The sequence below is a fragment of the Cornus florida genome, unplaced genomic scaffold, assembly GCF_030987335.1.
Source record: "Cornus florida cultivar Cherokee Brave unplaced genomic scaffold, ASM3098733v1 CherokeeBrave_3.0.0_Hap2_Chr06, whole genome shotgun sequence".
Lineage (NCBI taxonomy): Eukaryota > Viridiplantae > Streptophyta > Magnoliopsida > Cornales > Cornaceae > Cornus > Cornus florida.
The window spans coordinates 38070093-38142181 of NW_026775576.1; the positions used below are offsets into that span (position 1 = coordinate 38070093).

Below are 72089 nucleotides of genomic sequence, written 5' to 3' on the forward strand. Positions count from 1 at the left end.
CAGTGATGGAGAGTGCGAAGATCCAATAACTAGTCCACGAGCTTAGGAAGGTCCGCCAACAAGTTCTCCACGGCATTGTGCTTGCTTCTACCGCTCTCGCACACGTGAATCCGCTTCCCCAGCGAACAACGACTCTGACATATCTTCTTCGGTTTCTCACCAAATATTTATCTTGACAATGCGTGACTGAAACGGAGGTCAAAAAAATGGGTTTATTCGCTGGAGATAGAGTCAAATACTTTATACCCATACTGAAAGGAACCACATAAATCCACTGCCACCATCCCCACAAACCCACTGCCACTACCACACCACCACACCCAAACCAATACAAACTTAAATAATTAAGGGTAAATCACACGCTATCAAACCCAATTGAATCACAAAACCAAATCCCGCTACCACCATCACTGTTACCTCACCAACTATGTAATAAGCCTGTCATTTTTCTTCCTTTCATTTTCCCTGTTTTTACAAATAAATTTTTTTCGTTGATGTTTTCCTTTCTGAGTCTGGGTTTTGACCCTTTGGATCATCGTGAGTGCTCGGGAATAGTTCCCGACACTTATTCTTTTGGGAGATTGGTATCGTCCTAGTAAAGACTAGGTCGTTTCCTCTTTTCTTTTTCAGACATTTTCCTTTTTTGTCTTTTCTCCGTTTGTTACTTCTTTCGCGTAACGTCACTTGTTGTGCTTGGAGTTGATTTTCAACTTCATTTACCTTCATTCCAATTGGTTTTCACAAACTACGTATCTTTATATTTGTAGAAAAGTACTCTGGTTGCTTACTGAGTCTATAAGGGCATGGATGCAAAATTTCTTTGGAAATATTTTTCTTTCATGGGGTGTTTTTCATAAATAACTTTTGAAGATATTTTATTTTAGGAGTTTTTAAGAAAATATTTTTGGAAGATATTTTCATTCTGGTCATTCGTGTAATTATCCCTATTTGTAGAGGCCATTGTACAATTAACCAAAGTTATTACAAAATCCCTCGTTTTGGGCTTGGATCCTCGTACGGGATTCATTTTCACTTTTTGTTGAGTCTCGTACTCTTAGAATTGCCTTCCGGTCATTTTTCCCAATTTTAGGATTTCTGACCCCAGTTGCCGCCGAACTTATTCGGGGCATATCTTTCTGCTCGGAACTCGGTTTTCGATGCTATTTCTTTCGTTATTTATTTTTTTTCATTTTAGTTCTTTTTCATTCATAGTGTTTTACTGTTTCAGCGCGTCTGCGCAAATTTCACTTTTCGAGGCTGGGCGGGACCCGTTCGGGGCACTTTTAGGGTTTTTATATAAATAGGGAGTAAGAGATAGAAAAGTCAAACTTTCTCTTCTCTCCCTTCCTTGGCCAGCCATTCATGGTAGCCCCTTGGGCTACTACCTTCTTCCTCCATTTTTAGCTTCTATCCCTTTGATTCCTCCGCCTCCGATGAAGGCTTTATCGTACACCTTGGCGAGGCCGTCCTTTCCCCTCTTTTAAAATCCGGTTTCGACTATTTTTGAGTTTGGGTTTGGATTTTGGTGTTGCCGCAAGGTGGATAGTTGTTTCCCTCGTTGTCCCTGTCGTAACTCTGAATTATTGTCGGATTTGGAGCGGTTTCGTTTTGGTGGTTTCTGAGATTTCATCTCAAATTGAGGTAGGGGATGTTATAGGATCGTATTCTTGGTATTTTAATTTTTTTAAGGTTTATATAACATGTATGCATGCCTAGGAATATAATTTAGAATTTTATTTAATTGTTTTCTTTGAATGAAATTTAATTAACATAGTTGTATCTAGTATGGAATTAAATTGTGACATGATAGTAAATTAGGCATTGATATGTTTATTAACATATATTAAATTGAGAATATTTGAATGAATTTTGAAAACTTTGTGTAATTATTTACGTTGGATGAAATTTAATTCACAGAGTTATATCTAGTGTAGAATTAACTTGTGATATGATATTAAATTAGGCCTTGACATGTTCTTTGACATATAGTAAATTGAGAATATTTGAATAAGTTTTCAAATCTTTATTTAATTATTTCCTTTGTAAGAGATTTAATACAAATAATTGTATTTAGCATGGAATCAACTTGTGATATGATATTAAATGAGGCCTTGATATGTTATTTAATATATATTAATTTGAGGATATTTGGATAAGTTTTGAAATCTAGAGATTTTAATTAACTCTATTTAATGGTTCCAATGATTTTATTAAGTTTTTAACTTGATATATGTAATGCCCTTGACTTGTTCCTTAGCATATATTAAATTGGAATCATTTGAATTTGATTTAAAATCTAGAGAAATTAATTAATTAGATTAATTAATTTTTATTTAAGTGTTCTATTCATTTAAATAATTATTTGACTTGATATATGTAATGACCATGCTATAATCTTTGACATATATTAATTAGGGAATATTTTGATGAGATTTGACATTTAGAGAAATTAATTATTTTTATTTAATTAATTTTCATTTTTATTGCGTTAATGATTTAATTATGTATTTGATGTTGATTATATGTTTAAATCATGACTTTGGACTTGTATTATATTTAGAAGATTAAGTTTTCAATATTGATAATATTGTTATAGCGTGTAACGAATCGCACACTGAAGATTCAATATTTTATACCTTGTGCGTGTAACGAATCGTATACTGAAGATTCAATATTTTATACCTTGTGTGTGTTACGAATCACACATTGAAGATTCGACATTTTAAATGTCATTTTAGACTTTAAACTCTAGGACATGACTTGTGTGGTTTCATCTCTACTTGTACATAGAAGGCGGTTTCTATATATTATTTGATTTTGTACAAGTTTTGAACTTATTTTGGAAACACTTGGGACATCACACAATTTGATATGGCTAGGGCAAGGTCCTAGTACGGGGGATAAGAGTTCCCTCTACAAATAAAGTGCGTACTTGGGTTGTTCCCGTGGGTTAGTAGCCCAATTAACTGCTGACGTCTAGTGTGCACTTGGGTTGTTTCAGTGGGTTAGTAGCCCGATCAACTGCTACGTCTTGGTTCTCTTATGGGATTCGATGTACAAGATATTCCGCTATTTGATTTCTTGTTTAATTACTAGTTGGCAACCAATGCTTAGTTGTGACTTGTGATTTTAGTATATAAAGTTCTAAAATTACTTTAGAGATTTGTGTATTTTGTATTTCATTTCAACCATATAAGTAGTTGAGATGATTCCTTAGTTCACTTTGGAACATAAACGCTAGGTGGCATGAACCACTTTAGTTGATTTCGTATTTTAGATTTCAAGTTGATAACTTTGATAATCTATATCTTGTTGCGTTGTATTAGAAGTTTCAATTATGTTAAACTGTATCATTTAGTTATTTTTACATTTTAAATTTCAAGTTGATAACTTTGATAATCTATATCTTGTTACGTTGTATTAGAAGTTTCAATTATGTTAAACTATATCATTTAGTTGTTTTCGCATTTTAGATTTCAAGTTGATAATTTTGATAATCTATAACTTATTGCGTTGTATAGTATCCTCTTATATTGTTTAATTGCATGAATGTCGTGGCTTATACTAGAAATGCTTTAAGGTAACTTAGGATGCTTCCTTGGTCTCACATTGGACATAGACGTTAGGTGGCATGAACCTTATGAATTTTTTCATGTTAATTTAATAAAAACGTTAGGTCTATGCATGTTCATTCCCTACGAGTAATGTAAGTTGCTCACCTTGCTGAATGCAACTTGTTTCAGGCAAAAAGACGTGGTTTTGGGATGTACAATATCCCTAGGTTGTCTTGTTAAATTTGGAGTTCTTTTAAATGTATTTTTGCTCACATGCAAATGTTAGCTTGTTTAAGTTTTACTTAGAAAGTTGTAATACTTAGCTAGGTTCAATATGCCGTTTTTCCCTTAAGACATGTAATGTGAACGTATGTATACTTTTTTAAGCTCATTTTATATGTATAAGGTGTGGCCAATGGCCAAAAACCATTTAGTTTTCGCCTTCACACATGAGTTTTGTAAATTTCCTTTAAAGGCAACAATTATTGAAAAATATGAAAACATGAAGTTTTAAGTAGTCATTTTCAAATCGGATAGTGCAAAGTGTGCACGAGCATACTCATTATGGTTCATTTAATATATTTGAGGTGTAGCCAAGGGCCAAACACTTATTCGTTTTCATTTATGTATTTTGGTTTCAAGTATTTACTTTCTGAAGTCATTTTAGGCAAATTTTAGGTTTGATAGGTCGTATTTTGCATCGGGCATATTTGGAGGCCGTGAACCATTTTCGCGTGCTTTAAAACACTAATTACGTTTGCTTGCACAATTGTTTTAGCACACAACTTCATATTCGGCTATTTGAATACTTGAAGCAAACTTCCATTTATAGGTTTTATGTCAAAACTAAGCAAAAAGGAGTTTTGGGAATTTCTTTCGACATGGTCAGCTTGAAAACTTAATTTTAAAGGGGGTTTCTTCTTTGTGTTTTTCCAAAAAAATTCATCTAAAGGGCTATTTTATGGGATACCCCTCGATTCTATAGCCACGGGTGATCAAGTCTGAGCACAGATCCGAGGGATACCAAACAATGAAGTATATAAATGAACACAGAATACAAAAAGAATTTAAAAATAAATAATTAAATAAGATGAAAAGAATTATAAATAATAATCCTCCAACATAATCCATAAAATCGTCCAATAATAGAACAACTCGGGAATCCAACGAGTGGACCCCTAATAAGAATACCAACTGAAAAATAATTGAACTAAAGAAGAAATCCAAAACTAAACATAAATAGCAGGCCTACGTAGTCGGAAGAATGAATGACCATCTTTGCTCAGCACGAACAATCTAAGACTGGAATCGTCCGATACCTGAAAAAAATAATAGTGGGTCAGGCCCACGAATAAGTTCTATTCTAATTACAATCCAAACAGAGACCCGATACACAGATATATCCTAGATAACTCAACAATATCTATCTAGTCCATATATATATATATATCCACACTAAAGGACTCTCACTGGCCTACAAAGGGGGTCTTAACCTGAATAGAAAGCAACATGCAAAACGCACCTAAAGTGGGTATGAGTACCTAGCCTTAACAGGGTACACCTCTACCATCATAGCCAGCTATGCATCCCAATGCATATACGTTCCCTAACCATCGATCCTGAGACTCAAGCTCATATTGTGGTACCATAAATATATATTTATAATCCATACATAACTAAAGTAGTGCCGCTCAACTGTTCGTTGCCTTGACACGATATATAAGTAGGATGTAACATTATTGTTAATCATTCCCTTACTCCAGAGTAGGTAGGACTTAGTATTTTGAATTAATCCGTCCTTAGTATGCCACCGTCCTATATCGGTGCATATAATCCTTAGCATCCATGTAATTGACATAACAGAGTTTAATGGTTCATTAATTAAAATCCAGAATAAGTATAATAAAGTTCTGATATGTATATAACCATATTATGCATCCAAAACAAGATTTAAAAATCATGTCACAGTCTATTAAATTGCTGAAATAAAATGAAGTAATTAAATCATTTATATCCGTTAACAGTATGCAAAATTATTTAAACTTTCATACTGTTCAAATCATTAGCATATAAATAAAAATTATGCAACATAGGGTTTTAATACACCATGAAATAATATTTAGAACCCTCATTAATATCCCAAAACAGTTCAGGAAACCAAAATCATCCAAATAGTGCCCAACTACCTCCAGTATGCATCAAAACAAGAGAGCCTGCTCTCAAAACTTGAGAGTAGGCTCAATCCACAAATGGAGCTGGCTCCCAAGACCTTGGAGCCGGCTCTATACATGAGGGAGCTGGCTGTGATACCCCTCGGATCTGAAACACGGGTTGATCAGGTCCAGGCCCAAACCCGAGGGAATATCAAATAATTAATATTTTAAAGTGAACACAGAATACAAGTTGAATTTAAAAAATAATAGTTTAAGCTGAAAGAAATCTAAAATATAAAATCCTTTAAAATTAAATACTTAAAATCCCAGATAATAATAATCTAACTCTAAAACCTCCAAGGGTACAACTCGGGAATCCTAACTATGGACCCCTAATAAGAAAACCAAACTGAGCTGAAAAAAAAACTAAAAGAAAACCATATGAATAAAGCTCCTACGTCGTCGGAAGAATGAGTGGTCGTCTCTGTTCAACACGAACAAGCTCAAGCCTGGAACTGACGTACACCTGAAAAATATGAGTGGGTCAGGCCCACAAACAAGTTCTATCCTACTACAATCCAAGCAGAGACTCGATACGCATATACACTCTAACCAACTCAACAATAACTATATAATCTATGTCTATATATATATACATATATATACACACTATGGACTCTCACTGGACTATGATACGGGTCTCAACCTGAATAAAAGGTAACATGCAAAACGCACCTGAGTAGGCATGACTACCTAAGCCTAACAGGGTACACCTCAACCAGCATAGCCAGCTACGCGTCCTATTGCATATACGCTTCCTAACCGTTGACTCTGAGACTCAAGCTCAAGTCACGGTACCATAAAAATATATTTAAAATCCTATCCTATCCATCCATAAGAAATCCAGTTGGCCATTTAACTTGTGCAGCTTCTTTGACTCAACATAGATAACAAGTAATCCAGCTAACCATTCAACTTGTGCAGCTTCCTTGACTTAGCATAAATATAAGTAGGATTTATTTAAAATCCATTCCCTTATTCCAGTACAGGTTGGATTTAGTATTTTTGAAACTAAACCATACATGTTATGTCACCATCCCATACCGGTGCATACAATCCAATCCATCCAGCAGTTGATAGAATAAATACAAATTATAACTATCAACTAATCCGTACAATCCACAATTGATAATAAAACATTAAGTACAAACATTAATTGTTCCAAATTAAGCATGATAAAAAGATTGTCAGTTAACAAACTTAATCCATACTACTCCGCAATGTCCAATAATTGACATAACATATCATATATGTAAACCAATTATTTCAAAACAACTATAACAGAAAAATAGACGTTCACAGGCTTATTTTTATAACACTTGAACTTAATTTAAAACAAATCATCCATGAGAATTGCTATCATAAAAGTAAGCACTATAAAATCCTTTCTTTCCGGAAACCGTAAACCGACTATATTCCAAATAATCATACTATATTATATATATCCACATGCTTATTTTTAACACTAGGATAGCTTTAACTGTAAATTTTACTACTAAGAATTGATATCCTAAACTTTAAGCAATGAGAAACCCTTTCATCCAGAAAAGTAAATTAATTTACTTAGCCTTTGCTTATCGTTGCATTAAACAAAGTCACTCTATTTTACATAAATCTTTCTCAAGGATTTTAATCAAGCTTAGATCACCTCTAAACACCCCAATATAGCTTCCAACAGAAACTGAAAATTCCAAAATCCAAGTTTTGTATCCCACGGAGTCGCAGAAACACTAAAAACACACACACCCGAGGGAAGAGGCTGCTCTACCCAAAAGAAGAGCCTGCTCTTCTTATCTTGGAGTCGGATCTCCTAGCCTTGGAGGTGGCTCCAAGACCCCTTAGAGCCGGCTCTCCTTAAATGAGAGCCTGCTCTTTGACTCCAAGAGTCGTCTCTCCTATGTTCCTTCATCTTCTCCACGTCCGGTGAATTTCTGAGGAACTGTCTTCCAATTCTAAGGTTCTTAGATGTTTAAACTAAGTTTCCATGTGTTCCAGAATCTATTAAATTCTCTGTTCAATTACCAAACTCAATTAATACATGGATTTTGTAAAAAGAATTTAATACGAGCAGTTTAAGCATTCCTGAGCATCGACTGTTATAGCAAATCAAACTTGCAACCTAAATTTATTCTAGTGCTTCCCAACATGTTATAGAACTAATTAAAATTATTACATTAAACAGAAGTTACACAAGGAAGAAATTAAAACAAACAGTACACACGTTACAACTACAATCAGTTTTAAAACAACAGAGGTACAAGAAATCTAGTTTAATTTTAATCCTTAACAGTTCCCTGGAGTTGTGTTAGACATACAAAGTACACGAGGCAAAGGGAAGGAGTTAGGATTAGAACTTGCCTTTACACCGACGTCTTCCTAAATTCCTTCGGCGAACTTCCTACTTGCTCTCTCTCTGCCTCCACAGAACAACTTCACGTTTTGTTTATATTTCTTTAAACCCTAAACCACCGTGATATGCCTATTTATAACCTTAGACACTACACCCTAATCCATGTAACTATAGGTCCAGCTACGATTATAGTCGGCCCAACCAATTAATTTAAGCAATTAAAGTAACACAACTAAATAATAAAATTTAAACTATTTAATTAATCCCATTACACGTAAATCCTTAATGCCAATTAAATAATTAAAACACTTAACCTCATCCAATTAAAATAAAACACGCAATTAAAACAATTAACCAAATAATAATCAACTAAAATAATTAACCAATTCAACTAATGACAAGTAATCAATTAATCAATTAAATCACCACAATATAAAACTATTTAGCAAAAATCAAATAAAAGAAAACACTCAACAAATAATTAAATAAAACAATTAAGCAAGTAATCACATAAAATGCAACTAAATAATAAATTAAATTCCAAAAATATCCTTTTAAAATCAGGGATATTACACCGGCTCCCTATTACACCGGCTCCCTAACCTATGGAGCCGGCTCTTTAGTTGAGGGAGCCGACTCCCACTTCCATGGAGCCGGCTCTCTCCCCCTCTGAAAGCCCTGAACCCGTTTCCTCCTGTTCTACTCCTTCGTCCCCGTCTCCGGCAAGTATATAAACACCTCTGTAACTTTTTAATAGGGTTCCTAGGAGTTTAATCTATGCCCAAATTCATTCCAGAATAATTAAAAACACAGTATGCTCCATAAACAACAATTCAAAGTACATAGAACGAAACAATTTATGTGATAACCAGTTTCAATTCATAGTAGAGAATACACTTAAAAATTTGAATTAATAAACATACAAGTTCCGTTTTAAAGTCTGATTTAGTCCTGGAGATTATCTAAGCATGCACAGAACACAGGTCAAAGGAAAAGAGTAAGAAATAGAACTTGCCTCTGATTTCAGTTTTGAAACCTTAACGTCGTCTTCCTAATTTTTCCGGCAATCCGAGACTATTCTCAACTCCTCTACTGCTCCTGGTTCAACCCACAAGCAAGCTTCAAACACCTCTCATTGGTTCAACCCTTTCTCCTAGCCAAACCCTAATTCCCCCTCTCTCTGTTTTTCTCTCAAACCTCACTGTTCGTGAATAGGGTTTTTTTTTTAACCCTAGATATACGTATACTAATATATTTATAGGCAAATTAATTGTGACCTAATTCTATTCATGTGATGAGAAGGAAAAGAAAACACAGAATAAAAATATAAAATACATATATGTATATAAGTCGGCAATTTTTAATAAATATATCTTAAACCCTAAAACTTTATATTACATATATAAATATAATGATACTAATTTAATTATTAATAATTAAACTAACCCAATATACATATATACCCATATACACATGTATATCCATCCATGGGTAAAAACTGTACCCATTTACACTATCAAAATAGTCCGTTGATCCTATTCAAGCCCAACCCGTTTAAAAATAAAACTAATATATTTAATTTAACATTCAATTTCCATATAAGCATATAATTCAATTAAATCAAATAAATCAAGTTAAACAAATAATTATATTCCACATAATCAATTTAAACAAATAAATCATGTAGACAATTAACCAATTAACAAATAGCCAAGTAAACAACTAAAGAATTTAAAATTGCAATAAAACCATAAAAGAAAACTACCGAGACTATTCTTTTAAAATTAGGGGTATTACATTTTAATACACTATTTTTAGTTTTACTATTCACAGCATAAAGCTGTTGGTGCTCGCGCGCACTCGTATCACGCGCGTCGCGCAGGTCATGCACCCGCGGCGCGCGCATGGGGGCTGCCCTCAGCCTTTCCCTCAACCGCGATGACGCCCATTTTTGTTTTCACTCGTTCTCCTTCGTCCGTCCTCTGAATCAAGTGATTTTTGAGTTTAAATTTATTAGTTTTTCGTTATCTATCCAACGGTATGCTCAGTAGCACCTAAATCTTTTTGAAAATTACCATTTTTCCCCTAGGGTTAAACTTGTCCATTTTTAAAACTTTTGCTTCCGCTTTGTTTTCTTTTGAGTCCTGTGACTTCCTAGGAAGTCACATTGACGTCTTAGGGATGACGTACATCTCCCGAGGCTTTATTTTCGTGTATAAAGACCATTTTGCCCTTGGGTGGTATACTTGGTCTATTTTTAATCTTTTTCTTCCGCGTTCGTTCTCGTTGAGTTTCGTGGCCGCCTCATGAAAGGTCACTTTAGCGTCTTAGAGATGTATTGCATCTCTAGGGACTTGATTTCTAGTTTCGCTTCCGTAATTCGGGATCCGTTATCGGGTTAAACTTTGGTTCATCACAGGATATACTGGCTTGAAAAACCAAGGCCATCACAAACCACGACCCTCTTTCCATCGATTTGGAAACAATTTAGACTAAATCATACATAATCAAACCCAATCGAACCCCACAAATTCACTACCCCGCTCTTGTTACGACTTCTTCTTCTGAGTTCTGCCTTCTCCAGCATGCAATTGCTTCTTCTCCTACGCTTCTTCTGAAAAAAAATTCATTGATCTGCAATTTACACAAACACACGACACAGAGAGAAAGAAGGTGAACACTATTTTTTTAATTTTTTTTCAATCATGCGCTTTGTGAAGAAGATAAACAGTAATTTAAAACTTTATATATATATATACACACACACACACACACACATAAGGGCGTGTTTGGGTTCTGTGGGTTTAATAGTTACTACAGGGGGCATTAGTGTCTTTTCATGTTCACAAGGGTACTATAGTCAAAATTATAGTGTATCTTATGTGCCATCACGTGGTCACTTTAAGGATAAGATCCGATTAGAACAGTGACGGATCCAATCGGAACAGTGATGAATGGGGCAATCTGCAACAAAATTGCATAGTTCAGGGAGTTAGTTGTAATTTTAGTAGTTCAGGGGTTAGTTGCTGATTCCCCAATAGTTTAGGGTTTTTTTTTGCATTTTACCCTATTATTTATTTTAAAAGGTAAATTGAATGTATAAATGTAAGTAAACAGTACAGCCCATAAATGGGTGGGTTTGGCACAAGGCAGTGACTGGCCCAAGCCAATTTCAAAACATTGGAACTAAGCCCAGTGGATTTGGAAACTAGATTTTCCTTCCGCCCATTGCAAATGGAGTTAAGTTTGGGAGCGTACCTGCTATCGATAGTCTTAGACGATCAACAATGAGGTAATGGCATAGTCTAAGTAAGCATAAATATGAGTGAAGAAACCATGTAAATTTTCTTCAATATGTGGATTGCTTTGCTCTATACTAGGCTCTCCTAATCTTTCCTCATTGATCTTTTTCACATAAAAATCTTGTGTGTCCTCAACTAGGAGGTGATGTAGATATATCCATTGAATGGAGAATCTTCAACTCTACATTTCCTTTAAACTCTTTGGTGTGAATATCATTACTCATTTTAATATTATGCTCCATGAGTTAGGTTAACCTAAATTCTGTACTAAGGACTATAAGTTCTGTTTGTAAGTAATCTAATCACTCTTTAGGATTTCCAGCCCTACTGAGACAAATGATAGTCCAAACACCATCTTCTCAACTTAGCAAACACCACATTCTCTCAATATGATGATAATGGTGGGAAGAGTACTTCTTACACACTATGTTGTTGTACCAATCCAACCCCTCAACCAAGTATCAATCCATTTCAATGAACAATTGAAGGAACAATATAAACAATATATTATTAACACAAGCTTGATTGTTCCCAGAATAAGAGAGAAGAAATTTATTTAGGCTACAGATTTGTATCTGCAGATAACCTTACACCTAAGTACTCTGTCATGTACATAAAACCCTGGCATTACCATGATCTTAACGCGGCTTGGACCATGCGATTTTTGTCTATCCATGAATATATCCTCCATGTAATGGGGATCAAAGCTTCTATTCTCTTCAACCCTTAGAATTCCCAGCTGTGGATTGAATGAAAATGCAAGCAAATGGAGCAACCATATGCATTTGGCAGCAACGAAAAACGATTGAAGGAGCTGTTCAGGCCATGGTCTTGTCCACTTCAGTGTTGTAATGATGCAACTCATCTTCTGATCACAAAACTTACTGAACTCTTCACTGTAATACTTGGTTCCTTTCCTTACCACTTCGTTCCAGCTTAGATTTCTCAGCCCGACAAATGATGAAAACTGAGCATGGCGATCTTGCTCAGGGTCTAAAAGCTTTGGTGAGCCATTCTTCAGGAACACACAGTTCTCAAAGTCTTGGTAGAGTGATTGGTTTATGATAGCCTCCACATGGTATAAAACTGCCTTGGAGTACTTTGAATTTAGAGACAACTTGTAAGGTTCAAGGAGTAAATTCAAGTTCTCCACTAGAGTGATATCAGTTTCTTCAATCTGGGCTACAAGTGTCTTGCAAAATTGCTTCACTGATAACCTTGCTTCTGATACTACCTGCAAGAAACCCTCCACCATTCCTTCCTCGCTAACCGGTTCCAAGTTTTCTCCATTCCCACCAATGGACTTCCCTCTCTTATGAAGATTTCCAAGCTTTTCGGAAACTTTGAAATCGTTTGATTGTGCTACTTGTCTTGAGGCCATTTTCAGCTCTTCACAGTGAGTCTCTAAGTACTCCAACTTCTCTTTTAGCTCCTCCAACGAAGATTTCATCTCCGCGACCTCCATTAAGGCTGCATCCCTACTCTCATTTGCTTCCATAAGCTCTCTCTTCAATGTTTCAACAGACATGATCCCGAACTGCTTTAAATTTTGGGAAACTTCCTCCCATTCTGTTCGGTTTGGCGAGTTCTCATTCTTGTTCTTCTTCTTTAGCCGAGGAAACAACCATGAAAGATTCAAACCGCGGTTCTTCTGTTGCAGCTGAACAGAAGAGTGTGAATCTGTTAATGGCACCACAATATTAGAGTTCTTGCTGTTCTTGGCTGCAGTATTGGTTTCACTAGTTATAATTGCTGGCTTGCATTTGTTGCAAGAAGAGACTGATCTGAAGTCACCCAAACTGTTTCTTCTGCTTGACTTGTATAAATTTGTTCTGGGAGATGTTTTAAGCACAGTAATGTGATTTGAACCATTGACAGATTTCTGATCTTCAGCAGGACATATATGGGGCTCTGAATTGACAGAAGGAGAGGGAAACCCCTTCATTGAAGATGCATTCGGCTTTATATAATCCGTTTGGATGTTTTCGTCACCATTTCCTCCTCCTAGGTCATACTCATCCCAACAATCTGTTAAACTCTCTAATTGAATTTGTTGATACCCCGGCAATGGTTCATCTTCATAACTCTGTCAAAATGTTCCTGAAATCAGTGAACTTAACGCGAAAATGGAAGAAGGCACAATTTTTTTGTGTGCTTGTTTTATTAAAGAAGAAGTTAACTGCTTAATTATTGCAACTAAAATCCAACTATTTCGTTTCTTACAAAATATTTCAAGATAACAAGGTTTGAGTCAGTAGGGTTGAAGATTTCTTTTGTTATTTTAATGATTCAAACCAATCAGCTTACAAACAGAAACTGAAGAACACATGAGAAATTGGAACTTTGAAAGTATAATTTCATTATAGTCAATGAATAGCAAAACCCAACAAGAGTAATATGCAAAAATGATTAAATAATTCCTGGAAGAGTTGAAAACATCAATGAACAAGCAAAACCAAGAAGAGAGAGGTCATGCTTACTACAGTAAATGAGATTGCATTCATAAATTTTGTAATAAATGAGATTGAACTTACGGGTTCTACTCATTCAAAACCAAAAATCTTGAGAACCTCTATTAAATGCATAATTAGTATTTTCTATCCACACAAACTTTTTACTTTGAAAAATCAGGAAGTACCATTAGGCTACGTCAGCTTTGGTAAAGAATAGAGTAGATTGAGGTTACAATAAATAAACATATATATACCATACAATAAATAAACATATATATACACACACATATACCATTCAACATAAAAAGAAATGAGTCATGACATAAGAAAAACATAAAAAGAATTAAATTATATCAATAATTAGAGCTCTCACTGGTGTAAAAACAGGGTAATCTTGGGCTGAGAACTGAGGAGCAGAGTGTGAAACAGGGGAAAAACCGGGGAAGCCGAGATTGACCGGGCTCTTTCCCTGCATCAGAACAGCATGCAGAGCTCTGAGCTCCACTGCTTTGGCAATGGCTTCTTGAATTTCTTGCCTTCCAAATTCATTGTTATTCCCAGAGTGATTGCTGTTACAGTTTTCGATGTTTTGAGCTATGGTGGCAGCCATGAACAGAGGAAGGAACAGAGAATATGTGTAACATATAAACACTCAGATAAAGAACATCAAGAAAAAAATATCATTTAGTAGCTGAGAAAGTGTTCAAAGAGAGAAAATCAGTATCAGAGGTTGAAAAAGTGGATACCCAACGGTTGGATTTAATTTTCACAGAAGTAGATTACATTTTATCTATTGAAGGATTCTGGAGAACCAGAAAAAATGGAGAGAGAGAGAGAGAGAGAGAGATTTGAGGAATTTCAAATTCAATGAGTTTTTTTCTTTGTTTTCAATGCATCAATAGAATGAGCACATGTGAAGGAGGGAGAGAAAGGGAGAGGTTGAAGAGAAACCTAATCCAATGAGCTTTTTGTCTTTGTTGTCAATGGTTTAGTGGGGATAAGTTCATGGAGAGAGAGAGGTTTTACAGTTTTACTCCATGAATTGTAATTACCAAAGTACCCTTGGTTCCCTAAAAGGGAGGGTTTTACAATTTTACTCTATGCAGTTATGGCTAAGTTGTAATTACCAAAGTATCCTCAATTCCCTAAAATTACCAAATACATCTACATTTATATTCAGTGGTATTGTTTACTAGACAAGGATCCTCTCCGGCGCTGGAAAGGTCCAACACAGAATTCAATAGTTGAGATTGAATTGATAAATGAGATCGACTAATAATGATGCAATTTCAACCACTAAATTCTGTGCTGAATTTCTCACTGGAGAAGATCCTTGTCCTTGTTTACTTAATTTGTTTAGTGCCATTATTTCATTTTCATGATCACTATTCAATGCTGTTAGAATTAATTATAGATCTTAATGGACTGCATTTTAAGTGGTGCTATCATTACATTTGTACATGAACAGGAGACTGTTATTATGTAAAAGTAAATGGTGCAATTCAATTTAAGGGGACATTCAAACATGCACTAAGAAAGTGTGTCCACTACAATTTTTCAAAGAAAAAGTTGTTCAATTGATGAAATTGTCCATAAAAATGATGTTGTTCTAGACCCTTTATTCTAACTTTAATAATGTGTATTTATTAGATTTTTCAAAAGAATATAATTGCTTAATTGATGGAAAATATTGATGAAAAGCACTTTTAAAAGTGTAGAAACTTCTTCTTTTTAATTAAATGTGCTTAAGCAAATTTTGTGAAGTGCCAATATTACCATCATGTCTTTGGTCAAGTGGCATCTCCTTTCTTTTCATAGTAAAAGTTAGAGAATTTAAGTTTTTTCAAAAATATTGTGAAAGTTCTCATCAAGAAGATTAAAAATTTAAATATAAATATGTGAATATCATTTCCTTTCTGTAAAAGTACTGGGTACAAGTTAAGAATAACCAAACTGTGGATGGTAGCATTTCTAATATTTCCTTCAACTTTAGGAAGTAGATTCATGTACTAGGATGTCACTGTATAGAATCATTGCTGACCACATGATAGATAAAAGTGATACACTTGCAATGCTGGTAAAGTCTAGCTCCTATAAAGATGGATTATAAAGTTTAACAAAGTTAAATTATCAATTAAAAGAGCATAATTATGACAAAATTTACCAAATATATGGTGACATGTATCTAAGTGAGGAATAAAATTTATACACTATGGACACTTTTTACGGTATTCGTTTAATTATTTGAAAACTTAACGATTACACACATTTAAAAGTATGCACTTGTGTAAGAGGGATAAGTCTCACCACAAGGATGGAACAATTTTTCTTTTAATGATAAAAGCAAATTTTGTAACGATGAAAAGGAGGCAATTGAAAATTGAAAATTTTGTATTGATGACAGGGAGGGAAAACAAGGGCTGGGAACAAAAGCCAATGGAGTAACCATTGTTATCACAAGATGTACGGGTTTAGATTTTTTATATATCTATACACACATTTGTTTGTATTGATCTGCCAAAAAGGTTTGAAAAAGTAGGAGGAGAATGGTGGGGTAATTTCGCCAATTGAAAAATACTTAGCTGTCATGATGCAGATTTTGCCAAAGTGGGTGAGCTGGAGGACAAAGAAATTCCAATTTCTTCCAAGCTCTTCCATTGTCTTGTCTTTCCCCAAACACTGGATCTACAGGTTGACACAGTGGGGACCAAAAGGGCCCCAAATTACAAAAGTGCCCATCTAGAACTTCCATGTGTCAGAGTATTAGAGAGGGGAATATCCTAGGACAAGGGTAATTTGAGAAAAGACATTTATTAGATTTGTTTATTGTGTGGACTTGTAGTTGTTCCTTTTAAATTATGTAAAATGGAATTCCATAATAGAATCATGGAATGTTTAATATGAAGCTTCAGTGCTTCCCATAACTATTTGTGGGGAAAATCATTATAATATTGAAACCAACTTTGTGGAACCAACCACCCCACCAAAAAAAAGCAAGCACGTTTGTCAACCTACACATGCAAAAAGTTTTCTTTTCCTTTCTAATTAACACTGTGGTAAGAAAATTATATTTTTAAACCAAGAACAAACTCATAAAAATAAGTCGGTAATTTTTTTTTAGTTCTTTTTATTTTTATAAGACTGCATGCTAATATTACCGCATTTAGGGGTACTTGTCTGGTCTTATGGTATGATCAGATTGACTCACAAGTAGGAACGAATCTAAAAAGTTGTGGGAGGGGAGCACCCCCCCCCCCCCCCCCCCCCCCCAATGTCTTTGTTTCTGTCCTTGAAGACCCTTCTTATGTTTATGCATCGTCCTTGACTAGATTAGTCATCTTCTGTAAAATGAAACTAAAAGTTACATTAATATTCAGTCTTTTTCTATGATGGTGGATCCCTAACTACATCATGTGGGAGTCACCACTGTCTCAGTAATCCAATAATTCGGAGTCTGTTTAGTTTGTAATTCTGAAAATAGTTCACTAGAACTTCGAAAACGGATAATTATTATCAAAGAACAATCTATCAAACTGAGTTTTTTGTACAACTTTTCAGTTTTCAGTTTTATGAGAACAGAAAATTATTTATATAGTTACAAACCAAACAGGCCTAGATGTCACAAAATTTTGAATTTTTCGATTAAAATAGACCTCTTATACGAGCAACTCAAATCACTCCCTGGCATTATTGATTTTTACAAAATGAATTATTTCAATCAACTAGATATAATTTACGTTACATAAAGTGGGAGGGGAGTAAGAACGAATTTGAGAACGGAAGCGCAAAAGTGATAAAATTAAATTATAAATAATGAGAATTGAAACGAAACCATGCGTAGAGTGTGAAAATAAAAATATGTTCATATTGTGAGACTGACAATTATCGGAAAAGACTGTGTATGACTTAAATAGATCCATATGAGAAGCTTTTTAATCCTTGTATTTGCATTAAATTAGGATAACCAAAGCCTACTTTTGAATCCCAATGAATATGGAACATGCCACGACCCTTGTTGCTTTGCAACGTGCTCCAATTATGATGTTACAGGTACTCCCCAGCTTTAAATCACTAATTAAATGTAGGTCATTGATGGCTCTATCTTAGGCAATAAAAACTATAGGCAGCTTTATATTCCCTTTCATTTGAATTTTTTGTTAGATATAGATTGATCAGAATCAATATTTTAAAAAACCCTATTTGGATTTTTAAGTGTCTGTTTTTAGAATATCTATTAATTTTATTTTCAATCATTTTGAAAATATGTAAACATGTCCTGAACAAAGAACCTACATCTGGTGGAATATATTATGAGTGGTCTTTTGATTCCATGTTCACTATTCCCCGAACAGTTCCAAACAAAGCCTCAATATTTTTATCTAATTGTATTTGATAAATAATATTGTATTTAAATTATACATTGAATGTATAATTTTTTGTTTTTTCTTTTCCTTGACAAGAAAAACACACTCAAATATCCACTTATTCGTATAAGATTTAAACCATCAACCTTAAATCGACCTTATACTTTGAAAGGTTAAAAAGTACCAATGAACTATAATATTTGACGATAAAAATTATATTTTTCGCATAATATTATTAATAGGGTTTTCAAATATAGTTTTTTTTTTTTTCCCTTTTTATCAGCTAGAATGGTATGCAAACATAATTTTTTACAGACTTGCCAAAGTAGTAAATTCAAGGGTTCAAGTCCCCACAGATAAAAAAATAAAGAATAATGATAAGAAGACTGATAAATTAATCTTGAATAAGTATCGAATTTAACATGTTTTTGTCCACCTCATCTACTTAAACAGTATATAAAAAATAGTGTAATTTGGTGTATAAAAAAAATAAAAAATAAAAAACATGTATGAGCTAAAAAAAATAATAAAAGAAAGAAATTAACCATTTTAATGCAAGCTATATGCAAGTGCTTCTCTAGTCACGGAGCAAGATCAATATTATGCTACTATGAGGTCTACTTGAGCTCTATATTTTTTTGTCACGATCATGTGCAAATATTATAAGGGGGGAACTAATGGTTTGAAAGGGGATTGTACGGGAATTATAAAGTCAAAATTTTGTACTAAAAATTATTTACAATAAATCAGAAGAATCAATCAAAGTTATATATATATACACCAAATTACACTTTTAACTTACATCGAGTCGCATAATTTTCTTTTATTATATTTTAAACTGATTTTTAATTTTATTTATTACAATAAGACCATTTTCATATTGTCAATGTCATGACGAGGGGTGTACACGGTTCGATTTTTCCTAATTTGGTAGTTTTTTTGGAACCAAACCATTCCTAGTGGTTTTAGAAAATCTAAAACCAAACCGAACCATTTGACCAAAGGAACCGAACCAAACCAAACCTTGAAACACCGGTTCGATTTTGTTTTATTCAACGGTTTTTTTTTTTTTTTTTTTTTTGTTACAGAAATATTCATATTTCAAAATTCAAATGTACAACAATAAACCAAGTTAACCAACACATTTAGAACAATTAATACATTCACTTCTAGAACATAAGTTAATAAATTCAAAATTGCTAATATATTCATTCTTTTCTGTACTTCTGGAACTAAAATGAGTTAGTGAACATCCTCGAAACTGGTAATAACCTAATACATTTTAAAGTACTAATTCAACAACAAATACCACAATTCATAAAACCAACAACATTCAACCACTATAGAATTATATTACATTATATTATATGTATATATATATATATATATATAACTTAGCGGTTCGATTTGGTCATCTCGAACCGTCACCAAATCACGTTTTCACAAATTTAGAACCTCAAACTGTGATCAAACCATATTTTTACGTTTTAAAAAATTTAGAACCGTGACCGAATCAAATCGGTAGTTAACCAAACCAAATTGTACGATTTAATTCGATTTAGTTTGAATTTTAGATTTCACCGAATTTTTGTGCATGCTTAATTTGAAGAAGTAATGATAAGTCTCATAAGGGAGACAGGAGCGTTACTCTATTTGAGAGAGAGAGAGAGAGAGAGAGAAAACTCAAATTGGCAAATGTCACAAAAATATCTTTAATTTTTCAAATACAATACATCTAAACAAAGAAAGAAAAACAAACCCCGAGTTAGGATTACTGGATTAGGATATGTTTAATTAGCTGGTACTGATTCTAATGCTACCACATGGACCCACCGTAAAGTGTCTACAGTGATAAATTTTAGCTTTATGACAATCGAATCACCCAATAACTTGCTTCTAATACTAAACAAAACAAAAGATTAGCTAACTTGCTGAATAAAGATATGTTTAGGCACATGGGATCACTATTACTATGATGTAAGGTTTACCCTTCATTAAATTGTGATTTGTTTGTAAACTTTGTCAAGTCAAATACTATAACAACAAATCAACAATGAAAAAAAGCCGATGATTCAATTTATTAACATTTTCTTTCTCCATTTTTAAATAATTTTTGGTTTATTAATATAAGGTACTTGAGAAGTGTTATAGAGCATATATCACGATAAAAAAGAAAATTAAAATAATTAAAAAATAAAATATCTTTTGAATTCACTCACATACATCACTCACACACCCACTTTATTTCTTTGGAGACTCATACCCTCACCATTTACTTTGGAAGATAAAAAAGATATTAAAAAAAATACATTGTAATAGCTATTTTTTCAATTTTATGTTTTGTGATTCTCAAGTGCCATATTTATTTGTTATTATTATTAGGGCGAATTGCAAAAAACCTCCCTAGACTTTCATCCGTTTGCAAAAAACTCCCTTTATGAATATTTTTATAAAAAAATTCCTCTCGACTATCCCGATGGGTTGACTTTAACTGAAGTTCGTTTAGTAAACATACACTATTACCAAATTACTCGCGCTTTCTTAAAAAAAATTTAGTGACTGCCTAAAACAAATTTTATTTTTATTTGTTCACATTTGGATTCAATCTTTACAAAAGTTATAGAATCGACTCGTTGATTAACCAAAATTGGCATTGAATATGTTCATTTACACCAAGTGAATCATCCACCGACTCTCAGTATCATTCGTCTTTCTCATGCAATTCACTTACTCGCATTAATAACTATACAAAAATCATGCAGGTTTGGTCTGAAATTCAAAGATTTACAGTTTGGGATTTTAAACCCTAAATTTTGAAGTTTTTTTTTTTTTTTTTTTTGGAGGTAGTGGTTGTCCCTTTTGAGAAGAAGAAAACACAATCATTACTTTTAATGGGAAAGTTGGTATGTTTTCAACTTTTTACTTATACTCAATTATGGTTTTTTTGTTTTTGTTTTTGTTTTTTAGTGAGTAAATAATTAGTAATTGTTTATGAAAAATTAGGGCTTTTGTAGTTTAATAATGTTGTATGCATTTTAATTAGGCTTCTACATTAGGATTTTTTTAATGAATAATTTTCAATTGTTTATGCAAAATTATATGCAATGTGTTGCATTATTTTTGTTCACCGCTGGAAGGACAGATCTAGAACTGAGTGCCATTTAATTTCTCATTTTATGAGCACCAAAAATAGATTTGATATTCAACAGATGCCAACAAGATGCTGCCTTTTTTTTACACCTTGGGGCTGAATCACTCTTGCACACATACTATTATATTTAAAATTGTTTTGGGCACATATAAACAATAATTAACTATTTTTGTGCGATTCATCATTTTGAGTTTAACAAGTTTTCTAAGTTACATGGAAAAGGGGTCACAGGTCCTCTAATGATCATGATGGACATGGCTTTTGGAGAACTAGCTTATGTTAAGTTTGCTACTGTTTTTTGGAGACTACTTAGTTACTTCAAAGCTAAATGCTGGCTGCTGCTACTGCATTTTCAGTCTTTAATTGTATTGCTAACAACTATGATTTTTTTTTTGTTTTGATCTCAATCAATATGGGGCCTTCAAATTATGTCAAGGAAATATATATATATATACAGAGAGAGAGATAGAGAGAGAGAGAGAGAGATTTTGTTTGTGTGAAAAGGGAACAAGTAATCAGTGAGTTTTTGCAAACAAAATCTCATTCAAGGTGGGTACTTTAATTAAATGGCTAAGCAGATTACTATAAATATATATTTTTTTAAGCAAGCTCGTATAAAATACCCTTCTATACATAAATATATAATATGGTTTCATACTAATTTAAGATGATATTAGGGAAAAATTATCATATGGATATGATAGAATAAAAAACAAAATAAACTTGGCTTATAATATGATTTCATACTGATAGGATAAAAGTAACTAAAATAAATTTGATTTAATTTTCACACACGTATATTATAGTATATATGATTCAATTATAATATTGAAACACTATTGTATGAATAAATCAGTATGAAGAATTTACTGACGTGGCGAGAGAGTAAATAACAATAAAAAGTCCTTTACTGTTAAGAGGGCAATTTCGTCCAAAAAAAAAATAGCTCAGCAAATCATTTAAACGGACATTAGTTAAAGTCACCCCCTCAGGATAGTTGAGGAGAATTTTTTACTAAAAATATTCATAAAGGAATTTTTTTGCTAATAGGTGAAAGTCGAGAGGTTTTTTTTGCCATTCGCCCTTCTTCTTCTTATTATTATTATTATTTACATGTGTAGGTATACTTTTGCTAAATAGACGATCATTTAAATAGCATTATAAAGCAATAATAACTCCCACAAAAGTCAATTGAACTTTTTGTTTTTCTCTTGAATCCATTATTCTCAATTTGAACCATGAAATTTGTCTACATGATTGTTGCTTTTGTGTTGAAGAAGGAAGGTGTTAGAATATATTGTAGAAGTTGAATACAATGCGCTTGCTGATACTACTTCTGAACTTCTATGGTTGCGTTGGCTCCTTCAAGATATGAGAGTTTCTTCATCCACTGTCACTCCTATTTATTGTGAAAATAAAAGTGCAATCCAAATTGCACACACAATGATTTTTTTATGAGCGCACTAAACACATTGAGATTGACTGTCATTTTGTTCGTCATTATCTTCTTCAAAAGAGCTTACAATTGCGGTCCATCACTTCACATGATCAAATCGCTGGTGTTTTCATTCAATCCATCCTAATTTTAAGGGGGATTGTTATAATATATTGTAAAATATATTATTACTATATTGTAGAATATATTCTAACCATGTATAGATTTACCATATATGATTTAGGTTTTTTGCTCTTCACACATCTCATGTAATGACCCGATCTTTTTCCTCCTTTTTCATTTTCGGCGATTTTCTTTTTTCGTCTTTTTCCTATTTTGTTTTTTCCTTATTTCGTCTTATAGTCATTTTTCATTTTTCCTTACATAACCTCACTTGTTGTGCTCGGATTTGATTCCAATTTTGCATGCATTCAGGATATTTCATTTCCATGACATTGGTATTTTTACTTTTCTTGAAAAACATGCTAGATTGGTACTTTTTTTGTAAAGGGCATGAATGCATACTTTATTGTAATTATTTATAACTTTTGGGATTTTAGTGTAATTATGTAAAATAATTATTTTTCGTTTTGGGGACCTTTTTGCAATTTATTTTGGAAGATATTTTGAAAAATGACCATTTTGCAATTTTTGGAAAGTGTGACAAGTGTCACACTCTCATGGAACCATTTGTTGGCATTTAAGTGAAGAGACTTGGCACCATAACTTCTTGACATTTGGTGGGTGGAGATTCATCCATGTATTGGCCTTAGATTGGTGCACATGTAACCATTGATTGTTGACAAGTGTGGGTTTAGGATTAAGTCTTGGAAGGAGCATTGGATTAGTGATAAGTGTAGGATCAAAATTTAGTCTTGCATTATGTGTGTAAGAGAGGTAGTGCAAGAGCACATAGTGAGTGGAGGATTTCTAGCCCTTCCACTCACCATTTTACACTTTACCTTCTTCATTTCATTATCTCTCATGAACCCTAGCAAAGACTCCATTAGAGCAAAGCTTAGTATAGAACTTTGATTTCACATTTGGCACTCTTCCACTCACCCTAGACCTTTGACCTTGGGAGAGAAAAGATTCCTTTCACTCTCCTCTTCAAGAATCCTAAACTTATTTTCCATTTTGTGCTTGGTAGCTTGGATTATAGAGATTCAATTCTCTATTGAGGTAGGGGTGGTAGCATGTTTATATTCTAAGTGTTTTATAGTCCTTGTGGTTTAATATATATTGTGTACATGCTTTTGATATGATAGTATTGCATATTATAATAAACTCTCACTTCTTGACTTAGGGTTTATTGATTTAAGCATGTATGATATGTGTAAACCATGTGTAGGAGAATTATATAATTTAGTAGCATGCTAAATTCTAGAAATTTCACATGTGTTAGTGATGTGGAATACTTGTAGAATTATTGATGTTATATGCAATCTCTATTGATATAAATTGTTATATTTGTTGTTACAATAATTCTATACCCTTGTGAATTACTAATTGTAATTATTTAGGAACTTATTGCTATGATGTTGATAATTAGTATATAGAGCTTGTTATTGAGGCATGACTTGAATTGATAAATTTGTGATATTGTATTGTGCATAATATTATGATGTGAATTTGTCATTTGGCATGTCATTCTAGATTTAGAACTCTAAGACATGGTTTGTATGGTTTCAAAATACTTGTGCATGGAAGGTGGTTTGTATGCCTTATTATATATATATAAGTTTTGAACTTGATATATATTTTGGAATTTCTTAAGACATTGTTACATGTGACATGGCTAAAGTTTGACTTTAGTGCGGAATGTATGAGTTCTCCCCAATAGAGATATTGCGCACTAGGGTGGTCTTCCCAGCGGATTAATGCCCGGAATAACCGTATTGATCTTGGTTAAGTCCGAGACGTGATATCCAAGTCTTCCATTACTTGTTTTCGCATTAAATTTCAAGTTGACAACCAATACTTAATTTTAGCCTGAAAATCTTGTTATTGGCGAATTGATGTTGTTGAGTACATTGATAATTATTTGTGTTACTAAAGAATTATTTAAGTTAGTTTAAGATGATCCCTTAGAACACCTCAAACATAGACGTTAAGTGAAATGATCCCTTGTATTCGTCTATATTGATCTTGCAATGATATTGAAACTTTAGGGTATACGCATATGCTTCTCCTACGAGTAACTTGATTACTTACCCAAGTGGTTTGTGTTGTTTTTCAGGTAAGGAGACCATGTTCGTGGATGCTCATCATCCTTAGAAGCTTTTGAGCTATTTGAAGCATTTTTGTATATTAACATGCAAGTGTTTAGCACGACTTGACTTTTGATATCATATTTTGAATGCCATGGGTGTATGGTACATTTGGAGCTTTAGTAACTTTCTTGATATGTAATAACACTCAAATATTTTGCTTTTGACATTTTAAATATGTATGTAAAGAGGCCAAGGGCCAAAAATGTCCATTTTTGTACTTAAACATTTTTTGTATCAAAGTTTTGCTTTAAATGTCTTTTAATCAAAATTTGAGGTTTGAGATATCAAAATCTTGTAAATGATGTGTATGAGGGCATGGGTCATTATTTTGTATTCAAATATCCATAGCAAAGATGTTAGCATGTTCACATATCCATTTTTCATTGAGCAATCAGTTTTATGCATTCATTTTGAAATAAGGCATCATGGGATTCAAGTTGAAGTGGAACTTTAGCACCTTCAGCAGATAGCAGGTTCAGCAGCAGGTTTTCGAGGTGTTTCGGTCGACCGAAACTCCATTTCGGTCGACCGATGGTTAATGGTTTGGTAGTTGTACAGTAATCTCACATCCCAATAGTCAAATACACTGTTCAATGGTCATTTCGGTCGACCGAACCCTTATTTCGGTCTACCGAAGCAACACGAACCTTTTCTTCATGATTTCAGGTCTTAGTACTTCCATTTCGGTCATCTGAAAGTCCATTTCGGTCGACCGAAATAGCTAGAACCCGAGCCTTGCCTCTGTTGAGTTTCAGCACTGATTATCCGACTTCAACGGATCATAATTTCTTCGTTTCTAATCCAAATAGGGTGATTCTTGAGCCTAAACTCAAGAATTTTGAGTCAGCTTTCTAATGGTACCAATCCCATTCTCAAATTCCAAACACAGTGGGAGTTATGTATATTTTAGTGAAGTAGTGTCAGTTTTCACTTCAACCGGGACGGCGCATTTTGTGGGACTCTTAGCCAAAGTCTATGGAACCTCTTGGAATATTTCAAAATGATTAGATTAGGTTGTATTAACCTTGTTTGACTTGTTTAGAGTCAAGTTTCTCCTTTTAATAGTGAATTGACCTTTTTGCCCCTTGGATAGCAAATTTTGTCCTTTTTGACATTTGTTTCCGTTTTTGTCCTCTTTAAGTTTCGTGACCTCATGGAGGGTCACATTTGTGTCTTAGGAGTGACTCTTATCTTTTAAGACCTTGGTTTATCATTAGCTTCCGCAATTCAGATTCGTTATCGGATCACTTTCGGTTCATCACTAACGCACTGGGTTGAAAAATTTGGGCCGTCACATCTCATCACTTATATAAACCCTTATGAACCTTCATACTTTACACATCAATATAATATACAATTCTTTCTTTTATATTTAACAGAAGGTATGGTCATTCTCAATTTTCTCTTGCAGGCCTGGTCTAAAGGAACCAAAAGAAAGGTTCTTTGTAATCTATACAAGAAAGAACAAAACAAGCCATTAAAAAAGGACACATCCAAGCCCCTACAACAAATTGAGTAAAGTGAAATGACCAAAACACTAAAATGCTTCTAGTGCAAAAATATAGTACCATTATTAAGTTATTTTCCAAAAGAAAAAGTAGAAAGATGGGGTATTCTACTATTCTTGTTGGCTTCCTCCTATAGTGTTTGGCATTTGTCCTGTTTTCATTGTTCCAACTCCTAACAGCATATTCCAATTTATTTATTTAATTCCCACTAGTCTAAATATAATTGTCATTAAAAAATATCCATATTACTATAAAATTCTAAATTATGAAGGATAAAGTGCAAAAAAAAAAAAAAAAGGAAGTATGTTTGAATTTGTAAAATCTTCCTTTGAAGTATATTTTGTGACCAACGAGCTAGTGGCCTATTGGTATTAGTCTCTTACTTTTCAAAGGAAGGTCAGAGGTTCAAATCTCGAAAGAGATATGTATGTGTGAATACCAACTAAGAAAAAAAAGTATACTTTGTGTAGAACTCCACTTGAACTATCACATTTTCTTAAAAAAATGCCCCCATGCCTGGATTATTTTTCATTAAATTACCATGATACCCTGAATTACACTTAATTCATTTTTCATTTTAAAATAAATTATGAAAAATATTCATACTAGTATGATGACATATTTTTCATTAAATCTGCTTAAATTTACCTTTAATTCTTGAAATTAATTATTTAAATAAAAAATTAATTAGAAAATTTTAAGATAATTTAATTAATTTCTTTTTTTTTATGAATATATTGCACAAAATAATATATATTTTTATTTAAGTAATTTATTAATTTTTCATATTCATGAAAAGAATGTATTTTTTTACAATAAAAAAGTTTAAACCAAGTATAATAAGCTTTATTATAAATAGTAAAGTTTTAATAATTACTTAATCATTTTATAAAATGATAATTACAACTCTATTTATTAATTTTTTTCATTTTTGAGATAAATTGATACGAATAATAAAATTAAGGTAAATGATATAATCAAATTTAGATAAGAGAAAAGATAATAAAAATAATTTAATAAGAAATAACAAATTTAATAAGCAATGATAAAATAGTCTTTTGTGATGGTTTGTCCTTTATTGCAAAAAATAATTAGTTCAAGGGGACAATTTGTAGTTTAGGGGGTTATTTGTAGAAAACTATAATATTTCGGGGAATTTTTCTTACACTTTACCCTATTATAAAACAAAATAAAAAAAAGAAAAAAAAAAAAAAACAGATCAAAATTGATTTAGGAAGAATTAGGGATAAAATATTTATGATTCTAGATTTTTTTTTTTTTTTTTTTAATTTTTTTCATTCCTCTCTTTTATACCTTAACAAGAAATTAATACACCATGTCTTTATCAATTACAATAAAAACTGAACAAATCACGAATAACTATTCTCTAATAGTACTTGCACTTTTCAAAGTAGGATAAAAAATCGTGTGAAAATGATCAAATTTAAAGAAAGTCCCATATCATTCCTCTCTTTTATACCTTGACAAGAAACTAATACACCATATCTTTATCAATTACAATAAAAAATGAACGAATCACGGAGAACTATTCTCTAATAATACTCCCCCCTTTTGAAAGTAGGATAAAAATCGAGTGAAAATGACCAAATTTAAAAAAAGTCCCATATCATTCCTCTTCTTTATGTCTTGATAAGAAACTAATACACCACGTCTTTATCAATTACAATCAGAAATGAACCAATCACGGAGAACTATTCTTTTACAGCACTTGCCACTTTTCAAAGTAGGATAGAAATTCTGAGTGAAAATGACCAAATTTAAGAAGAGTCCCTTGTCATCGTAACTCAATTGAATGTGGCAATTTAGAAAGATTCTTTGATGTAATTTAATTTTGTTTTTCGAATGAAATAGATAACAACTTTGGAAACGACGACACATCTCAATCTCGCTAATCCACCAAACCCTGACCCCTAACTAAAACATACTGATTTTAAGAGAGTGCACCACCTGCCCTAACCTTTTCTAGGTTGATCTCCCATCTGTAACTCAACTGCTACCACATTTTTAAACCAAAAGTAAAAATGAAAAATGTCAACAAAGCGTGAACCAAGGACGACTTTTCTGGTCCGCGTAAGGAGGCACCCTTCTTCAGTCCTTGAGAATTAATCTGACAAAACCCGAATACTCCTTAGATTAATTTAAAATAAAATAAAAACAAAAAAAGAAAAATGTAAAACATAACACATCAAATATTTTGAAAGCTAGTGGACTCTAGCTATCAATTCTTCATCTAAGCTCCAAGGGTAATTCCAATACTTAAGCCCAGTTTAGGATTGCGTTTGTAGCCAATAAAAGTGCGTTCAATTTTAAAAATAGTATTTAGCGGTGTTTGGGGGTAAAAATTAGATACCCAAAAAGGCGCGTTTTGATGAAGTTGAAAATTGGAGCTTCTAAAATCACGTTTGAGTAGAGGGTTAACATCTAACGAGTTTTTGACTATATATTTAGCTTATAATATTCTAAATCCTAAATATTTTCAATTTTTCAAAGACATACAATAATATCTCAAGAATTTATTTATTTATTTTTATTAAGAATCCTCTATAAAAGTGCATCTTTAGCGGATTAATAAAAAACATTTTTCAAGTTATTAATTTAAGGAAATAAAATTACATTTGTTTAATGCACACGTTTAGTACCATATGGGTGTTACCAAATAAATTTAAAAATACTTTATGCATAACAAGTGCTTTATATAATATATCACCAAACATCTGTAACAACACTTTTATTACATTTTACTGTTAAAAGCACTATTACCGTTACAACAAAAACAATGCCTAGCTAACAAAAGTTTTTTAAAAATCTTTTTACCAGCTTTGCCTTATGTGTACTCTTTTCGTGGGGAAACCTGGGCCCCATGAGACCAATATGTGACAAACAATATCAACATCTCAGTACTGATAATATGTTGAGATTTAATTCTTGCCTCTTTCTTACTTTGAGAAATTGAAAAGACACTAGTCGATTACAACTATCAACTATTTGTATTTCTCAAAGATACTAGTAGATTACATTTATCGACTACTATACGGTATTTCACTTACCTTATGTTCAGCAATATGGAATTGGAATTGATAAAATTGAAAAAAAAAAAATTAATTCAATTTTATTAATTACTTTTCTCCAATTACACAAATTCCAATTCTAAAACTCCAATTTTGTGCAACTAAACACAACATTTGTTTCAATTTCAACTTGATTCAAAGGACATGATTTAGAAACTTGACTGAGGTTTGAGTCATTAAATTGGATGCAAACCTCAGCACCTGAACTGAAAGGTGGAAATACAAAGTAGAAATGAGGCAAACTAGGATAAGGTGAGCAATTTGTATTTTGTAATGAAATGATATTCTACAATAGCTGTCAAACCACATGGGTTATGAAGGGATGAGGACAGTTTTCATCCACTATCTAGTTTATAGATCAGATATTCTCTTGCAAGTTGTTCTCTTGCAAGTTGTGAGCATTAACCCATCAAATCTGTGCTTCGATTTTAGGTTTGAAAAAAATTTAATACAAATTTTGAACAAAACTTTTCCGATACCAAATCTAAGACACCGATTCGATTCAATGCTCTCAAACATATACTAAATTGTGATTCAAGACAATTAGTTCAAGACTCGAAGTAATTGTGTTGAAACTCAAAATAATACGTTAATATGATCCACACAATAATGCCGAATACTTCCACTTTTTACCATCTCGAATTCCAATGTGGGCTACACACTGTTTGCAACCAAATCAATAAAAATTAATAATAAATAAGATAAAATAAAAAATTATGAAAAATAGTAAAGTGAAAACACCATGGATTTATCACTATTTGCTACCAAATCAATAAAAATTAATAATAAATAATAGTAAAGTGAAATAGTAAAGTGAAAACACCAAGGATTTATCAGTGTGTTCTTATCACAAGCATTGAGAAACCAACAAATTTCATTAACTTACATCACATACAGACCAGTGTATTGAAATTGAAATTTGAACTGATTCAGCTAACCCAAAAATAATGAGGTAAGAAGGCAAGGAGAAGCTCTATTTCACCTGGGGAATTTGGCATTATCATGTAGACTATAAATACGGGTTCTTGAATACAGCAGTAACAAAAATAATTTGTTTTATTTTCTTCATCTAAATAAACTTTTTTAAGTATCAGGATGAGAATGCAAAAGTCAGAATTGCAGTTTATTTTCTTCTTTTTTTCAAATTTTTTTTCTTTCTTTTGTGTGTGTGTGTGTGTGTGTCTCTTAAATTATACATCTTTGGCTACAATTACAAAAAGAAACGAGTTAATCACACTGTTGAGAAGGGTGGTACATCAGAAGACACTATAAGAGATAAAGAAGGGCATGCATAAAGCCGTCACTTAGCAAAACAAAAACAAACACAAACACAAATTTCATCCATTAAGGAGTAGCATCAGCATCCCAACTGAATAACTCTGCAAATGTCACAAGTTTGTATATTAAAAATTAACTACTTTTGGGAAGCATTAAGAAATCAAATGTAACTTATTTAAAAACAGCAGACACAATTAGTAGTTGCAATTACTATGTAACCACAATAGAATAATTGCCAAGCCCAAACATCATAGGACATCTGATATGTGAATGCCATTGCACATGCAATTTAGACAATTTGTGAGTTGATGCATACGGCCTAGAGGGGAGTGAACAGACTTCTTTTGATTGATATTAAACTTATATCATCACCAAGTTAATTCTCAATCTGGCTTAACAATCAATCATGCATACATGTGATTGAAAGTAAAGAGAAATAGTAACAAGACAACCAAATTTTTATGTGGAAAACCATAAATACGAAAAAACCACAGGACCTAGTCTTGAGTAATCAATTCAGATTAAACGTTGAATCTCCATGTTCTCAATCCAAAACACAGTTTTATAGGTTTTCCATGTGGTCCTAATTTATGGTTGTTTTTCTCTTATGCCTTGTTAACTCTCAATATTTATACAAAATCCCTCTTAGAAACGCTATTTTAAGTCCGCAAATAAGTTCACGATGAATTCAATTCAGAATAGTTGACTTACTAAGTAAGGTCAACATGCATTCAATCCAGAATAACTGATTGATTTGGAACTGCAAACAATTGCAATTTCGCTCTTTGATGAGTGTACCGCTGCAGGTTTTAGGAGTAATGATGAAATGTTTCTGGAATCCAATTATGCAAAACTCACCTTGGTGTCCCGGTGTAGGTTTCAAGTGTATTGGTGCACAACTTTATGAAATTGAATTTTGGGTAATTTCAACAGAGAGTGCCAGTGCAAATTTTGAACGTACCAGTACACAACTTACTGTCTTCACTAAGTTCATCCAAACCAATTTCCAAGTGTGTACTAAAGCCTCAAAGCTCAATTCACTAATTGAATTGAGTTAAAAAAGAGTGCCCCCTTAGTATTATTTACTTACAAATTTTTTTATCAAGTGAACAGAGAAAAAATGGTCTTGATCCGTTGTTCCTAGAGGTACAGAAACTGCCGTGGTTCCCAAAGGCTGGCGAGGTCAAGCAACTACAGTTGGTGAGTGGGGTAACATTCAAGGTAGACAATCGTTGTACTGCAAGAAGACGAGAGATTCTGCAGTATTGCCTAGTGGGTACGTTCGACAGGGACGTGGAGAAGGTGCACACGGTTTGGTTCGGACTGGTTTGGAAAATTGGAAGTATTTTGGAACCAAACCATTCCACAAAAACGGGAACCAAACCAGACTGATGAAAAATAAAAATAAAAACCAAACCGAAGTGTGAGGGATCGGCTCGATTCGGTTCCATGGTTCTAGTCTTGAAGATAATTGGGTCCAATAACTTGCTCAGGCCCAATGAGCCCAATTTAAAAAATGCGGCTCAAGCCCAAACATCTGATTTACATGCTATTTTTAATACCAAGTGAAATAAACATGTGTTGATTCAAGCCCAAACACCTGCTGATGTATAATATTACACCAAGTGAAATAATTACTGATTTACATGTTTTTCTTTTTTCTTTTTTTTTTCTTTTGAGATTCAAGGCCAAACACCTACTGATTCAATACAAACACCTATTAATTCAATTAATCCATAACACTAGCAAAACTAAACTGCAACACTTGTTGATTACTACTATTACTACAGAAACTAGCACAATGGCAACTTCTACAACCAAACAAAAATTTAATAAAATAACAACAGATCATTAAACACCTCAAGCAACTCCACCAACACCAATAAACCAACAACCAGCAGGAAGAGAATCCGGCCACAAAATAGAAAATATTCCAAAATTTACAAGAAGGCAACTCCTCCAACACTAAAAAACCAACAACTAACAGAAAGAGAATCCAGCCACAAAACATAAAAATATTCCCAAAGTTATAAGTAGAACAATCACAGCAGGCAAATTTATAAACTGTTTAATAACTATAATCTAGAGAGCCCAGAAAATACATCCAATTTTCAAGCTTCAAGGACAAAGAACAAAAGTTCATGGAAAAGTGAAATGTGTGGTTAATTACTAATTATTAGCAAAACATAGTTAAAAATTACTAAACATCTATCAACAATAAAATGATTTACCATCAAATGTGACATTTTGCTACCCGAACTCAATCTCAAAAGTCCTCAACCAGTAGTTACGGCCGCAAAAGTAAATGATTTTATTCAAGTTAACAATTAACAAATGCTTATAAGTAAATTACATGATAAAATAAAAATTACCGAGTCAAGAACTTCAATTTAATCCAAATTTGCTTCAACTTCACTTGGGAGCGGCGAGGTACATAACCAATCATGTGCACAAATCAACCATTCCACAATCTTAGAAGTAAGAGAACTACGGAATGGATCAAGGACACGACCTTCGATACTAAAAGCTGACTAAAAAGCAACAGTGGAAACGGGAATAGCAACTTTGGAAAGAACCTTATACCACAAACAATTTATCTTCTACCTGTTAATACCATAAATTTGGACAAGTGGAAAGTTGACATATGGCGAGTTCCAAGGAAACTTACCACACCAGATTAGTTCCAGCAACTGGAAAAGGAATGCTACCCTGTAGGCAGTTCCACCTAGCCACTCAAGTCTTAAGTATAAAACCGTTCAGATGCTGACACGTGGCACTAAAGAATGAATCAAAGGTGGAAGGGATTCAATGAGACACAAGCCCACCATAAGAACACGTGGTCCATTACTGCCACATGGCAAACATCGGGATAGCCATGTGTACCTTTGACCTAGTCATCAAGAATGGCAACTCCTCACTCCTATAATATCTCCTAGTTTGTAGGATTCACTCCAAGAAAGACATGCAACGGTTATGGCATATATGGAATGCCAAAAATAGACTTAGTCATTGAAGGAAGTAAAAGTCCACTCCTAAAAAGTCTCCTATATTATAGGAGTTGCTTCAGAAATCATGCAACTACTATATGGAAACTTCCAGGATATTTCAAGATTAGGTTGACCAAGTAAAGAATGAAAGTGGGAACGTGGTGTTATGATTTCTCCTACTTTGTAGGGAAGTTCGAACAGCCATGCAACCATTATATCTAGGTTCATTGAATTTTCATACTGAATTAAAACAAACTTCTAAAAATAGAAACGTGGATATCAGAAAATGGGGAAGCGTATAATTATATATATATATACCAAATTCATGCATGTAAATGGAAGTTGCTTGATCGTGGAATATATGATGCTATAGAGGCGTACGAAGAGGAAAGTCTAACCAAATGAGGAGTTACCAAAATTGAAGGAGACATGCATATATATGATGATGTGTACATATATGAGTAATATATATATCTATATATGTAAGTTCAGAATTCTAGGGGAAGAGGGATTCTGCACAAGAAGGAAAGCACCAAGACATGGGGCACCTGGCAGCGTACAAGCTTGGCCAAGTGTAAGTTTTCAGTTTCTCCATTCAACCATTGTGGCCAACTACCGGAAGTTACTGGGAATCATGGGTGAAGATTAAAGTACAACACTTTAGAAGAATTCTGAGAAAGAACCCCAAATATGGAGGAAACCACCAAATTATGGGACACTTGGCAGTTCAGAGACAAGCCAAGTGGAAGGTGTAACTGCTGCTGGAACCGCTGCCTTTCCATCTGGCAGTTCCAGAACGTGGGTAAATGCTTGTAACAAGCATTCAACCAGCAAAACCACTCCTCAGAAGTTATAGATCATGGAAATACATGATTTTACATATGTCTAACCAGAGGTAACTGCTAAGGACATGGGACACTTGGCAGTCCAAAGGAGGGTCAAATGGAAGGTTCAATAGCTACTAGAACTGTCACCCTCAACTGTTGTATGAGAAGCTCTATAAATAGAACCCTTAGGCTTAGTATGCAAATCCTGTTCAATACACACAACAACACAGCATCTTTATTTATCAATTTCATTTCATTTATCTTTACATTCCAGTAATGTATTTCAGTTATGTTTAATACAAGTCCAGCACTTTCTCTTCCTACTTTCCAACAAGTAGTTCACAGCACTTTTAATTGCAAGTCCTACACTTTCAATTCCGTCTTTCTTTCCACTAGCATTAGAACAATCCCGAAGTCCTTTTTCAAGGCAGAAAGAACCCCTGGAAGTGGTCATTCCAAACTTCTTTTCAATCGCCTGATCCCGACAACTTTCCATTGGAATATTGTTTGGAGCTCCTTTTTGGAACGACAGTAGTTTTTGGCACACCCGCAACCCTCTTCCACTCGCCCTGAAGGGACCACGTTTATGATTTTTTGTGAGCCAAACATATTGGCACGCCCGATGGGACATTTAGACAGATTGTTTCATGGCTAGTGGAAGAAAGCAAGGCAAGTCTGTCCAAGACCCTACCGAAGTAGAAGAGATGCAAACGGGCCTATTATGGATAACATCCGCATGATGGCTTTCCAACAAGACAGGTATGCTCAAGATCAAGCAAAAGCCGTTCATTCTCAAGAGCGGAAGTTTAAAAATTTGGTAGACCGAATCTATCATAGGTTTCAATCTATGTTAGAACGGTCTTTTGGAAGTTTGAATCAAAACTTGGCCTCTAGGCCAAATAATTCTGAAGGGACTCAACAATTAGCCTTCCAAGTCAATAGGCTAGCCACATTTAATGAAGGCAGTACCTCTCAACAACATGCATGTTCATTCCCTCCAAACTAGCAGCAAGTGCAGTCTGTTCCTTCCACTTAGCTTTATTGGCGGTTTCCTCCACATTCGGGGTTCTTTCTCATAATTCTTATAAAGTGTTGTACTTTAATCTTCACCCTGTTACCCATGATTCCCAGTAACTTCCGGTAGTTGGCTACAATGGTTGAATGGAGAAACTGAAAACTTATACTTGGCAAGCTTGTACATTGCCAGGTGCCCCATGTCTTGGTGGTTTCCTTCTTATGCAGAATCCCTCTTCCCCTAGAATTCTGAACTTATATATATATACACATATATATATATATATATATTACTCGTATATGTACACATCATCATACATATGCATGTCTCCTTCAATTTTGGTAACTCCTCATTTGGTTGGACTTTCCTCTTAGTACGCCTCTATAGCATCACGTATTCCATAATCAAGCAACTTCCATTTGCATGTATGAATTTGGTATATATATATACAATTATACGCTTCCCCATTTTTCTGATATCCACGTTTCTATTTTTAGAAGTTTGCTTTAATTCAGCATGAAAATTCAATGAACCTTGACAAATGGTTGCATGGTTGTTCGAACTTCCCTACAAAGTAGGAGAATTATAGCACCACGTTTCCACTTTCCTTCTTTACTTGGTCAACCTAATCTTTAAATATCCTGGAAGTTTCTATATAACAGTTGCATGATTTCTGAAGCAACTCCTATAATATAGGAGAATTTTTAGGAATGGACTTCTACTTCCTTCAATGACTAAGTCTATTTTTGGCATTCCATATATGCCATAACCGTTGCATGTCTTTCTTGGAGTAAATCCTACAAACTAGGAGATATTATAGGAGTGGGGAGTTGCCACTCTTGATGACTAGGTCAAAGGTGCACATGGCTATCCCGATGTTTGCCATATGGCAGTAATGGACCACAAATGTTCTTATGGTGGGATTGTGTCTCATTGAATCCCTTCCACCTTTGATTCATTTTTTAGTGCCATGTGTCAGCATTTGAACGGTTCGATACTTAAGACTTGAGTGGCTAGGTGGAACTGCCTACATGATAGCATTCCTTTTCCAATTGCTGGAACTAATCTGGTGTGGCAAGTTCCCTTGGAACTCGCCATATGTCAACTTTCCACTTGTCCAGATTTGTGGTATTAACACTACCAACTCAAGATTTCAAAGTTTTCATACACACAAGCTTCCTCTAAATATCTCTCCTCTTCTGATTTACTTCCCACATTTTCTACTTTTGCCAAATGTTGTAAATCAATAAGAGTACTGAGTACCTTTAAACCACTACTTCCACCACTACTTGGTTGATCAAAATCCATGACATTACAAGTTTAACTCCATGGCTTGGTCTATCATACTGCTGGTTGTTGGTTTATTGGTGTTGGTGGATTTGCTTGAGCTGTTTAATGATCTTTAGTTAGAGTAGAAATATAAAAAGAAGAAAAATGAGAGAATTATGTAAAGGCTTAAATGAGATTAATCACTCATTCACAGCTCTAGTATTTATAGATAAAATGAGCACATGCTCGTATTACAAGAAAGGAAATTAAATCAAATCTAAATCAAATCACAACATATTCTATGGCATATTCTATAGCATAATCAAATCTCTGCTAATACGGTAAGCCATTCCATAAATCGTGACTATCATATCTGCTAACACTCCCCCTCAAGTTGGTGCGTGGATATCTGAAACGACAATGCATTCTCAAATACAATCTTGATGACGCCCTTTGTAAGAATGTCTGCAAGGTGCTGAGAGCTTGTAACAAATAGAGTGCAAATTTAACTGGCGATGATTTTCTGTCAGATGAAATGCCGATCAACAAATCAAAAATGTCTCCTCAGACCATAAATAATTAACAATGTCACTTTAGACCATAAACAACCAATCATGTCTCCTCAGACTATAAACAACCAACAATGTCTCCTCAGACCATTTCCCTTCATACATATGTTTAAAACATGTAGATGGAAGAATCAACAATGTCTCCTCAGACCATTCCCCTTCATACATATGTTTAAACAATGTAGATGAAAGATTCAACAATGTCTCCTCGGACCATAAAAATGCCTTCTCAGACCATAAAAAAGAAACAACTATGTCTCTTCAGACCATTTCTGAATAAGTGGTGCCAAACTCGCAACACCCTCATTGAGGTCGGACCATCTTGACTACCCGATGATGAGCACTGAAAAGTGCGCATTTAAACCCCTTAAGATTGAACGTTCTAGTACCTTATCCTATCTTATTTTCCCATTTTATTCTAATTTCATGTTATTTCCCTTTTTAGGCATTTATCCCCAAAATAAGTTAATTCAGCTGAATTAGAGCATAAAAGATGCAATCTCAAGCTCAATGGAAAAAAGGAACAAAATGGAAGCAAGTTGGTAAAAGGAAGCACTCTTCGATCGATCGAACAAAGCTCAGATCGATAACACAGTGATCGTTCTAACAATGCCAAGATGGATCGAGCTTTTTGTCCTTATCCTCAGCAAAATACCTTCTTCAATCGATCGAACATCTTTGATCTTATCCTCACCTACCACTTTTGTCCTCTTCCCAAAAATATCTCAGCCTTGTCTTTATTCCAAAAAGGCGCCACCAAGGTTCGATCGATCGAACTACCTCGAGTTGCGTGAAAAGTTGATTTCAAGCCAAATTAAATGTGTGCTCGCGGTGCAATCATTGGGAGGTCCTAGTGCAGAAGGTCTAACCATTAGGTGTGACATTTGAGCTACCTATATAAGGATTTTGGCTATTTTGAGTAAAGAGGTTGGTGAGATTAGTTAGACTTGGCTAGTGATTAGAGAGATAATACACAAGTTGGGAAAGTTCTTCCTCTCTTCTAAGGTTTCCACCAAGGAGGAAGAAGATCATTTCTAGTATGGAGATAGCCCTTGAGGGTTAGATGACAACATCAATGAGTGGCTAAACATCTTCTTGGGGCTAGAGCTCGCCCTAAGCATGCCTCCTAGACTTTGATGCTTTGTAATTAATGGGGATTAGTGTTGTAATTCTTGTCTTGACCTTTGATATATATATAAATCTTGTTTCTACCATGATTTGTGTAGTTTAATACTTCCAATTGATCATTTAATTCTATTCATATGTCTATATATGCTAGAATGGATGTTCATGTGTTTATCTCTAGATTTTGTTACATTGATGCATGTCTATGTGTGTTGATATTATGAATCTAGTGATGGTCAAGGCATGGTGCTTAAATAGAATACTCTTGATGTTTATTTGATGGTTCATACTTATTTCTTGATGAATTGTGCCACAACCTTAGTTTAATTTTCATGTCACTAGCTTAGTTGTAGTGTAGTTGCCTTACTTTCTTAGATAGGTGGACAATCCATTCTTGTTGTTTAATGTTCCATGCTTATGAATGCAAGTAGTATATTTCTCTAATTTGATGATGTGCATTGATTGTGGGCTTATGGAAGGATTAATGGATTAATTTAATATGTTGTACTATTCACTAGATTGGCTAGACAATGCATGCTTACTTGGCCATCCATGCTAATATTTCAATCAATGGCACACACTCTCATTTGCAACACAATTTCCCCCCTTAATCCATTAAACATTGAATGTCTAGGAAGGTGATGCTTAGTGGTGAACTCTATGACCCAAGACTCCTCTCTCCTATTCTCTACACTTTACTCAATTTAGCTGTTTTATATTGCATTTGTCTAGTTTAATTTGTAGTTTAACTCAACCAACAAACCATCTTTTGATCACTTGACCTACTAATCCAACATTGTTTCCATATAAATACAGCCCTTTTTCCCTTGGGACGATCCCTACTCACCCTAGCTATATTAGTAGTTAGAGGTAGTTGTGGTACTCTATAAATTCAAACTTGGCCACACTACGCACTTTTAGCTTGTTGCAATGCGGCACACACCACCCGACACCTCTTGGATGGGCGATGTCACCTTAGACCATTCCCAAATGGGTGGTGCCAAACTCGCAATGCCCTCATTGCAGTCGGACCACCCTGGCTTTGATACCAAATAAAAATATAAAAAGAAGAAGTATGAGAAAATTATGTAAAGGCTTGAATGAAATTAATCACTTATTCACAGCTCTAGTATTTATAGATAAAAAGAGCACATGCTCGTATTACAAGAAAGGAAATTAAATCAAATCTAAATCAAATCACAACATATTCTAGGCATATTCTATAACATAATCAATCTACTAATACGGTATGTTATTCCATAAATCGTGGCTATCAGATCTGCTAACAGTTAGTATATTGAGTTTTTGTTTGTTTGCAGTTGCCATTGTGCTAGGTTTTGTAGTAATCAGCAAATGTTGCAGTTTGGTTTTGCTAGTGAGGTGTTTGGGCTTGATTCTCCAAAAAAAAAAAAAAAATGCAAGTCAGTAATTATTTCACTTGGTGTAATTTGATAAATCAGCAGGTGAATCAACATGTGTTTATTTCACTTGGTGTAAAAAATAGCATGTAAATCAGGTATTTAGGCTTGAGCCACAAAATAACACGTAAATCAAAAAATTCTTAAAATTAGGCTCATTGGGCCTAAACTAGTTATTGGATCCAATTATCTCCAAGGCTAGTTACGTGGAACCAAAGTGAACTGAACCGGTCCCTCACAGTTTAGTTTGGTTCAGTCCATTGGTCCTCACGGTCCGGTATGGTTCCAGTTTTTGTGGAATAGGTTTGGTTCCAAATTACTCCCAAATCCGTCGGAATAGAACCATGAGCACCCATAGACTGCTCTCCCGGACTCCTGTTTCATTTTCACTTCTCAGAAGGAACCTTCTAGGGTTCTGAAAGAGGAGATTTGGGAATGGGGGGAGGCTTTTTTGAAGTTTGATGTGTGGTCCTTCCATGTGGGACGTTCAAGCATCCTTCAGAAAAGGAGAGAAGAATATTCTTGTACAGTCTGAGCTTCGTCATCTATGAAGCACAAACATGGACACGGGACACGGGTATGACACGACACTAACACAGAGATATGGCAAATTTCAAAAAAATAGGTTACGGCAAGGATACGACGGTAAAATAATAAAAAAAATTATTTTTTTATTATATATAAATTTTAATTTTACTCGATTTTAATTTATATTTTTAAACATAACCTATTTAAATTAGGCTCACCAAATAACCCATACTACTCATGAAAAATATAAGTCATAGGTCCAAATTCTTTTAAAATATAATTTTGTCACTTGTCAGGTTCTCTCACGCTCAACCAAATGCCTCTCCCATCTCCTCCATCTCTCTCCCCTTCACTGCCTATAGTCATACTCTATGTACAAATGCTCCACCCATAGTGGGAGCATCTCATGTGTCTGTTCTGAACGCTAAAGCTCAACACCCATGGAAGACACATCTGGCTCACCCACAATAGATGGAGCCATCCCAGATTATGTTGTCGTTCCTCTTTTTTGCCCAGTGGTTGCTCTCTCATCCCCTCCGTCTCTTCATATAGTTAGATCTCTAGGTTTGTTGTCTCACTTCATAGATCTCACTTTGAAAGAAAACACACACATATATATGCACCTTCATCCTCTCTCTTTTTTAAAAAAAATCCGAACAGGCAAGTCCTCCGACGTGTCCCCGATGTATCCTTTGACATATTCGACTTGAAAAAAAAATAAATAAATAAAGAAAAAAGAAAAAAGAAAAAAAGAAAGAAAGAAATAAAAAAGGACACTTGTCTAGTGGTAGAGAGGTCTAGCTTTGTCCCGATTGGATCAATTCTTGATCTCGGGGGATTGGGATGAGAGGTTTTCGGATGTGGCCTAGGTGGCGCTGGTTAGGCCGGTGTTCGATCATGTTCTCTTGTTGCATGATTGTGGAGGTTTGAGGAGGAGGAAGGCACCGTTTAAGTTAAAGAATATATGGCTTAGAGCGGAAGGGTTTAAGGAGGAGATGGTCCAACAATGGTGGTTAGCTTATGAGGTCTTAGGACTCTGAATTTTGTGCTTGTGAGCAAGCTGCGCCGGTTGAAGGAGGATCTCAAGAGTAGAGGTAGAATAGGCATTTGAGAGAAATTACGGATCTTGATCGGAAGGAAGGCATGGAGGGCTTGGGTGAGGAAGAGAGGGAGAGGAGGGAGGAGTGTAAGGCGGAAATTGGGGAGATAGCGATTTGGGAGGAGATTTCATGGAGACAGATGTCCCGGGCGTTGTGGCTTAAGGAAGGGGATGGGAATACAAGGTTCTTCCATAGGTTGACCAATACTAATCGGAGGGGCAACCATATACGTTGAATCAAGGTGGATGGCTCTATGTTGAGTAAGGAGGAGGAGGCGTAGAGCGGTGTCATTCTGTTCTATCAGCAACTCTTTACGGAGACCTTGGTTGGAGACCTTTTCTAGGGAGCTTGAAGTTTGACTCGATTTCTAAGGATAGAGATTGCTAGGAGTGGCCGTTTGAGGAGGAGAAGGTGGTCTTGGCATTGCGGAATTGTAGCGAAGACAAAGCCCCATGGTTGGATGGTTTCTCCAAAGCCTTCTTTCATCATAATTGGGAGGTGGTGAGGAGGGAGTTTATGGCAACTATTCATTTCTTCCATTCGCATGGAAAATTTGAGAAGTCTATGAACGCTTCTTTCATTGCACTGATTCTGAAGAAGGGTGGTTCCGTAGACATTCAGGATTTTAGACCTATGAGCTTGGTGGGCACTATGTATAAGCTTATTTCCAAAATCGTAGCGGCAAAATTGAAGTGCTTGACGAGGTCATTTAAAGTCCCATAATGCCTTTGTTGGAGGTCGCCAAATTCTAAACTCGGTTTTCGTGGCTAGTGATGTGTGTGGATGCCAGATGCAGCACTAGTAAGCTTGGGGTGGTGCGTAAGCTTGATGTAGAGATAGCCTATGACCACGTGAACTAGGATTTCCTGATTTATGTTTTGGAGAGGATGGGATATGGGGAGAGATGGAGGGGATGGATCCAGTTTTGTGTTTCCATGATGAGATTCTCAAATGGTGTCCCTTCAGGATTCTTCAGCGGTTAGAGAGGTTTAAGGCAGGGGATCTGTTATCTAAATTTCTTTTCATCATTGTGGTGGAGACTTTCAGTCTAACGAGGAGAGCAAGTGAGTGGATTATAAAAGAGGTTTCGGGGTTGGGAGAGACCTCTTTAGCCAAATGACGATCTCACATTTGCCCTTCCAATAGTATTTATCAAAAGGGGGGCGTCAGACTCTGCTAAAGAGCACCCTTTCGAGACTTCCTATTTACTTTATGTCCCTCTTCCCGATCCCGGCCTCTGTGTTGAGGAGGTTAGGGAGGTCAAAGAGGAATTTCTTGTGGAGAGACATGGGAGATGAGTTCAGATACTACCTTGTGGGTTGGAAGCAAATCTGTACCCATTCAACCGAGGGGACCGAGTGTGCGAAGATTGGACTTGTTCAACAAAGCTTTGTTAGGCAAATGGTTGTGGGGTTATGGGGTGGAGAGGCATAGGCTATAGAGGAGGTCCATCTGCGGTAGATATGGTGAGGATAGAGGTAGGTTGTGCTTGTTGGTGTTGAGGTCCCCGGTGATGGGTTGTGTGGAGCCTGTTTAATACTTTACACTAAGGCCTAACTTCGCGGATCCAACTTTGGAGGACATTTCGGTATTTTTCGCACTTGTTATGTCGCCCTAGAGCGAGAGTATTTATTCATTCTGAATTCTCGGACTCTGTATCTTGTGCAGTTTTTTAACATAGTAAAATCCTTGCAACCTTTGGACATAGCCTAGTTTTTGGGTGAACCAAGTAAAAATCTATGTGTTCTTGTTGTGTGTGTTTGATATGTTTTTCCTTATTTTTTGCTTTATTTCACAGCACCTGGTGGGAGTTGACTTGTGGAAGAGCATCCGGAAGAGTTGGGATGAATTCTCCAAGCATATTTGCTTCAGGGTGAGGGATGGGGCCTCGCTAGTCGTTAGGCCGATCATTGCTATCACCTTGATGGCGGGAGACTATCTTGGGAGGTACAATACTAGAGTTTCTTGCAGGATTGGGAGGTGGAAGAGATGATTGAGTTTTTGGCCCTGATTTGCCGTAAGTCTAAATCTAGGTGAGGGGATGGATGAGTTGATTTGGGCAGTTACCAGCCACGGGATATTTGAGGTCCACTCTTTCTATTGTCAATTGATGAATCCTCAGGGAACTTCCCTTCCGTTGAAAGGTATTTGGCGCTCGAAGGCCTCCCGAAGGTGGCTTTTTTTGGTTGGACAGCAGCTTTGGTGAAGATTTTGACCACTGTCAATCAAAAGAGGACGTGTCAAATTATTATCAATTGGAAATTACATGTGTAAGTGGGCCGATCATCTCCTTATTCACTGCCCCAAAGCGAGAGAGGGCTGGGATTTCCTTTGTGCTATTTTTGGGATCCAGTGGGTCATGCCCGAGTCTACAGTGAGCTTGATTGCAACTTGGGATGGTTGGCGGGTGCAGCCCCAAGTCAAAGATGTGTGGAAGACAACCCCTCTTTGAGTCTTTGCTTGTGGTGGGCTCTTTGGAAGGAGAGGAATAGGATATCATTTGATGGGGTGGATGCTCCTTGTGGGGTGTTTAGATATTCTGTGCTTAGTTCTCTATTCTTTTGGGTTCATGGTTTCAATTGTAAAAATCTATGGAGATTCTTGTCCTTTGTGGATAGCTTGAGGTGGCTATAATTCTTGTGCCGTTGTTCCAGCCGTGTCCCCCTTTTGAGCACTTTTCAATGAATTTTTACTTGTCAAAAAGAAAAAATAATAAATAAGATTGAGTTCAAAACCTAGTTTATAGATAATCCAACTATCTTTCATTAACCAACCTAGATCCTAAATCCTCTAAGCTCTCAATTACTTTTACCTAGCCACGATTGGACCTTATCTACATTACATAGACTATCCTCCTCTGCTCAAGGTACCTCCGTCGACACGACATGAAGTCATGAACATGAGTATGGGTATGGGATATATGTCCAACATTTTAAACATATGAACACAAATCGGACACCCGGATCATCTACCTGTGATGGTGGAAGAAGAAAAGCTCAAATTTGATTACTTTTAAGATTAGAATCTTTCTATTCACCACATTTCATTAAATCAAAATTATTATTGAGTATATGTTTAAAGAATATAGCATCATACATTATCATATTATATAACATATTAGTATTTACATGTTCAAAACGCGTCCTTGTAGTCATATCCAATTTTTGGACACATTTCAACCTAAGTCCCCGTGTCCCAAGATTTGGGAATCAAGGGGGTCCAATATTTAGGCACACACTTGCCCCCAATAAATATACCTAAGTCCATATAACATAGGATTTCATGAAGCATGTTGAAATAATCTTAAATGTAGTTAATCTTCAACTCCCAATCTTCACTTTGTATATTCAACTTTCCCTTGACAAGTGAGAAAAACTGACTAAGAAAGGACATTTTGTTCAGCCCGTTACAGCCTTTATTTTGTTAACGGAATATGCAGACACTATAACACTTGAGTTTCATTATAGACTAGAACAATAGCAGCAGAAGAGGTCACTGACAAGTTCTGGACCATATGAAGCGGTTTTGGTAAAGTGAAGTTAAAGAATAATTAGTTTTCCCCCCTAGTATTTTCTTGTCACTGACAAAAAAAAGGAGGGGGTGGGGAGGAGTCTTTGGGCTTTAGCTTCAAATTCAACAAATGATACAAATCTCAACTATTTCAAGGTCCAAGTGCTAATTCAATTACATATAAGATCTAAAAAGATTATTGACTAATTAGTAAAATTTCAATTCCAAATGACATGGTTAAATGAATCTGCATTTATTCCCAAGGCACATTTTAGTATTACGATTATAACCAAACACATTGATGCAGAGATGAAAAAATACAGTGCATTTACCAATGCATCTCTTCCTATGTCCTCAATTTATGTCAACTATATCCAGGGTTCTTCGTGAGCTCATGTCAATAAGACAAAGAAATCCAGTAAACAAACGTGTGCCTTGCCACAGGATCAAATCCCTAGCAGTTACTTAATCTCAGTTTGCTAACAATATTTTGTTTTCTTTCGTCACACAAAACACTGCCCGAAGATTTTGTGATTGATGATGGGGAATTTAGCAGCACCCAAAGTGTATGAAAGAGGCTCCCAATCACCATAAGCTATTTTATACCCAAACCTAACCCTAATTTCAATTGCAATTCTCAGTTCTAAGAAGATCCTGCATCACTTGAATTGTTCAAGTTCATTCACTGATCACACAAGGCATTCTGAAGCTTAAGCTTCAATCTGAATTGTTCAACAAGTCAAGCTTGAGAACATCAGCTAGACTCAATTTGGTTTCAGAAAGTTGACGCAGGTATTAAAAAGATCAAGTTCAGAATAACCACCAGAAACTACACTTATCACAAAACAGTGGCTAAGAAACACGTATATCACATAAGGATGGTCAGAATGCAACCATTGACATGGATGTATGATGAGACAGCTCAAACAGGATAAAATTAAAAGTGAATACGTTTGTGGGATATTGGGAATTAAAAAATTAAAACCATTGATGTGGATGACAGAAAAACAACTAACACGATCTGGCTATATGCAACAAACACCATAATCCTACCATTAGGCTTAGTTTGGTTAGATGGAAATAGCATAAAACGAAAGAAATGGAAAATTTTAAGACTTTTTAAGTGTTTGGATAGCAGGAAAAGAAAATTTTTCTGGGAAAGTAACTTCCCATAACCACCTAACTTTCCTACAAATTATCCTACAAAAAAACACACGAAAATTTTGCTTTCATGAGGAAAATATTTGACATTTCAATTGTACCTCTCTTTTTATGGTAAGTTTCATACTATTCAAACCATAAAATTGTAATTTTTTATTTTTTATATTTTTTTGAAAAAATTTCATGGTAATCAAACAGAGGATGGAAAATATATTTTCCTTTCTTTCACCTCACCTTCTTTTACTTTCACTTTCCACTATTAATTTCCATCTAACAAAAATGGACCCCTAAGGAAAATTGGAATGAATTACATTGAGGGTAATGTTAAGGAATGGTGGCCAAGATTAACATGGATTAAGATTATACAAAAAGGAAAAAATAGTGTCTGATTTAATCAAAATTATGGCCTTAGGTAGTAGAATTGCTGAACATGATTCATGTAGCCAGCTCCATTTAGTAAAGACAAAACTTTGTTGAGTTGAGTTGAGTGTCTTTTAGTTGAGCTAACGCTCTTATGCTACTTTTGCAAACAGAATATTTCATCCTAAACTATCAAATTTTCATCTAAAGAAAATGAACTTTCACATGATGAACATGTTTGACCTTTCTGAGAGTTCAAATTCCAGCTCCAGCTATATTGGTGTGTGGTTCTTTTATAAGAGAATCATGTTATTGCAGCAAGAAAACCACAGGTCTGACAAGTTTCAGAATAATAAGCATCAATCAGGATTGTAGAAGGAGCCTCAAATGGAGTACGAGGTCTCTTAAACTAAAATCCAATTTGAAAAACCGGTTGATGAAAAAACTAACTCCCTATAACACAAGGTATCAGAAAAACTTCAAATCACGATAATAATTAGAGGACATTCACTTTCTAGCAGGTAATTGAAGAAAGCCTTATTCAGCATTATTTGATTCTAAACAAACAAATATAAGATGAAGCGACTATTCAAAACCAACAAACTGACAATGATAGACATTGCATATCAGATGCAGTAGATAGATGATTTAGGATACTTAGAGACCAATAAAAAGAATCAAAGGCGGCTTAAACATCCTAGAAAGCAGTACCAAGATATTTTTTTTAAAAAAAAAAAAAAAGAAAGAAAAAGAAAAGGAAATCCTAACTTACCAACCATCATGAAGATGAAATGCCAATTAATATGGGCAAGATGGATCAACATCAATTGAGTGTATTTCCTTCAAAACAATATTAGATTGAAACCTGCAGAACAATGAGAACTTAAGGTCATTTAAGACAATAATATGCAAAAGAGCATCTCTATGCTGAATTATTTTGATATATAAAGATTCAGAGGGGGTTGGGGGGAAGAAGTATACATACATATATATAGATAGATAGATAGATAGAGAGAGAGAGAGAGAGAGAGAGAGAGAGAGAGAGAGAGAGAGAGAAAGAGAGACTTGGAACTTAAGCACGGAAAGATTCATTTTCAGACAATGTCAATTTGAATAGTGGCAGGAAAACTCTTGCATATTAGAGTCTGAAGAATGATACACTAACACCCAACCCCCAACAAAACTTCCTAGGTCTACAATTGAATTTACAAAAAAATAAAATAAATATAAATAAAATAAAATAAAATAAAAATGAGCAGTATCTTTTATCCCTGTAAATTAAATAATTAATTGTTTGACACCCTAATAGAATAGAACGGAGTCCATCATATACCTTGTGGCTTAATAACTGGCATTTTTACATAGATCATTTCAGAATAATATATCACATCACTAGACTTTAGTTTTCAGCTAAAGAACTGTGAGTACAATATCTTATATTATAACTGTATCTCCCAATCCAAGAAATTCCTTTCAATAATGCCAAATAATACAATACATTATTTGTCAGACACTCTTTAAAGAACAACTGCAAAAATGACTGACTATAACACATTATTTCCAAAATCAACATTGACTCCCACTTTCAATTTTAGAAATATTCACTGATCGAATCATGTTACAGGTGGGAATCATATGTCAATTATGTGTTCGGTTTAATTAGACAACCTACATAGAACCTTTCCTCAAACCTATAAGAACTTTCACAAAGATCAAGATTTCATGGATGAATTTCATAGTGAAGAGATGAAGTCTTTGAATCTCAAACCAAACCTCTGATAAGCATTTCATGCCGGTTTTGTGAGAAAATTTGAACTCTTCTTTATGAAAAAAAACACATTTGATCAATTTATAATTTATAATGGCACAAATTTGCAACCGCAGGAATGAGATTTTAGAGCCATTCTGGACATGAAAGTTGATTAAAGCCAATGCATGTGCCCCAAAAACTACCAGTTAAAATAGAGAGGAGGTGATGTTGAGTTGTGTGATATCTCAATGCACTCCCATTGAGAAAGACAACAATAAAGGAAAGGATCATTATTGTTTATTCTAGCAGCGTAACTGTGTGGATCTAAATTTAAAAGATATCATAAAGTTTATTGTCTCAACTTTCAAGTTATATTCAAGCAAACAACCTTCATTTGCTTCATTAAGGGAGACTATACCTGTTAAGGGGAAATACGATAATCTTTAAATTACTCTTGTAACACAGCAGCTGCTACTAAAAACCAAAAATTTTGTGACTCAATCAGCCAATATTCACAATGAATTCCGTAGAGACTTACACAATACATTTGAATCAAAGCTAAGACCAGAGAAGAAAAAAATGAGATGGCAAAAAATAAAGATTAATATATGTGGCATTCAGATATAATCTCTTTTAGAGTTCATTCAATAAATTTTCTCTTAATTAGGTTTTCATGAGAGTGATACAGTACCCCACACTCGCAAAAACATACACATGAGGGTTGACCTTCAAGAATGATTGAATAAACAGTAATAATTATAAGAGCAGCAATTTCCTTACAGTAAATCAAGGAATAAATTACATGAGGGTTGACCTTCATTAGTTTTCAACAAAATTTTATCCTGTTCAACCAATTCAAATGCATTTTTCTTGCAGTGTTGAACTCGTGTTGCTTTTTCAGTTTTTATTTCTTTGACGGATCAAACATCCTCAATTTCATTCATCCAACTTATTCATCCTTCTTTTTCTTCACCCAATCCTCAAATGTGCTCTCTGAAGTCAGCAATAAACTAGTCCAGGAAGAGGAGCATTGTACTTGAAATATGAGAATATTCACACACATAATACTAACTCAAAGTTGCACAGAATCAAGGTCATGAATCAAACCAGCTCGGCTATACGTTGAACAAAAAGATAACTGAAATCCCAGATGCCTGACTCTCAACCCTTTCATATGGCATGCTCCCCTTCTAGTGTGAAACAATACATTTATAGGGTATTTTTTTCGACATCAATCCCAAAAATTTTGATATGCCAGTGGTTAACAACACCTTCTCAGCCCACTTTAAGTTACAACCATCTAATTTAACATGTAAATGAGTTCGAGCTCGACATCTCTGCTAGACCCTCCTTGCTTTTGGGTTTTTGGATTGATGAACCGAAGGCAACCATCTTCTCTGATAAATTCTGCAGGGCCTCATGCTTATTAGCCAATTCCATCAGCACCTTGATCCTTCTAAATGAAACATTGCTGGGCTTATGCCCTTTCTCTACCATCTGCAAGAAACACTTCTCTGCTTCCATCAACTTCCCCATATCACAAAGCAAATCAAACAACACATCAGACACCAAAATATAGGACCCAAAGCCCTTCTCCACCATGTCACTCCAAAGCTCAAGTGCCATCTCCACCTTCTCATTCCTACTGAACAACCTGATTAAAAACATACAAGACTGTGTGTTCGGCAAGCACCCAGTATCCTTCATCCTCTGATACAAACTCCAAGAACTTCTCAAATCATTCGACCAAAAGAAAGACCTAAAGATCACATTGTAAGTTGTTGCATTCGGATTTAAACCCTTAACCACCATCTCCTCCATCAACATGTAAGCATCACCAAGCCTCTTCGCAATGCAGAAGTTCCTAATTGCAGCGTTGTATGCTGCAACATCCGGATAACATCCATATTCCCTCATTTCCTTCAAAACATCTCTCGCTTTATCAGGCTGACCAACCAACCCCAACCCCCCAATTATACTAGTATATGATATCACATCAGGTGATATATCCTCTTCTCTCATTTTTTCGACTATCTTGTAGGCCTTTTCAATGTCTCTACCCTTACAGTACACATCAATCAAACAATTGTAAGACACAAGATCAGGTTTGACACCCATTTGCCTCATCTCCTCAAAGAACACTTCAGCTTCCTCTGGCGACTTCCAACCCGACAACAGTATGTTAAAAGTCCGTAAATTCGGCTGAAACTGGTGTTTCAAACTATGATACACATTCCTAGCATCTGTCATACTCTTCTCCTGACACAAAGTCCTCAACAAGGCATTGAAACAATTGATACCGTATTCTGGAACAAACTTCCTGAACATTTTAAATGAATCAACGGTCTGCCTAACTGAACAAGCCTTAGCAATTCTAGCTAAAACTACTTGAACAGTGCGTGGTGATATCAAAGATTGGTCTTTTTTCTTCGTTTCAATCAAAACATCCCAAATTTTATCAAATTTACGGTTTCGACCTAAGATATAAAGCATTGTATCTAATGAAAATGAGGTGTGATAAAACCCTCTACGATTGGCGGTGTAATTGAAGAACTCCAATGCTTGTAATGGGTTTGCATGACTGAATCTGACCCTTTTCAGAACTCTATCGATCAAGTCGTTCGATAGCAACACTTTGGTTGATTTCAATGATTGTTTCAAGTCGTTCGAGGACGAAGACGAACTGATGATTCGAAATACGGTTTCGACATCGTCGTCTAAGGCGGAATTTTCAGAGGGATCAAATGATCGAGAGTGAAATGAACATGGGTTTTGAAGATCAAAATAGAGGAAGATAGAAGGAACATACCTCGTTGAAGATCGAAGAGAGAGGGGTTTAAGAATCAACATTGTTGATTTCTTTGCTCTCTCTCTGTGTTTTTTTTATGCTTTCTAGGTCTATTCAACCCAACTATGCGAGTAAGAAATTTACTTCATGTAAGCGGCAGCCAAAATAAGCAACTAAACTGAAGAGGGGTTTAAGAAGATTGAAAAGTGGGGAGATGAAGCTAAACGATGTCGTTTATCAAGTCAACTAAATCCATCCTCTTGCTTTATAGAATTAGCCCGATTAGGTGATACGATTAAGTCTGCTACGGAGTATTATTTATTTATTTATGTTTTTAGATTAAAAAAAATAATAATAAATAATAATAAATAAAAAAAAACACCAGAGAGAGAAACAGAGGGGAAAGAAGTAAATACAGTGAGGGTTTTGTGGCCTAATATTATCTCTTCTACCCCGAAAGCGAATTCGAGATCGGGAGCGTGAGAGCGGTAAAATTATGTCATAAATAATGAGAATTTGAGCAAGACTACGTGCGGAGCCTGAGAACGAGAACGTCTTCGGAACGTGAGAGTAACACCTATTGAGAAAGATTGTGTGACTTAAATTTTATCTCTTAAAATAGATAGTGAGAGTTTGAATTCTCAAGAGACAAAATAAATATATAAGTGGTGTGTGAAAATGAAAAAATAAAAATAATATACTGGGAAACTTTGATGTTAATTAAAAAATATTGAAAAGAAAAATAAAGGAATTATTTTATTTTATGAGTGGTAAGGAAAAAAAACAGTTTTTCTTCAAATTCAGAGAAATAATATGATAAAAACTCTATTTGATATATCATTCACAATGGTATTACATTCAATTTATAGAGTAATACCTAACTAAAATAGATAACTAAATATACAATAAATGGGAAACTAATTACCTACCAATTAGTCCTAAATCAAGGAGAAAATAATGCAATCCTACAGCTGTACAATCTGTATAATCTCGGATTACAAAAAAATAAAATCTCAACACTCCCCCTTAAGTTGGTGCATAAATGTCACACAAGCCCAACTTGTCTAAAAATTTTGAAAACACTTGATTTGAGACTGCTTTGGTAAGAATGTCGGCTAGTTGATCCTCAGATCGAATCTTAGGCAACTCCACAATTTTTTCATCCAACTTCTCTTTAATAAAGAATCTGCCTATTTCGACATGCTTTGTACGATCATGTTGAACCGGATTATGGGCAATATCACATGCTGCTTTATTCTCACAATAAAGTTGAATCAGTTGCCTAGGTAGATGACCCAAATCCTACAAGAGAAGTCTTGACCACAAAGTTTCACAAAGTCTAAGCGCCATACCTCTGAATTCAACTTCTATACTCGAGCAAGCAACAACATTTTGTTTCTTGCTTCTCTATGTAACAAGATTACCTCCTACAAAAGTGAAGTAACCAAAAGTAAATCGCCTATCATCTATAGCTCCAGCCCAGTCAGCATCAGTATATGCGTCTATGTTTTGATAACCAACATTTTTAGTGAACAAAATTCCTTTTCCAGGAGCAGATTTCAGATAACTCAAAATGCGCATAACTACATTCATATGTTGCTCTCCAGGATCATGCATAAACTAGCTAACAATGCTGAATGCATAAACCAGATCTGGTCTCGTGTGTGCTAAGTACATCAATCTCCCTACAAATCTTTGGTATCTTCCTTTATTGGCAGGTACTTGGTTGGACTCAACACATAACTTCAGTCCTTCTTCCACTGGTGTCTCAGCTGGTTGGCATGTTGTCATGCCAGTCTCTTGTAACAGATCTAAGGCATATTTTCTCTGAGATAGAAAGATTCATTTATTAGATCGAGATACTTCGATCCCAAGAAAATATCTCAAAGGACCTAGATCTTTCATTTCGAATTCTCTGGACAAGTACTTCTTGAGAGCCTTCATTTCTTCAAGATCATTTCCTGTAACCACCATGTCATCTACATAGACAATGAGTGCAGTGATCTTACCCTGTTGTTTCTTCAGGAATAAAGTGTGGTCTGAATTGCTCTGACGGTAGCCAAAGGATATCATTGACTTTGTGAATCTTCCAAACCATGCTCTCGGAGATTGTTTCAACCCATATAATGATTTTTTTAACCTGCAGACCTTCCGAGTATACTTTTCGGGTATCATACATCCTGGTGGGAGATCCATGTAGACTTCTTCAGATAATTCACCATGCAGAAAGGCATTCTTTACATCGAATTGTTGTAATGGCTAATCCAAGTTCGCAACTAAAGACAACAAGACCCGAACTGTGTTGATTTTAGCTACAGGTGCGAACGCCCCTGTATAATTGATTCCATAGGTTTGGGTGTAACCTTTTGCCACCAATCTTGCTTTTAAGCGTTCAACTGTGCCATCGGCTTTATACTTCACAGTGTAAATCTATCGACATCATACTGGTTTCTTTCCTAGTGGAAGATCAATGGGTTCCCAAGTTGTATTTTTCTGTAAGGATTTCATTTCCTCTTTCATAGCTGCTTTCCACCTAGGGTCAGCTAAGGCTTCGTGCACACTGTTAGGAATAGATACAGAAGATAATTAATTTACAAATGACAAATTTGATTCTGACAAACGATGGTTCGACACATAATGACTCATAGGATACTTAATTTTACTAGAAAGTTCGGGTTCATATGTAAGTTTAGGAATACCTCTAATGTGACACTGTGGTAATTGTTTTCTGAGTGGCTCAGGCACTAAATCAGGAACATCCTCAGCAGGCGATTGGTTTGGTATATCAGTTGCAAGGGACTCAAACTCGGACGACGGTGGGGTTGTCGCCATACTTTCCATTTCTGGGCGTGCATCACCACTTTGATCCAAACTTATACCACTTGAATCCAATTCGCCCGATTCCTGATTGGCTAGTCCAACTTTTGAGTCATCACCACTAGAATCACCGTCCTCAAAAGTGTGACAATCATAATTAAGAGTCTGAATTTATTTCTGGTACTCCCTCTGAAGTTCAGACGCAGATGAAAAATACATCGAGTCTTCATGGAATACAACATCCATGGTGATAAACATTCGTTGAGTTAGATGATGATAACAACGATACCCCTTTTTATGAGTAGCATATCCGAGAAATACACATCGCAATGCTCGAGGAGTTAGCTTGTTGCGTTGATGCTTATAAAGGTGTACAAATGCTACACAACCAAAGACATGAGGAGGTAGATTTAGGACGGATGGGGCAACAACTGTGTCAATGAGAGCCTATAATGGTGTCTGGAAGTCAATAGAGCTGGAAGGTACTCGATTGATTAGATATGCTGCAGAGGTAAGTACTTCTCCCCAATACGATAATAGCATATGAGCTTCTATCAATGAAGCACGAACAACCTCTAATAAGTGACGATTTTTTCGCTCTGCAACCCCATTTTGCTGGGGTGTATTAGAACAAGTGGTTTGATGAATAGTTCCATGTACTTCCAAATATTGTTGAAGATCAAAACTCTAATATTCTCCACCATTGTCACTACGGAGAACCTGAACATGTGCATTGTAGTGAGTTTCAATCATTTTATGGAACTTTTGAAACAATAAGTTCACTTCACTTTTGGATTTCATCAAGCAGCCAGGTCATCCTGGTACAGTCATCAATAAAAGTAACAAACCAACGTAATCCACCTAAAGTAGTGACTTTGGATGGACCCCAAACATCAGAATGTATAACCATAAAAAGAAGTGGACTTTTATTCAAACATAATGGAAACAAAGCACGATGGCTCTTTACTAGTTCATAAACATCACAGTAGAAACTAGAACCAACAAAATTTTCAAATAAACTAGGAAATAATTTTTTCAGATAACCAAAGGAAGCATGCCCCAGACGTCGATGCCACAGCCAGATTTCATATTTCTTTTTCTCCCCCTCAGAACTATCCACTGTCAATGCTTGTCGTAACTTGTCGGAACTTTTTGACATCAAGTCCAAGTAATACAGCTTCCCTCGCCTAATACCACAACCAATCATCTACTTTGTTTTAATGTCCTTAAACACACAAAAATCAGGCCAAAAAATTACAACAAAAGATAAAGCTATGGTTATTTGGGAAACTGACAAAAGATTATAAGCTAAGGATGGAACAACTAAAACAGAATCTAAATACAAATTATCAGGGAGTATCAAAGATCCTTCCCCAATAACCGGGGTCGAAGTACTATTGGCAGTAGAAACAAATTGTTGTGAGGAGGAAGTAAGTGGTGATACCTGTCTAGAATCAAATGTCATATGATCGGTAGCACTAGAATCAATTATCCATACACTATTAATAACAGGTGTAGAAATATTTAAAAACTTACCACCATTATCTCCCGTTACTACCAATCCTAAGGCCTTTTCAGCACCATCATTCTCGGTTTTAACAACTGCTGCAGTGGAAGTCTTTGTCGAATTCTTCTTCCAATGGCTATGATCCCACCATTCCGGATATCCCACAAGTTCGAAACAACAACTTTTGGTATGAACAGTCTGATTGCAATGGGTGCATTTGTAGGTAAACTTGTCTGCATTATTGGTGACTTTAGATTGATTGGGTTTAGTACGGTCTTGCCAGTTTTGCTTCGATCTGTTGCGAACCATTATGACTGAAGCTTCAGAGTTTTCGGACTCCCCTTTCAGAGTTGCACGACGTACTGCTTCTCGTCGAACCAAAGAGTACAACCTTCCAAATCTGGAACTGGATCGTTGCGTAGAATTTCTCCACGAACTTGTTCAAAATCACCATCTAATCCAGCAAGAAAGATGTGAACCCTTAGTCGCTCGATAGACTTCCGATATACTTTAATGTCATCCAGATCTTTAATAACCACTTTATCTCGATGGTCCATTTTGCGGAAAACCTCAGTTAGCTCTCCATAATATTCAGATAGAGATTTCCCATTTTGTTTGGCAGTGAAGGCCTTTTGGTTCAAGGCAAAAACTTGCAACTCATCATTCATATCATAAAAGGCCTTTAATAGAGCACTTCATATTTCGTGGGCAGTGGGTAAGCGTAAATAACACTTCATAATTTCTGGAGTCATGGACATTAATAGCCACCGTTTCACTTTCTGATTTTCAGCATACCACTTGTCATAACCCTCTTCTAATGCAGCAGGTGGCTTAGTCTTGCCACAAATATAAGAGAGTTTCTTCATTTCAGCAATATGCATCTTCATTAGTTGGGACCAAATGTCATAATTGGATTCAGTAAGATTAATTCCTACATTAAAAACACTTTCAGATTGGACAAAAATAAGAATTGATTTCGTTCTAAAGGATTCAATATTTTTTTCACTCATCTTTTTTATTTTTTATTTTTTATTTTTTATTTTTTATTTTTTTATTTATTTTATATATATATATATATATTTTGATATATATATTTAATATATATATCAAAATATATATATATAAAACAAAAAAATTTCAAGAAGACTAATTCGTCTCTCTTAAGAGACAGAAACAAAAAAACAAATCCATAAAAATCTGAGATGAGAGCCCAGACGGCTGGTTCAGTAGCGAAGGAAACCGATGGCCGTGCAGAGCAGCCGGCGATCAGATGACTGAGACGGCGGCTGGTTCGGAGAGGCGACTGAAGAAGATCCGGCGGCAATGATGGAGAAGATCCGGCGGCAATGATGGACAGCGGTTCGGCGATGCGGATCCGGCTTGTGACTGCGGTTCGGCGATGATGGCTGTAGATCCGGTGACGGCTGATGCAGATCCGGCAATGGTTGACAGCGAAGTAGATCCGGCGACGGCGATGGACGATGATCTTGATCCGGCGACGGCGTTGCAGCTTGTGATGTCTCCGGCTTGTGACAGCAGCAGCATGTGTATGGGTCTGTATGTGGATGGGTCTTTGAATTGAATTCAGGCTTGGTAATATCTGTGTATGTGTATGGGTATGGGTATGTGAATTTCACAGATAAATTCAAAGAGAGTTATGGGTGTGTGAATTTCACAGATACTTTCAAAGAGAGTTAAAGTTACGATTCAATGATAGGTCTGATACCATCTTCAAATTCAGGAAATATGATAAAAATTTTATTTGATGTGTTACATCCAATTTATAAAGTAATACCTAAAATAAATAATTAAATATATAATAAATGGAAAATTAATTACTTACCAAATCAAATAATGCAATCTTATAATTGTATAATCTGTATAATTTTGGATTATAAAAAAATAAAATCTCAACAGTTCTATGGGACAAAATGGATTACTCACTCTACTATTTAGTTATTGGGCTTCATTCGATTGAAACACAGTAGTGCAGAGGCATAATTTAAAAGCTCTGTATTTGTATTTGATTATTTTCTCTATCATCCAAATTTGGAATTATTTTCCTTAAACATGAATTGATGCATAAAAATTAAAGAGTATTTATTTGTTGGGTTTTGAGGGTAATATTGTCAGACTATTAAGTTGCATATAATATCTACACTTTCATTGAATTTTAATAAAAAATAATAATAAAATAAACAAATTATACTATACTCTCTAAAGTTTGCCTTTATCAGATAGATATATTTTCTTGACGCGGGGTAACTCGGTGTTACACTAATACCCCTTGCATTTAGAGATACATGGTGTCAGCTTTAGGGTTGTAAATGAACTAAATGTTCGACAAATAGTTCGAGCTCGGCTTGTTAAGAGCTCAGTTCGTGTTCGTTTACTTATGTTATGTTTGGTAGGAAGGAAAGAAGAAAGGTGGAAGTAAAATATGAAGGAAGGAACAAATTTCTTTTATTCGGTAGAGATGATATAACGAAAGAAATGATAATACTTTCACAAATTTTCATCCCTCCAAATATGAGCGGAAGATAGGAGAGAAGACAAGTGAGCTTATTATAAAAGTTTTAAATTACTACATCACCTTTCATAAATATTTAATAAATTCCATAAATAAAGTAGTGATGGGTTTAATGGTAAAAACAATTTAAAATTTTATCTTTCCTTTTATCCTATAGATCAAATTAAATTGTCAGCTTTTCCCTTTCTCTTCTATCCAACCAAACAAAAATGAGAAAACACTTAATCTCTTCCCTAAGATGTCAGTCATCTCTTTTTCTCTCCCTTCCATTTAAATTTTTCCTTCCTACCAAATGGAGCATTAGTAAACAAACCAAGCTCAAATAATTTTTTCAACCTCAATTCATAAACAAACCAATCTTAAACAACTATGAGCTCGACTTGTTTGTTCGTGAACATGTTCGCGAACTAAGCTTGTTGAACGACTTGTTTAATATATATATATATACATATAAATATATAAGTTAGGGAACCAATTATTTTCATTTAACCCATAAAAATATCCAAGTTAGTCTAATCCAACCCAACTTATCTTATTTATTGATCTAATCAAGAGCCCAGTCCAAGTCTAAGCCCACATCCCTGGCTCCCCCATTAATCCAGCATTATCATCTGTAAACGTCATTTTTTTTATTCCCTTTTGTTATCTCTAACAGAAACCCTAGCCGCGATATCTTGTACTCACACAAACCCTGTCTTTTGCAGAATTCCAAGAAATCGACTATTGCTCAAACAAATCTTAGTTGCCGCATAAATCGAAAAAAATCGACGATTCCAAGTTTGCCACAATCACTCTCTTCTTTCTCCTCTTTTCTCATTTATTTAATTTCTCATATTTGCATCGATTTTGAAATATGAAGTTAGAAGATCTGTATGTCAGATAAGCACGTATAATATATACATATACACACGGACACACACAAAAACACAGTATATAAAATATGAGCTTCACCAAGCCGAGCTCGAGCTCATTCAAAAACTTTTGAGCCGAGCTCGATTTTTGCCTGGTGAAAGCTTGGTTAAGCTTGAGCCGAGCTCGTGTTTCCCTCTAAAGTTGCCGAGCTGAGTCCCCTCTAATGTTGCCGAGCTAAGCCCAAACACTTCAAAGCTCAGCTCGGCTCGGCTTTTACAGCCCTAGTCAGCTTGTGAAGTGACATATTTGACTTGTTAAATTATCAATTTACCTTAATGCAATGTAGTTGGTACTCACTTTTCAAAAAAATATATGTAGTTGGTGTTAAAGTACAATGGTCGTGGTGGGCGAATGATTATGAAAACCATCTACTTCCATGTCGTAGCATGTCAACGCCAAGCTTAGTTCAATTCTTTGTTGTTTGATGTCTACTTTCCCCCATTGGTTTTCTCAATAAAAATCAAGAGATTCCTAAATAGAAATTTAAAAAGAATCTTTCCCTAAGAAGAAATATAGATCGAAAGAGTGGTCGTCGTAGTGGAGGTTGGGTGGTGTAAAGGTGAGTTATGATAAAATGATAAAGAGAGAATTGTGGGAGGGAGGGCGGGCGGGCGGGAAGAGACAGAACAGTGGGGGTGGAGATGGGCAATGGAGGGAGAAGGAATGGGATGTGTAATGTCCCGGATTTTTCCGGATTTTTTTTTGAATTTTTATTTTATTTATTTTTCGCACCTTGTTTTGCATGCCACGAGTCCTTTGAGGGACGTTTTGGTCATTTTCTTGAGCTGAGGGTTTTACAAGTTCATTTTAATTATTTTAAGTCAATTAGAGGCGACGGGATAATTTTTAAAATTTTTCGAAAGTCGGGGCGATTTCCGAGTTCGGGAACTTCTCTCGGTTTTGCCATTTGCATTAAGGGGCATTGTGGTTTTTTCACACACACACACACACACACACACACACACACACATATGTAAGTATACATTGAGAGATATTTTGGGGATTAGCTTGGCATTACAACAGAAGATAAGGGGAATTAAGGTAAGTATGTTAAAAAGGGGAGACACCATTCATATGTTGACATGTGGGAATAGGAGGACCACTTCCTCATTTGCAAGACAAAGCCATTTTTCCCCCTTCTTTCCCTTTCTCGGCCACTTCTTCTTTTTTTCCTATCTTTTCTCTTTCTTTCTATATATCTATATACATCTATGCACACATATGTCCCATTTATTTAAAGCTAAGATTTGGAAGGGTTAGGGTGAGTTTTTTATGATAACCAAGAAGGGAAAGTTGGAGAGCTTGGATAGGGCTTCCATTTGGCACCACCATTGCTAGGGTTTGGAGGGATTTCGAAGTTAGGGCTTCCATAAGGCCTTGTATTCTGATGCCCCCTAATTTCGGAACACAGGTTGATCAAGTCTGCGCACAAAATCAGGAAATATCAGCCAATCAATAATAAGCAAGCACATATTTACAAAATGAATAATAACAAAATAAATAAATATTGCTGGAAGGAAAATCTAAAATAATAATTAAATAATAAATTCTCAGATACCATAGTCTCTAATAAATTCCCATCATAAGAATAAAACCTCCAGAGTACAATTTGGGAATCCATACATTGTGGACCCCTAATAAAAACCCAAACTAATAGATGAAATAAATAAATGTCTAACTCAAAAGTAATAAATGATAAGAAAAAACATAGTGGAAGGTCGTACATTGATGACGCCGAAAGAGTAATGAAGAGTGGCCTTTGCTCTGCACTAACTGACTCTATGCCCAGAACTATTGAGGACCTGAAAATATAATAACAAAAGGTGGGTCAAAACCCACAAACAAGCCCTTTCTACTATATCTCAAACAGAGACCCGATAAACGATACATCTCAGTCCGACTCATGCAATAACTACGTAGGTCAAAATACATAAGTATACACACTAAAGACTCTCACTAGACTATAAGGTAGACTCAACCGGATAGTAGGTCTCATGCAAGCACACACACAATGGTCATGAGTACCCCTTCTACTAGGGCACACACATCCCTATATCCAGCTACCCATCTCACCTGGCAATATACGCCGACTATAACCATCGATCTCGAGATCTCAAGCTCCTATCATGGTACACTTTCAAAATATACATATGTAAGTGACTATAGCCATATTCTAACAATGGCACAATCTAAGGTCATAACCATATCATGACAATAATATGACAAAATGCATAAGTCTAGACTTATTAGCCAACCCATGCATGTATCAGCAAACCATATACTAACAATGGCATTTCTAATATCATATCCTGACAATGGTCTTTTCACGTAAATGTTTTTCAAAGTACGCATAAGCTTATATACATATACAGCTACATGCATGATTATTACTATACCATCTTTTGTAGCAGTCAATATAACAAATATATGCTTTTACAACTATCATACGAGTAACTTGCAACACAAGTACAGCCTTAACTACTAGTACATATATGATAATTATCATATATTTATCTGCAATCGTAATTGTACTATTTAAGCTTCTAGCAGTGACATGTAAGTGGCCTGCAGTACAAGAAAAATTATAACTACATTGCATGCATAATTAATATCACACAATAACATCTACAAATAATGTCGCAGCATTGTAGGAAACACTAAATATTAAATATAAAACTTGCAACTCAAGTAAAGTCCGTTTTAACGATTACCTTAACGTCCGTAGCAATTATATAACAATTTAATTAGTAAAAATCATCATACAAATATCTTATTTGACAAACAGGGTCTAACCATTGTCCCGTGTAACCTTTGTATCAAAGTATCATCTACAGTGATTGTTATACTAAATAGCCATTTATAGTTGTCATATAAATAACTTACAACTTCCAGTAAAATTCTTATACTGTCATAATATGTCCACAGTAAATGTTATACCAATATAAGCAATCCCAACTAATCTTGTGAGTGACTTTTCAGCCCAAATAAAGCCCTGTTTTACATCAACCCATTATTTAAATATGACTATTAAAATCTGAAAATTTACACCACCCATCAAGATGGTTACGACCTACTTAATCAAATCTAGATGAGAAGAAAAAAAAATAATAAATAAAAGAAAGAAAAAACTATCACCTTGGCTATCCCGAAGTGTATACAAATCTATTACCATGGATAGATTAGTAGTTGGAAATGATTTACATTGGTCCTTTGAGATAGTGCAAATCGTTGTGGCTTTAGCTTCACCTTCCCATGTGTGTGTAGTGGATAGTATTTACTTATACCCATAACTAAGATTTAAGACTAACCCTAGACCTCAAAACGCAGCACGGAAGACCCTCGGCATCAAAACTCAAACCCAATTAAATCCAGTTGGCTTCCTTAATCAAGTTGGTTCTTTATGTCTGTATCTAATTACCATAGCATCCCAATAGTCTATACTAAGCATAGTTCATGATTTTTCGCAATTGGAACATCATAGATGCATTTAAATTCAATAGGCAGCGACTAAAATCATAAATATATATATACACAAAAATTTATTTCTTTCTCTGCTATGATCCGTTTTTAATATATAAAGGTTTAATTTAATCTATAATTAACTCCCTAAAGCCATTCTACAGATGGATCAAATACGAAATCAACGAGGATGAGTAGAACGAAGACTTGCCTCTTAAAGTTTCGGGTCGAAACTTTACACTGTTCTTCTCCGACCTCTTTTCCCTTAACACCGGCGGCTTTTGGGCCACCGTTGATGCTTGTGCTGGTCCTAGTTCACACCCACAAGTCACCTCCTATCACCCTTGGTCCGACCTCACCACCCTTCTCCTCTTCTCTTTTTTCCTTCTTCTTTCTCTCGATTTTTTTCCCTGCTCTGTTTTTCTCTCTGGTTCATTTTTTCCTTTCAATGCCCATGCTTCACTGACTTGACATATATATAATATAATATTTAACCTACTTCAATTAGGATAATGCTTAGCTACTCGCCGGTGAATAGAGTGAAACTACTCACCCCTACGTGGTTCAATAACAAAATAACACATCACTTTTAATAATCAAATAATTCACATATTTCTCTGTTTTCTCGGATTAATCATCGAATAAGTGTATATAGTGTTTTTAGGTGGGAATTATTTTATTATTAAATGTGATGTGTTATTTTGTTATTAGACCACATAGAGGTGAGTAGCTTCACCCTACTCACCGGTGAATAGCTAAGTATTGTCGCTTCAATTATAACACAACACTAACAAACCCAAAACCACTTAATAACTAAACAACACAATACTAATGACATGTAAGTCATTTAAAAGCTATTAATATAATAATTAAATAATACAAATAACAAATTTTAAATAATAATTATAAAGATACATTAACACTACTGTGTAATATATACCTTTATATATATACACATATATATCTATATATATATACATATATATATATATATATCACATTAATATTGTTTATATATATATATATATATATTTATAATATACTAAACTTATACACACACACATACATATATATATATAACAGTTTAATATATATGTATATTATACACACATCCATGCAACTAACTAAAAAATATAAAATAACACCAATGAAAAATTTACAATTAATTAAAAAATTTCCACTAAATAATTAACCTTTAAATGACAAATAAATAAACACTCCAAAACAATTTTTACAAACAATTCAAATAACTAAGCATTTAAATAAAATTAAATAAAACAAACACTAAATAATTAATATTTAAATGACAAACAAATAAAACTCCAAAACAAATGCACAAGTAATTCAAATTGCCACGTAGATAAATAAAATAAAATAAAATAAAATATATAAATAAAAGCCATAAAAAATTTAGGGGTTACATGTTTGGCTAGCTTCTTTGAGGTAGGGATTTTCCTAATGTGTTAATGAAGATGCAATAACCACCACTCTCAATTTGGAAAGATTAATTCTTACACTCCAAAAAATCTCATCCCCTTTTTCTTCTCTTTTTATTCTATTTATAGACATTTACAATTGGTCTAGAAGCTTCTTCTTCAGCTTTCTACGTTGGGCCGATCTTTTGGGCTCACCTTCAGTTTCAGCTGATTTCCTTTTCTCTATGGCCAAGCTTCTGGATTGTCTTCGTGAATATTGGCCCGATGTGTGTTTACTCAACCGGCCCAGTGCTCTTTTTAGATCCAGTCTTGAGTAATATGGGTCTATCCGGCCCAGGTTATTTTTGGTATCTTCACCTGCCCCCTAATCTCTCCCTAATTGATTAGGGTGAGATTACCGAAGAGGCGTAATTATGACTTGACTGCTCGAGAGGGTGACGTGGGGAGTGAATGGTCGGTTCAACAATCGATGTTTTAAATTTTGAAATCTCTTCACTTCCCTGACGTCTCGGTTATCGGGTCCATCCTTCTTTTTTAAACTCCTCAATCTGTACTCATAGCCTTTTTTTATTAACTCTATCACATTTCTTGTTAATCAGTTCACTGTTCATTCTTCCCAGCAAAATCAAGTCTTCCCCGGCGATCTTTTACAAAAGGCTTACCCTTCTCAGCTCTTCTCGCAGTATCCTTAGCAATCCTCACCTCTTTTAAGGTTAGTCTTGCTTTTCTTTATTTCCTAGAAAACCTAATATATTTCTTTAAGGGTTCCGATCGTCCTAGCCATGACCATTGATTTAGACATTCTTCGCTTAAAACTCCAATTCCCTAGTAATGTACTTATTAAGGTATGCCCCAAGAACGTGAATATTAGAACTAGTGCAGGTCTTCTCCTTGGTGAAATCCTATTCTCTCTCCTCCATCTGAATGTTATCAGATTTCCTTTACACCCTTTCTTCTATTATGTCTTTAATAAACTAAAACTTTCCCCTCTTCAAGTAAACCCCAACTTTCTTAGGGTTTTGTCCGTTCTTTTGATTCTGAACTGTGACAGGGGTTTAGATCTTCTCCTTTGTTACAGGGTCAGTAAAATCAGGTTGATTGACATGTACTACCATTTATTTCCCATTGAGAAACGATCCATCTATACGGATAAGCTAGATTCCGAGAAAAGGTGGAAGAAAAACATAATCGGGGTTAGAGGGGCTTGGTTTGCTCCAGCTGCTAGGGATTATCCCATCCCAAGTGCCTTTGACGAATGCTCTGTTTCTTTATACAAGAAATATAAAACTCACAAGAGCGAATGTCCTTCTGAAATTTGTATTCCTTGCTTCTGTACTTTTCTTTTCGATTCTCTAGGTATTTCTCATAACGAACTGAGTTACAGCATTTGCAAGGATATGATCAGTCACTTGAAGGAGAACGTTCTGAATAATGTTCCTTCTTGCTCGGAACTCCTTTCATCCGAGAATCTTAGCGACATATCACTTTTGGGTGCTCTCATAGATCAGATCCAGATCCCTCTCTTTCAGTAGAAGAAGGAATCCCCCTAAGAATGTCATTGCTCTAGCCTCGGCTTTTGCTCCATCTTCCGCTTTTACCTCGGCATCCACTTCTTAACAATGCTCCTGGGGCTAGTAACCCTCCCAGTGCCCGTGTGCCTGCTTCGGATAAGAGTCAAGGGAAGAGACCTCGGCCAGATGTTGAATCTAACCCTGATGACATTGTTCTGTCAAGAAGCTTTATGGGGTGGATGCACCTATTACTTCACAGGGTAGAACAACCACTACCTCCGAAACTGGAGAAACTTCCACTTTGCCCTCTGAAGCAGCTCCATAGACTCCCCGATTCATCTGAGCGGATGAATCAGTTGTCAATTCTAATGACACCATGTTTAAAGACGGTCCGACTGCCTTGGCTTACTATAAGCATCTGTGGCCCCCCAAGGATATTGAGATACAAAAGGCACTGACCCAGAAGGAAACGTTTAGCCGTTTTCCCATGGCCGCCATGAAGGTAATTTTCCATCCCGCATTTGGTAAGATCAAAAAAGTTTTTATCTTTTGACTTCTTTGGATATACGTTCGGCATAATTAGTATTCATGTATCTGTTTGCAGACTCTGTTTGGTATGATGACAATGCAAAAGTATGTCGAGTCATCCAATGCAAGGGCACACAGGCTTGCCTCTGGACTTGATACAGCCAACAAAGAAAATAAGATAATTAGCACCAAAAATGCTGAACTTATGGTGCAGTTAAATACTGTTGAGAATGAAAGGGATGCTTTGAAGAAAGAGGCAGACTCCCTCTAAGATGAAAAAAATGCTCTTCAGATTGAGAAGAATGTTATGCAGAACGAACGGGAAGCATTAAGAACCGAAAGAGAAAATCTTCAGCGTTCATTGGACGACGAACGGGCAATGCGACTGGCTTTTGAGAAGAGAGCTTTAGATGAGTGTGCTACCTTGCTAGGTGTCATTGGTAGGGTTGACGGTGTAATGAGGGCTCTTCATGCTCGTTTCTTCTGGATTGGGGCCCTCAGATACACAAAAGGATATAGAGACGGCTACATTAACCGTTCTCCTCCTGAAGGTCAAACCAGTTCTTACACTGGCCAGACGATGTTGATGCCTCTTTGAAGATTGATCCACCAGGCATCTACACTGATCTGGCCTCCAATCCTGCCGAACGTATCTTTAAGGAACGCAAAGAAATTGCTTCTTCTGTGGTTATTCATGTCCCCTCATCTGATCAGCCTCTAGACATTCCCCCTTTATCCACCATGGTTCCTTCTGCAATCATTACCGATGGCGGAGTTCAACCAACTGAGGAGATTATCTAGCTTGACTCTCTTTCCAGAGGAGATGGGACAAGTAATGATGGTGGGGAGAACACCGAGTGCAATTAGGAGACTGAGGGACCAGATAGGGCTGGCTAGGATCTTGTAGATATGCCAGTTGTTTTTTTTTTTTTTTTTTTTTTTTTTTTGTTCATTTCATCAGGACACTTCATTTTTGTAACTCCGAACTTGGTATGAATGGTCGAATGAAATGAATGATTTTTGGAAATTTATCGCTGTCAAACACTCCAAATGTTGTTCCAACTTTTAATGTCATTTTGTTGTTTTTCCTTTTAGGCATGTATCTAGTGCTCAGGCATGATAACATTTCACTAGTTGATTTTTGGTGCAAGTTTTTGGCGCTCGGCTCTTAGTGCCATTTGCCACTTACTTGTCTAAATGGTTGGCGCTCGGCTAGAATGCCACTTGCCACTGAACTTTATTTTATTTTGGTGCAAGTTCTTGGCGTTCGGCTCATAGTGCCATTTGCCACTTACTTGTCTAAGTGGTTGGCGCTCAGCTAGAATGCCACTTGCCACTGAATTTTACTTCATTTTGGTGCAAGTTTTTGGCGTTCAGCTCATAATGCCATTTGCCACTTACTTATCTAAGTGCTTGGCGCTTGGCTAGAATGCCACTTGCCACTGAACTTTTTTATTTTGGTGCAAGTTTTTGGCGTTTGGCTCATGGTGGTTGAAATATGTTTACCAATAATAATCAACACTTGTAATAGCACAAATCATTGTAAAATAGGGCTATCGTAAGGGTAAGTCGAACCACAAGGATTGCTAGTTTATGACAACCAAGGTTGTAAAATCACTCTTAGTTGGATGAAAGAGGTGTATGAGGTTTGATTTGTTTGTCACTTAGAACTAGGAATTAAAATGTACATAAAATAATAAATGGAATAAATTTAAGGTGAATTAAACTTATGTAAAGAGAGCTAGGGAAATGAATCCACCACAAACCATATAAATATGCTTTCTTGCAATTAACTTGGGGAGCAACCTATGTATATGACCATGATATGTAGAAATACATGATTACTACATTACCTTCAAGAAATTCATAAAATCAAGAATTAAGTATAATCCATCAAAGTTTTACATGATTTCACTACCTAGACTAGGGTGTAGCTTAAGGCATGCTCACTAAGCTATGGACTATCAAATTTCTCAATAAGTATGATGAGAGCACATAAAGTCAAAAACTAAGCATAATCTATCAAAGGTATTCCTAAGCTATGAACTATCAAAATTTCCATACAACATGCCATTAAAAACCATTTTATAATCTCATCTTCATTCTCACTATGAATATGTAAGCAGTATAACTATGAGAAAATACAATCTAAGCAAGATAATAAGTTCAACAAAATCATTTATTGAAATGAAGAGCCATTACAACTTGTGTAAATCTCTAGATTATGAAATTATCATATACATATTTCATTCCCCAAATTAAAATACAACTAAAGCATGATTAAAAGGAAAGGCTTCATTAGCTCCCTAGGAAGGGAGTTAGTTACCCATAACAGCAAGGAAGGAAGAGGTTGAAGAACCCAACCCTTCCATTCTCGCCACTTTCAGAAAAACTACAACTAAAAAGCTCTCCAATGCTCAATTATTCTATATCTAGAATTAACCTTCAACCACTCAATAATGTTTTACAATCATCACTCTTTCTTAAAATAGGCAAAATGTCTACCAAAACTCCTTAATTTTGAGGTCAATGTCCCCCAAAGCAATTGACCAACAACCTCAATTAAGGAGGGAATCAAATTGAAAGGTTTAAAATGCCAGCTGGGTTTGCATTGTTTGGACGATCGCTCGGTGTTCTTGGTTGCCGGGCGAGCGTTCGATTAGCCTTTGGACGAGCACTTGGTCCTTTTGGGACGAGCGCTCGGTTTTCTTTGCTGGATGAGTGCTCGGTTGCCTTTAGACAGGTGCTCGGCTTTCTTTGCTGGATGAGCATTCTGTTCTGGACAAGCTCTTGGTTCTGATGGACGAGCGTTCTGTTATAGACAAGCGCTCGGTTATGATGGACGAGTGCTCGATTGCCTTTGGATAGGCGCTCAGTTTTCTTTGCTAGACGAGTGCTCGGTTGCCTTTGGACTGGCGCTCAGCTTTCTTTGCTGGACGAGCGTTCGGTTCTGGACAAGTGCTCGGTTCTGATTGGACGAGCGTTCCATTTTAGACAAGCACTTGGTTCTAATGGACGAACATTCTGTTCTGGACAAGCGCTTAGTTTTGATGGACGAGCGTTCCATTCTGGACAAGTGTTCGATTCTGATGGACAAGCGCTTAGTTCTCTGCCTCGAGTTGGAGCGCTCATATGAGGGACGAGCGCTCGTGTGATATGGTGCACGCGCCGGGTGCTGATAAATGCCAGCCGAGCACTCGTCTATGCGTTAGAATTCTTCTTTTCTCCTGCTTTGAACTTCTTTCAATTCTTCAAGTTTTTGTTCCTCTTTCACCTTGATCTTGGTTTTGGGTCATTAAGTCCATCCTCTGCCCTTTTGCTTTGTAGAGAGTATCCATGAGCAAAATTGGGCCAATTCCTCTTGGAAATCATATGCTGTTAAGGCCTGGAATGACTTGATATTCAAAAAGCCTTTAAGACTTCCATTTTATTTCTTTTTGGGAAACAAACCTGAAAATACACAAAAACATGAAATTGAAGATAATCTATATAAAATGATCAAATAATGGACTTAACTAATGCAAATAAGGGCGCTTAAATATGCAATATTCGGCGCTTATCACATCCCCAAACTTATATTTTGCTAGTCTTATAGCAAAACTAGAATGAAAATAGTTAATGAAATGACAACAAATCTCCTCTTTCGTGAGAGTGACAGTTGTATTTAGCATATGCAACAAGCCTTTTAAACTCCTAGGCATCCCTAGAGGATGAGTGAAGTCTCATGAGGGTTTAACAGGAATGTTACCTACAAACATCAAACATGGTGCATGAAGATGCACAAAGCTCATTTGCAACTTGGAACATATAGAACATTGGAGATGGAATCATTATGAAGACTACCTTGTATATATGAAGCATTGATAGAACAAAATGGCTAATCATCTTTTAACTCTCATGTATTCACATCATAGTCTATATAAATACCTCAATTGTCATATCTATAATAGAAATCATCTCAAGCTTCATTTAAAGTGAATTGGATTCCCAATATGCAGCTTTTACCCTCTCTTTTCAATTTCAAGAACGCAAGTTTTCAATTCATTGAATTTCCTTTTAAATGAGGTCTCTAAGGCATGATTTTATTCAAAACACATTTTTTTTTTTAATGATTGTGTAATGTCGAAGTCCCTTAAGCTTTCTAACCAACCTATGTAGCAAATGTTAGGCCAACAACTCCCAAACTGGATGGTTTTAGGGTGCTAAGTGTAAAGACACTCCAAGGGCTTAATAACTCGAGTCAGTAAGGCTACGAACTCAAACAAACCATATTTATTTATTTTTATGTTCGTGAATGACCGTGCAATGTCTAAATCCCTTAAGCTTTCTAACCAACCTATGTAGCAAGTGTTAGGCCAACAACTCCTAAACCGGATGGCTTTAGGGTGCTAAGTGTAAAGAGACTCCAAGGGCTTAATAACTCGAGTTAGCAAGGCTATAAACTTAAACAAGTCATTTTCATTATTCAACTTTCTTTTTATTTATTTATTATTTTTTTATCATGCCAAAGATATCTATTCATTAGGGTCATCAATTCAAATAAACTGAGTCATGGTCAAGGTAAATCGAGTTGCATGCCTCACAATTAAGTTTCTGGTGTGCATATGTGAAGTGTGAAGCATAAAAGAGAATGATACTCGAAGATAATCTAATTAAAGCATTTATACAAACCATTTTGAATCACATGTTCATTTCAGATTTTCCTCAATTCAAAACTATCCTTTGCCTCTATACACAGAGTATTCAATACATGCTTCAATCTCTAACAAGTTCCAAGACTACAAAATCATTGCTTTTTAATTTATTTGAACAAATAGCAAAAACAACAATATAAACACTATGTACACCAAAAATACCCCCAAACTTGAATGTCACAGTATCCTCAATGTGTGAAGGCAAAGACTGGAAATTTTAGAAATAGAGGGTAAAAAGAACAATAATACCAAGTATGGGAGGAAAAGTTAGTGGCATGGACTACATACCACCATGCGAAATCCAAAAGCAATGCCCCCAAACTTAGAATGAGCAATCTGCAAAGATAACACTAATAGATACAGATGAAAAATGTGAATACACACCAAAGAAAGAAAGAAAAAGGAAAAACTAAACACAAGTATGCATCAAACAGTAACAACAAAAGAGAGAATTTTTATTTATAATGAGGTTGACAGTTACAGATAATATTGTAGCGCCAAAATGCCAAACCTAACATGCTAGATCAAAACAGATTCCCAAACTGCAACAAAACAACATCACATAAAAAGATAAAATAATAAAAAAAAAACTGAAATAACCACACAACATGTTAAACTCAAAACATAGACAAAAACGGGTCAAGCGATGCTTGCTAGGAACCAGGAGGGAAACGGGCAAGGAGTGTAGTGAGGAGGTTTTTAGTTTTAAGCCTTTCTTCATGAGCAACCCGACGGTCTTCTACAGTAACACGAAGGTCTGCCGCTGGCGGTTTTCTGCTGGAGCAAGGTAGTCTTCGCTCACAGCCCTATTATAGTTAGCTAGGGTGCTCTCAAAAATGTCCATCCGAGCATGGAGACCACTAATGCAATCCCTAAGAAAGGCATGCTCATTCTGAGGCATAATAGGCGGATCCTCACAAGCGATGGAATCTTCTGCTATGGGATCATCCTCATGGATGGGAGAAGATGGTGCCTGTGGTGGAGGATCAGCAGCTGGCTGATTTGGCCTAAGATGGCCAAGAACATTGTTCCATCTCTATATTGAAAATACCTGGATCTTTTTGCCCTTCTCTTTATTGGCTGGAATGACATAACCTTTGTGCTTAAGAAGCTTGCTAATAAAGAATGGAATGGCAAAGCCCAAGTTTAGGCCTTTTGATGCTTCAAGTTAATGCATTCTTCCCAAAACTTCATGAACTGGTTTTAAATTAAATCCAAAAGCCTTGGTCCAGAGCATACAAAGTATCCAGCATCAAACCGCGACGCTCGGTGCTGTGTACTGAAGGGCACATATTATGCTTACAAGCCGAATCAAGGA

General features: G+C 35.4%; 2 protein-coding genes across 4 annotated transcripts; both read right to left on the reverse strand.

Annotated features, from left to right (window-relative positions):
- Positions 1–11901: 11901 nt before the first annotated feature.
- On the reverse strand, positions 11902–14824 carry LOC132311337 (IRK-interacting protein). The gene is made up of 2 exons (XM_059809214.1): positions 14246–14824; positions 11902–13505 (listed from the first exon to the last, which is right to left on the reverse strand). Exons 1-2 carry the CDS (start codon positions 14480–14482, stop codon positions 11976–11978), a joined length of 1767 nt encoding a protein of 588 aa, XP_059665197.1. The 5' UTR covers positions 14483–14824; the 3' UTR covers positions 11902–11975.
- A 15087-nt stretch (positions 14825–29911) lies between these two features.
- On the reverse strand, positions 29912–51552 carry LOC132311338 (putative pentatricopeptide repeat-containing protein At1g02420). 3 transcript variants are annotated; one of them, XM_059809217.1, is made up of 3 exons: positions 49370–51552; positions 47612–47704; positions 29912–30353 (listed from the first exon to the last, which is right to left on the reverse strand). In XM_059809217.1, exon 1 carries the CDS (start codon positions 51437–51439, stop codon positions 49895–49897), a length of 1545 nt encoding a protein of 514 aa, XP_059665200.1. In that variant the 5' UTR covers positions 51440–51552; the 3' UTR covers positions 29912–30353; positions 47612–47704; positions 49370–49894. The 3 variants fall into 3 exon arrangements, with proteins under 3 accessions (XP_059665200.1, XP_059665199.1, XP_059665198.1); XM_059809216.1 differs by lacking the exon at positions 29912–30353 and adding an exon at positions 30858–31071 and having other exon boundaries at positions 49404–51552; XM_059809215.1 differs by lacking the exon at positions 29912–30353 and adding an exon at positions 30858–31071.
- Between the last annotated feature and the right edge of the window lie 20537 nt (positions 51553–72089).

Excerpts from the sequence above, each read along its gene's own strand:
- LOC132311337 (XM_059809214.1), bottom strand. The coding sequence starts at position 14,482 with ATGGCTGCCACCATAGCTCAAAACATCGAAAACTGTAACAGCAATCAC. Across the intron at positions 13,506-14,245 it reads ATTACCCTGTTTTTACACCA|AGTTATGAAGATGAACCATT; the intron begins GTGAGAGCTCTA and ends ACATTTTGACAG.
- LOC132311338 (XM_059809217.1), bottom strand. The coding sequence starts at position 51,439 with ATGTTGATTCTTAAACCCCTCTCTCTTCGATCTTCAACGAGGTATGTT.